The 56,324-nt window shown below is 35.9% G+C and overlaps 1 protein-coding gene across 1 annotated transcript; it reads left to right on the top strand.

Moving 5' to 3' along the window:
• Window positions 1-18,373: 18,373 nt before the first annotated feature.
• On the top strand, window positions 18,374-51,166 carry LOC104079938 (protein diaphanous homolog 2-like; the record flags this gene model as incomplete). Its single annotated transcript, XM_009582142.1, is given in 17 exon segments — window positions 18,374-18,499; window positions 18,936-18,968; window positions 21,423-21,599; window positions 23,168-23,272; window positions 33,651-33,790; window positions 34,164-34,238; window positions 34,323-34,392; window positions 36,235-36,371; window positions 37,571-37,679; window positions 41,104-41,214; window positions 43,387-43,505; window positions 44,459-44,575; window positions 45,704-45,822; window positions 45,948-46,012; window positions 47,858-47,992; window positions 50,458-50,640; window positions 50,642-51,166. Coding segments are annotated over 17 exon segments (2,346 nt in total), but the record flags the coding sequence as incomplete, so codon positions are not given.
• Window positions 51,167-56,324: the final 5,158 nt, after the last annotated feature.

Genomic DNA, 56,324 nt, shown 5'->3' with positions numbered 1-56,324 from the left:
TGCCGTCTTACTGCCTCCCAAGTAGAGAATCTGGGGCGGAGGGGCGTGCGGCCGGGCCTGGGGAGTGCCGGGCTTTCAGGAATTAAAGGATCTTTTCTCAAAATGCTGTGAGCTTTCGCGAGGGTTTTTGGGTGCTCTTTGGGAGAGGGAGGTGACAGCTGGAGGGGGGCGTGCGGCGCGCGGAGGGCCTCGCTGTGGTAACGCGCCGGGGGTGGTCGCTGACAGGAGCCGGGAATTCCCATATTCTCCGTGAGGGCGTGATACGGGGCGGCTGCTCGGCGGGGTGTTGCTTGGGCCGTCCCTTGGGGGAGAGGTGCGGGAACAATACTGTTCTGTCAGCAGGACCTGTTGGTGTAACCTCTATTCTGCTCACCTTTTGAGTGAAAGATCACGTTTGGGGTTTTTTTCCTGTGTTGAAGCATCCAGAATATTGGTTATGATGCAAACTGCTTCCCAAGTGAACTTATTAATTAATGTGAAAATAATTTAAAAATTTGGAAATTGTCCAGTCTTGTTGGAAAGATCTGACAAGCTTCTGAGCACACAAACCGTCTTCAGGGCTATAGAGTTTGTTCATTATGCCTATGCTTTTTGATTTAAAAGAAGGTATTTGTACTTACAAACCTGATAACTTGAAACAAAGCTAACAACATTGGATTGTATCTCACTTTATAAATGCAGTAGCAGCAAAACTAGGCAATATGATAATGTTTACTTTCAATTGTTTACTTCTGTTACACTTACTTGTTTTAACTTTGAATCAACTCATTTTAGCTCAGTTCTGTGATGGATTTTCAAGAGCAGCAGCGTAGCGGACACTAAAAACTTACCTGACTTTTCTTATTGAATAGAATACTAGTTGCAAACTTCATTTAATCTGTGCAAGGCTTTTCACAGATAGGGGTAGAACTAAGACAATATATAAGTGCTCCCACCTTGTGTTCCTTTCGTCAAGTATAGTGCAGCAGAGCCTCAGGCTGATCAGCCTGAGAACTGTGGGGTTTTTTTGTCACTGAAAACTAAGTTAGCATGCATGTGGGGAAGATGTTAAATTTGTAACATATGAGGCATTAAAAACTTACTGAAAGTGGCCAAGATTTAAAAGGATGACAGAATGCCAGAATACTGAATAACTTGAAGTATACTTGTATTAAAAGTGACCATGTATATCTTAGTAAAAGGTAACCAAATATGATGTTTTATTTTGGTTTATGGTGTTATTGGAAACAAACTCATGCTTCCTTGCACAGGATAAATGTAAACAAACTTCTTCATATAAACAAGATGTTTGTTTATGTTTATACTACCTTTACTATTTCCTAGCTAAAGTAGCTAGGAAGGCTGCTTGAAGATGTCTGCAGGGAAGAGATTTAAAAATCACACAGGAAAGTGCTTCTACTGGAAGCTGTGGACACAAATTTGAATTTTGCTCTAGCAGAGGAGAATACTTTGTTTTGAAAGAAATGCATAATTTAAAAAATAAAAGTGAAATGAGCTCAAAATTGGATTGAACAGGACAGCTATTTCCGTTGCATGTCCTTTTCAGTTATTCTAGAATCACTAGAGTAGGCTTTTATTGTTGCGTTTAGTGGAAAAAGTACATTATGTTAATATTTGACTTCGTATGCAGTCATATGCTTTTATTTCTTGAGGAGATGATTACAGTCCAGCAGCAACATGGATCAGAGTAGTGGTATGTTGCTTGAACCAGGTACCTTCTGAAAGGTAGTTTTTCCCTGAGATAAAGTGACTAGCCTCTGATGGTATAATTTGAGTGAATGGGATGAATGGGAAAGTAGGTTTTTTCATTCTGGACATGATGTACACAAACTGTGTATAAAACTGACATGAAGAGGGATTTACCTCTGAGGAAGAAAAGGGATGGGATTCAGGTGTGTTTTAAGTTGAGGCAGTGTGAGCAGACAGCCAGATTTATCAATTACTGCCATGGATTTGCGAGGGAAGAACAAAACTGTAATCAGGGAAAGGCTTCATCCATTATATAGGAGAATAATCTTACTAAATTTTGCTGGCTTTAATTTTGAATGAGGAATTGGTTTTGCTGAGGCTAGCAATATCTTTAGGTACTCAGAGAGCAACCTTGCTTGTATCTATCCCTGCTCTTTTCACTGTGCAAATAAGTTGAAGGTATATTTGGGACTTCTGTAAAAGAAGCCACACTATTTGTGCAAGTGTTCGGTTATCACTGAGCTTGTATACAAAGCTTCTCAGAGTTGGAGATTTTCTTGGTTCAGCTTCATAACTTATAATTAATCAAGTTTCAGTAGAGTTGCAGAGATGAATCAACCTGCACTCTGTCAGTCTGTTGCGTATAATTCAAGGAACTCTACAGTGTGCTGAGAGGAGCGTGTCTCTCTTCTAGAACTTATTTCATACATCAAGTGGAATGCTGAGCAAGGGCTTGGTGGGAGAGGGTGTGCAACTACATGTAACAGAAGATTTATTTTTAGTTCCTGGCATAGCAGCTGAAATTAGGCAAGTCATTTGGAAGAAGTCTAGGGGAATGATTTTTATATGATAGACTAAAAATGGCTCTAGATGACAGGGAGCTGGGAAAACTTAAGTCATTATTTTAGGGGAAGGGAGACTCTAGAAGAAGAAGGTGGAAGTTTTTTGTTTCCCCATCCCCTCCATCTGAAAGTAAAAGCTGGGCAATGGTGCTTGGCCTGCAGAAACATAGTGGTTTGGTGGTTTTTTGCCTGATCAATGGCATTTATTCCTGATTGACAGGAAGTAAGACTAGGCTATCAAGAGAGAATCTGTGCTAGAAAAGAAAATGGTGGTTTAAAATATTTTTCTGTAAGGCAAATGATGTGTACGTATGCACACAAATAATTAAAGATGGGCTATATTAGAACTACTAATTCAATTTTTTTTCTGCTTTAGGTCATTTTGAGAGTCATTCACATGTTGTTGAACATGACAGAACTGCACAATGAGAATTTAGTTCCAGTTTTTATACTAGTAGTGTGTAAACTGGAGTATTTTTCTAAAATTTAATGTCTGTCTTATGAGCATCTTGACACATAACAGTTGCTGAAAGAGCTCTGATTTAATCTTTGTTTTTTCTCATTTTTTGCTGGCACAAGGACTGGAGGTGGGAATGAGTGCCTGGTGTTTTTGTCATTATTTTTGTTTACAATGAAATGGGCAGAAAAAAATTAAAATGTTTTGGCAAACAATCATCTGATCTCATGCCAGTCCTGAGAATAGGCTGGCATGAGATGGCAGTGAGCAGTTACATTCTTAACTCGGTTTGGCAATGTGCTTGTTTTGCTTGTTTAAAAGTATGCTTGTTATACCAGGGGAAACAGACTAAATTAAGGTTGTCAGGGAGATTGCCGGAATTCCTATGTTTGTTAATCCTTAACTTAGATGTTGTTTGCTCTCCTTAATGCTTCAGTATCACATGGGAAATACATAATTGTTGGGTACCTAGGAAATCAGTAAGTGCTTGAAAGTGTCGGGTCTGATTTGACATATCTATTTTAGCTTAGCTGAACCCAAAGTCTTATCAAGTCGTTCATCTTTTTAGCTGAGAAGTTGAAGTCAGGCTTTTTACAGAAGTTCATGGCAGGAGAATGGGAGACAGAAGTCATAAAAAGAAGCAGGAGAGGTCGCTGGAGAGGAGACTGAGTATAAGGGGAAAAAAATCATTTGAAGGATGATTAAGTGTTGGTTGACCAGAGACACAGGAATCTCTGTTCTTGGAGGTTTTCAAGACCTTGAAACCTGGACAAAGCCTTTAGCAGCCTGGTTTGAATTTGGTGTTGACCCTGCTTTTTGAGCAGGAGTTTGGACTAAACTGAGAAATGTATGAGATCCTTTCAAACGTCTGTGGTTCTATGAATCAGTACTTGAAAAGAGGTGTTATAACAGGATTTGTGGTGCTTCCTGACTATTGGAACACTGGCTAACTAGAAGTTAATATGGCCAATGGTTTTTTAGTTGAAGTTAGTAATATATCAAGTCGGTTTAGTATTAGCATAAGTAGAAATATTTCTGTGTATGTAGTGGCTAGTGCCACGCTAAAAGCATGCTCCATTACCCCCAAGTTCACTTCAGGTTTGTTGTTCAGTGATAGATATTCCACTTAGCTACAAACTAAATTTCTGAAAGGGGCTGTCTTCTGAGTGTGATGCTGTCTTTAAAAGTAGATTAGGAGAAAGATCTTGTATAACATGAAAAACAAATTGTTGGGGGTAAGAGAGGGCTTATTTAATTGGAAAGCAAGTGGATTTGGTGATTCATCCAAAAAGGAACAACTCATACTTTGTTTTAAAAGCAGAAATTGTTTATGCTTAATACTGAAGTCTTTTAAACCCTGTGAGCCTTGAGATGAATCAAAAGCTATGAACTCAACATTCTGACTAATGTGCCATAAACTAGTGTCAAACAGTGGAATAAAAGCTTTTTATCAATTAGCTTAAAACAGAAGTAAACTGAGCGTGCTTGGGAGGATAGGTTTCCCAGCTACATTGCTCCACCCATATCAGTACAGGAGTTAATGAGTGCTTTAAATTATGTGTCAGTAGTATCAGTCACTGTCAGACAGGTTAAGTGCTACAGGACCTACATCGCACCATCACCTTTGACTCCTAAGGTTGTTTGATGTCATTCTTCTGTGGAGACATAATGTGCTCATTACACTTGTTTAGATGTTTATATACTGCATACATGAACTATGAGTCAGATTAAGCAGAGATTTCTGGCACATGAATAAAATGTATTACATTTGAGATCATAGTGTCTCTGAGTAAAATCAGTGCATACCTGCAGAGGATTCTTACTTCAAGTGGATGGTTGAGGAAGAAGTGAATTGAAATGCTTGTGTTTTGGAAGACTCTTGGCCTTATTAGATCAAAATCAAGATATTCGAGCGAGTGAAGTTAGTTATGGTGCCACCATTACTGAAGAGTAAAATTAATGTCTTGGGAAAATTTGGTTCTGTTGCTGAAAAGTGTGCTGATTAGGCACTACTAATATGGCAGAGTAGGGCATACTTGGTGCTGATGTTTAGGTAAATGCTTTTAATGTGAATTGATATTGACACTGTTTAAATGAGGTGATAGATACAGTGATAAGCCGATCTGCTTGTGGTAATTAAGCTTCCTGAACTACTACTTTTAAGACAAAACTGTAGACCTATTCTGTACAGTACAGGAAGCTTTGCAAACAAAGCGGATTCCACCTAGGCAATGTGGAAGACATTTATAGGGAGAACTGACAGTGTGCTTATCAAATAGAAGTGATGCTTTCTGAGATTTTAAGCATTGTGGTGCTAAATATCCAAGTTATTGAGGATGAACTTTTGTTTTTATATTGCAAATAGCCTGTAAAGCATGCTAATGATACTGTGATTGCTGATGAAGGAAAAGATAGGCTTAAAAACGTTGCGTGGGTTATAAGATGACTTAATCTTTTCTATATTAATTGCAATTCTTTAGAGGTAAGCAATAATGGCTAATAACTTTCCTCTAATTCTTTTCATCCCTGTCCAAATTTAGAGGTAAAGTAGAAGAAGAGATGGCAGTTGCTGCTGAAGCAACTGACAGTTTCAGTTGGTTATTCGTCAGTTTACTTGTTCAACCTTAAAACCACAAGAAGTTAGGAAATTACTAAAATGAATGTTTTTACACAGTTCCTTACAACTTGTGTATCATGGCCGTTCTTTAAATTCAGTATTGTTTTTTTAATCATTCAGTAACTTTATTTTGGAGGAAATAAGTTTTTTGTTATAAAGGGCTATGGTTGTAGAGCAGATACTTTTGAGAGAAGATTAACAGTTGGAAGACTTTCTCTAGTATTTTTGTAGCAATTTATAAAGTTGCAGGTAGACTAACTTGTCTTCAACTTGCATGTTATTTTTGTATGAAACTGATCTTTTACTTAAGGTCTTGTGAATCAAGTAGCTTTTTCCTACAGTATTGGTAGAGTGAGCACCTCTCTAGGTTTCCCACTTTCAAACTTCCGAACAGGTAGATAAGCGGAATCTTGCTTGACAAAAGTAGTACTATCACAGTCTGCAAAGCCAATATATTCTACTTGTTAACTATTAATTAATTGTGTGGGAGAAAGGGGTGACAATTAAAGAATCGGTTGTGTTGAGGCAGCAGTGTAGGCTTAAGCAGTCTGCATACTGGTGGCTTGGTGCTCTACTGACTTAAGTTTTTGTGTGGCAGTGGGACAAACAAGATCATGAAACTGAACCAGTCAAACCCCCTCCTTTATTATTTATTCCTCTTTGATTATTTGCTAGAACTAATGAGACTGGTGTTATGGCACACTAGAATTCCTCCTTTTCTATTGGTTTGTCTGAAGTTCATCCATACTATTAAATTATGATTGTGTCTGCTTTTCAGCCATCTTCTCATGATAGCTGTTTACTCGGACATGGTGCGAAAGCAGAACATTGTATGCACATGAGCAGATCTGAAAAGGATCTGCTGTGGCAATTAAATTATATTGTAACCTAGATCATGATATAAACCATAAACTCATCTGATTTCTAGAAATTGAGAAATACTTTGGAAGTTCAGTTCCGGAACAAGCCCACACATGGGAAATGTATGGTTTGATACAGCTACTGAAGGTATTTGGTCCATCTGGGTGTGGTAATATTTGGTCTTAAGGTGTAGTGCATACTGTAATATCGCCACACCTTCTCTGTTATATAAAGCAAAAACATTCTTAAAAGTCTCTAGTGGGTATGGGCTCTTCATGTGTAAATAGGAAATTGTAGTTTTGTATTACTTCCAGGCTGCTTTGGGGGAGAGTGGGAGAAGAGGAAGTTCAAGGTGATGCATGTGACAGGTGGCTTTCTTTTAAGGTTCCCTTCTTGGTCCTTTTAGTGATCCTCAGAGTAAATCGTTGGCGACAAGATGATATTGGAGAAAGTATTAGGTATGCTGAATGTGTGATGCATGTTTGCTGCTTGTAAGTGTTCTTTGCATAGTGTTATCAGATATGGAGGACATCAAAGATGGAAAAATGTTTGTATTACTAAAAAATATTTTCAATTTATACTTCATAACAGTTAACTGTGTTTAAACTTGTTTTGAAAGTGTAGAATGTAAGTGTAAAAAGTCACCAGCTGATTAAAAAAATATAATTGGAAAGAATCCTGCCTTCTATTCCTCGATGATTTGTGTATGTGTATATATATATGTTGGGTTTTTTTTTTTAAACAGACTCTTACTGCTCTCCTAATTGTAGTGGAAATATGAAGTTATGTCTTTATAACAAAACCAAATTAACATTTTTAGTTTACCTTTTTGTGTGAGAATAAATACAGGAGAACTTGCTTGAGGATTGTGAAACCTTCAGAGCAGTGCTACCTAGCAGTTCAGAACAAATTTGTAAATAAAAAAAGTTAAGTTTGAGACAGCTGGGGAATAGTACTGCAGAATACCAACACTGGGAGCTACAGGACTGTAGCTGTACTGCCAGTAAAGTAGCAACTGTAATTTTAGGTTATGTAGGCCAAGGGAATTGCAGTACAGGTACTGGTGGGTACAGGTTGGCTTGAAGGTACCCAGGCCCATTCTCTCTTGTTTCTTTGTTCAGGGAGTAGCTAGTCAAACATTATAACTTTGTCGTGTATGGGATCAAATTAACAAAAATGCATCATAATGCATATTTAGGCATGAAGATGAGAGGAAATAACCACAGACCTTAAATGTTCTTGACGATACCTTTTTGTCACAACTAGTTAGATATGTGTTTACAAGTGGCTTTGTATAAATTCATGTTGGTCTCTTGGGGATGGTTGAGCAAGACAAAATAAGTACTTTGGTCAGGAAAAATGTTAGTTCTGCAGTCTATTATTCTTTCTTACTATGGTAAGAGCTAATGGTTGTTAGAATATGACCTTTAAAGATGCCTGTTGTTTTCTTTTTTCTAATGAGTGTAGCTTTGTGAGGAACAAATACTAAGCCAACATGAGATTCATTAGATTCTAGACTCCTCACAACAGATACAAATAGTTAGTTCTTGTTAGAAAAGAGTTTCCTGCTTTTCTGTTACATTTTGGTTCTTCATATTTTCCTGCTGTGAGTTATTTTTATACCCATAAAATTGAAGTAACTTCTAAAATGCTGTGGCTTTGTAATGGAACTGTGCTGGATGTTTGCACTTGTAATTGTGTGAGTGCATGAGTAGCTGAGAACTTGACAGTTATTAATAGTTGAGATGCTTACATGCAGTGTTCCAGTTGCATTAGAACAGGTAAGAAGAAAAAAGACGACAGCATATCAGGCTAAGCATATACACTGATGCCATATACATCTTAATTTTTGTGCCAGCCACATTTAGAGGGCACATTAAAAACAAAAGGTTTAAATACAAAATCTGAAACTCAAAAGGATGAACCCATGTCAGCTGGCCAAGTTCAAAAGTTAGCACACAAACTCAAATTAACTGAGATACTTCAGTCTGAGCCTGTCCTTCTTTGTAAGCCATACAGTAGCATTTCTATCTAATTTTGTATACACTGAAGTAAAATTTACATACAATAAGAACTGTTTTCATAATCATTCCAAGTCTTTGCTTATGAAAGTCGTAGCCACTTGTGTATTCAGAGTGAACTGATGAACATGACAGGTTAGTAGAAGGTAGTTTATAACCAGACTTGAGACAGAAGTTGCAACTAAAGCTTCAACACTGAAACACCTAGTAACTGATTTTATCCAGGCTTTGGTGTCAATACAGTGCTTTATTTCTGGTACTGCTGCCAGTCTTAATTTCCATAAAACCAAATTCTTCTTTCTCTGTTGTTTTTTAGGCTTATTATATAATGGGGCAGCAAGAGCTGTTGCTCCCAGGCAATCCACTTTACTAGAACTGCTTCAGTTCCTCCTTTCCACTCCTCTATGGCAAGTGGATCTCCCACTGCTTTATTCTCATCAACAGAAAAAAGTGAGGTGAGGAAACTCCTTTTGATTCAGCACACAGTTTCTTGGCTGAGCTAGAAATACACCAGGCAATGTCTGCTGCAGTCTCTCTAACCTTTACAATCCTTCATTCTCTACTATTCTACTGTCTTCCAGCAGTACGGTTTCATTTTCGTTCTCCAGTTTATTTACAGCTTGGTGGAGGCATTCACAAACTAGAAAGGTAAAGGGTACAGTAGTAGGCTTTCGTAAAATTTCCATCTGTAAACCAGATATACGATTTTCATTTTCATGTTTTACAAATATGCATTCACATTTGAACTTCAGACAAAGCTTGGGTGGATATGACAAGCTTCCTAAATCCGTTAAGGTTAGTTTACAGTATTCTGTGATTCAGACTAATTCCTAAATGACTTATAAGATAAGCAGTAATCCCATCAGTTAACATTTTATATTTAAAAACAATTGTTTCATGAATTTATGGGAAAACCTTTATAAAATTCATGTGGGTGTTCATAAACACATACCACACTTCAGTATTATGATAAACCATCTTTTTTTGCTTACTTTCTCCTTTAACAGAAGGTAACATTCTCCATAACCCGTTACAAGCATCTGTAGTCCTCCTGAATTCCTGTTACTTCTTAACAGGGAATCTCACCTGTACTGAAGTCAAATGATACTATTAGCTTCCTCATTATTATGTACAGTATCATTCCTCTCTATTCATATGCTGCTTCATTTCCTACTTCCCTGAAGGACAAATAATCTTCTCAGCAAGCTGTTATAAACAGGAAAGAATAGGAAAAGGAACAGAAAGCCCTTGTGTGTAACACAGCAGCTATAAATTCAGTTTAACCCGCTATGCTTTGACTATTCAGTTACATTATGGTCCATGCACACTTAACTTAGAATGATCTAGAACTTCTGGAAAAGCCAATTTCTGGAAATTCCTTGGAAAAGCCAAAGTTCCTTGCTATAGCAGCAGCATTGCTCATTTTTCCAAGTTTTAGTATCATATCGTTTATTATTAGGAGAGTGTCCTGGTTTCGGGTAGGATAGAGTTAATTTTCTTCCTAGTAGCTGGTATAGTGCTGTGTTTGGGATTTAGTATGAGAATAATGTTGATCACACACTGATGTTTTAGTTGTTGCTAAGTAGTGCTTACACTCGTCAAGGACTTTTCAGCTCCTCATGCTCTACCGACTGAGAAGGCTGGAGGTGCACAAGAAGCTGGGAGGGGGCACAGCCAGGACAGCTGACCCAAACTGGCCAAAGGGATATTCCACACCATATGAAATCATTCTCAGTATATAAACTAGAGGAAAGCTGGCTCGGGGGCTGCTGCTTGGGAACTGGCTGGGTATCGCTCAGCAGGTGGTGAACAGTTGCATTGTGCATCACTTATTTTGTATATTCTTTTATCATCATTATTATTATTATAATTTTCCCTTCCTTTTCTGTTCTATTAAATTGTCTTTATTTCAGCTCACAAATCTTACTTTTTTTCCCCCCCGATTCTCTCCCCCATCCCACTGTGGGGGGGAGTGAGCGAATGGCTGTGTGATGTTTGGCTGCTTGCCAGATTAAACCACAACAGGGAGAAAAAAGTAACTTTACCATCAACTGTTTTTATGAAGGGATCAAATCCTGCTCTGATCAAATGCTTGCTCTTTGTTAGGAAGTCAGTGTCTTGGAAGACAGACAACATTATTCTAAGAAGTTGTTGACATGATCCCTGTGACCATATGTTCCAAGACTGCTGGGTACAGACAGAATGAATAATGTTCACCTGCTGCTTTGGCTCACTGCATCCCTTCTACTACCAGTTCCTTTGTGGGCTGTGTTTTGGTTGGTTGGATTTTTTGGGGGTTTTCTTACTATTTAAAAAACAACCCAAACAAAGCAAATACATGTGTCCTCCCTTCCTCAAAGTCTATCAAAAGTCAAATACTCCATTTTCAAGGAGCTGCCCAATATCCAGTCAAGCTCTTCTGTTAACTTTTGCAACTTGCTATGGGTCTTCTGCTTTATTTTTAAGTGTATCAATTCTCTCCCAATAGATACATTCTACTAATTTTATCCTCTCCTCAAATGGTAGCAGAGGAAAATTCAAATGGACTGTGACAATTAATTCAGTGTTTACTGTACCCACAAGAGCAAGAGGTGTTCCGCGAAACCAACAGCATGCTCAGTTAAGATCTTCCCAAAACTATCTCTGCATGTAACGGGAAGAAAAGTATATAGAAATTGAGCCTGTCGCTTGTACAGAGGTATAAGGCTATACTTGCATGCACTGTGAAATAGGAAGTAAAAAAAAAAAAAAAGTGCAAAAGTACTGAAGAATTTTCTCAAATCAGTTTCTCAAAGCAGCTTCGTTTTTCGGAATGATTTCAAAAGAACTCTCTCGCTGTCAAGTTAACTGGTCGTTGCTCAACTTGAAAGAAAAACCTAGATTTCAACAAAAGATTAATCCCAGGTTCAAAGCATATAATTGTAGTTTAAAGGGCTGCATGTCTATGAAAGGGTCAAAACAAACTAAGACCGCACTTCAGCAAGAGTGAGGATGAACCTTGTCACAATAAAAAAGGTGTCTCTCTTTAGGAAGTGAGGTATAAAAGGAGGAGGCCTATTCTCACTACTCTTGATTGACCAAACTCAGTAGCTTTATAATCGCTTTCATTCAGTTCCACAATGTGTCTGAATGAAAAGATCAGCTGCTTGCATTCAGGAGAGCCCGGAACAAGGAAAGAAGATGAACAGCAATTTGATGCACATCAAATATTGCTATCTAGCAAAACTGACTTTATTCTGCTGCTACATTGAAAGCAAAGAGCTCAAATCCACAGCTTGTAACTCAGCGTAGAATTGAGATAAAGTCTGCACTTGCTATGTCAAGAATTGTTTTGACATAGTCTTTCCAGTTTAACTGTTCCAGAATGTTTCAAAAGCACTTCACAGTAATATTATACCAAAAAACAAAAAGCCGAGTTCCCTAAAAACTCAGAAGTCAAACAATTGCATTTTTGAAAAACAAGCAGCAGAGCTAAAGGGCTGAGTACACTGACAGGCACAGTTGGCGGAAAAGCAACAGGCATGCAACCAGTACAGTAAGCATCTAAACAATCCATTTACTGCGTTAGGAGCTATATTGTGTTTGTTTGTAATTAAGTCCTGGAAGTTGATCCAATGACTATTCAAGTGACTAGTTTAGCAAGTGATCTCAGTCTATCTTCTTAGGAAAAAAACACTTCCTAATTTTCTTCTAAACCAATTGATTTGCTTGCTTTAGGTGCGGTAATCACAGTGTGCTGATACTGACAAGCAATCTTGCTCGATACCAGTACGATAGCGACCACTGGGACAGATAGCTTCTTGTCTAATAAAGTATATCTAGCACTTTTTAGAGGCACTAAATATATGTGCAGAAAGCTACATGGGTGTATCAAAGGATTTTTGAAATTATTCCAACGCACTTCTCATCTACTGGCATTTTACTAAAGGAAGCTTAGGAGGTACAGCTTTTGAAATAAGCTTTCTTACGAAGCAAAGCATGAAACGTAATTGGCGCTCAACTATCTGAATCTTATTTTTTTAAAATACAGTGTTCTTCCAGAAAGACCATTAAAGTATCCATTACCAAGATTGTTAGATTTGAAAGTGAAATTATTTAAGCCCAAAATAAATGCAATGCTATTCAGCGGATGACCCAAAAAATAAAATGTATACGGCAACAGTGTATATGCTTAGCCTGATGGTTTCAGTACATGAAGAAGTAGAATTCCCATGCTTATTTTCCCTATTTACGCTGTTGACAATTGGTGCAGTCCCATACGCTCTCTTGATATTGTCAAATATGACTTCCTTCTTTTCTTTATGCAAATACTTACCTGCTCTAGTGAAACTGAGACACTGCATGTAACGTGTGAGGTCTTCCTGGAGGTACTTGTAGTTCCTATGCAGAAACTTTCTATCAATTTCTGTTGCCACCCTTATTTTATAGAGATTTGCTAGACTGCCCGGAATCCTTGAAGTGGAAGATTCTTAACTATACCTTTTTGGGCCTTAAGGACATGTAGCCATGGAGTTTTGTACCTGCTTACTTGTGTGGGTCATGGTTGGTGGCTTTTTGGGTTTCTTTTTAAGTTTGTTGTTTTTTTGTTTGTTTTTTTTTTTAAAGGTGTGTCCTATAAAACCTTGTGTTGGTTAATGATTATATAATGCCACACGCGTTTCTAAATTAAGTGTTAAAACCAGTGGTTAGAATTTCTGAATAAAAAAGGAAGCTTCAAACTAAAATAAAACGTTTTAAATCTTTGTTATAAGGGCAGGGTTTGCCATGTCTCTTAAGCTAAATATCTCCTAGAACATTAAACCTGCATATTGAGGCTAGTAAGCTCATATGGACTTCATAAAAGAATTGCAATTCTTGTTTGTTGTGAAATTTATTAATGGAATTATGACTTGGCTCTTTCAAAGGTCTCATTTGTAAAAGTTTTAACTAGCAAACTGTTGCTTGATAGTTTTAAGGGAGGAATTTAAAAGCTGTAAAGCATCCTGAAGAGAGACGGTGTTCGTCTATACTGAAAAGCATGCTATACAGTTACAAGATGTTTTTCCAGGATGCTCAAAGGAAAACTTGTCTTGCATGATCACTAGATATCAAAATAAGAAACAGATCCTGGCTGTACGAAGTGCTGTGTAAAGAACTTGCCAGTCATGTAGCATAACTGCTATAAACTCCACTGATCCTGTGCTGCTTTAGTGGTGATAACTTATCTGATACGGTTGGTGCAGAGATTTGATGGAAAATGTTTGGAGTCTAGCAGTAGCTCTGGAAAATGCCCAAACTTACTTTATTTGCCTCTGCACTGGCTAACATGAAAACTGTCTCTTCTAGTATGCTTTCTGAAAGTGTTTCTAGGGTAGTCTAAGCTGATCTAACTGCCGACTGTCCTGGTGCCACCCTTGCCCTTTTGTCTCACAACCAGCAATTTTGTTGGCTTAGACTGCTGTGGAACTGCAGGTTTTGGAAGCAGCTTTTAATTTTGCTCTGATTTTTAAAGCTTACTTATCACCAATAAATTATTGTCTGAAACAAACTTTTCAAAACGGTGATGGCAGTTTGAGCTACAAATAAAAAAAACAATGTTAGTTGAATTGTCTTTTTCGACTCCTTTGTATCTTCAGTTACAAAACTGTTGAAATTAAGGCTATCTAAGTTTGTTTACAGTTATTTTTTTCAACTTCTGAATCAATTTGCTTTTTGGTAAAGGCTTCTTTGAAGTGATCTGGAAAAATGCAGGTTTTTGAACAGTCCATTCGCTTTTAGAGTGTGATAGTGTTCTGCCAAATCAGACAAAAATGAGGAAGCGGTCTCAGTTTCTCTCAACCTCCGTTTTCAGTCAGCCCAGACTGCTACTTAGGATCTCTCTATTCCCCTTGCACAGAGACACGGCATGGAGGTGCCCCTTTCCTTCAGCCCTTGAGGATCAGACAATGGCATTTGAGAGGGAGAGCGTCCAATATGTTTAACGTGCCTCTGGCCTGTTTTCCCCTCCCTCCTACTCAGATCAAGCTGAGGCACTTGATCTTCCAGCACTGTGATTAAAGAATCGGTGCCCTCTGCTGTAATAATTACCAACTTGGGTGACCCTCTGGCTTTATTTAGCATGAGGAGTTGTCTAACTTCTTTTCGTAGTATTGCTCATTTCCGGATGGTCAGTCTCCTGGGGGAAAAAATAGAGTAATCGGGGAAAACCAGGCAGCTTCCTGGTTGGGAAGGTGGCTGCCATCTTCCAGTCTAACAGCGCTGACTCGGTGTGCTACTTTTGTGCTGTCAACATGAATAACTTTCCAGCTTCATTTTAGCAGCCTGGTGTAAGGTGTTCACAAACTCCTTGGTCTCCCTTTGTAGTGCCCCAGGGGAATGTTTACCTTCATGTTCAGGTTATTGATTAAGCCTTAGTTTAATAATTTAAAAAATACATATTTAAGGAATTTGTGAAGTGAACAGCTGCAAGGCAAACAAGAATTTTCCATGTGGTGTCATATAGACCAAATGCAAATATGCAATAATAGTAACAAAACTATTAGATTTGCTAATTTCAACTATCTTTGATATATCGGGTAGATGGCAACAATCATTTCAAGTTCTTTTTGAAAGCATGGTAAATGCTCCTTGAAATACCAAAAAAATTACTATAAAGCAAACGTTTTGTGAATTATATTTTTACTAATTTTATTAGTAATGCCAGGTATACTTTGTCATGGATAAAGATCTTGAAAGTCCTAAATGAGCGTGTAGTTCTAGTTTCTGCACATCAGCTAATGTGACTCAGGTATCTTTTCACAATTTCCTTTTTACATTTAATTACAAAACTGAATATGTTAACAGATGGTTAAATTTGTCTAATGGGAACATTACTCATTCTCTGTACTGAAGAACAGAGCTTGTAAGAGTGAATTCTATTTTGTGGCTGTAAGACCTTTTTGTACTTCAGATATTAACCAGTTTTGGTTTTTGTCCCTTTAAACTCCCTTGCTTCAGGTACTCATATGGGAAGTTATTCCCTTGCTGGTTGTCTCCATATTTATTTGCAGCCAGTTAAAAAAACACTTATCCTTGAGCCAAGTTTTACAAAGTCTTTTGCAGGTGTTGTAGTCCAGGTAAATTTTAGAAAACAGTCATATCATCTTAGTTTAAAAACAAGAAAGTTAAGAGAGGGTCAAGTTCCTGTTCGTTACTGTTAGAAAATTAGGATTGCTAGTAGCAGTTGGAGCTATTAACTGAAGTTATATCCTGTGTGCAGAAGTGGGTATTGCAGCACACCACGATTTGTCTGAGCAGTATGCTGTGCAGTGAAAATTGCTAAGTTTAGAAGTTGCCCAGCTGTTCATTGTTTCATTATACATGTGGTAAACTGTGGGTTGCTTTTGGTTTTATTTTTGTGGTGGAAGTGAGTCCTGAGTGTAACAATTAAGAACATGGCAAAGTAATACTTAAATATAAAGGAAAGATCAGTCAACCCATGTAAACGCCCCTTAATTTACAACTCATGGCCAGCTCAAGTGATCTGGAAGGTTTTATTAATACATAAGTTAGAAAAAGATTTCAAAAAAAGTAGACTTGTTGTGAGTTTTGCATTGAAAGTTTTTTAATTCTTTGAATGTTGACATTGTTACTGTGGTAGCCTGAGCTTGGATGAGGAAATGGTGATTTGCATACTGATAAATGTAGTGAACTATGGTGAAAGTCTGTCTACTGTTTTTATGTGCAAGATTTCAATTTCTCTGAATACTAGCATGGTTGAGACTGACCTTTTAAGATAAAAGAATAATGTGATGCAGTTGCATTAGTATATGCTATGATTTTTGTGCCTTATTGTCATGATCTGTCAGTACTTATGCAAGTAGTGGGGTACTTACAGTAAACTAAAATTGGGAGGAGTAAATAGAAAGTGATACTTTTAACTGTTGATGGACTGGAAAGACTACATTCGAAAGGGAGAAGCTCTGTTGCTTAAGTCTTCTGGGTGAAGAACTAAGTAAATCAGTAGGAAATAGTTCTTTGATATAGGAGTTGATGAAGTTCCATGGTTTGTGTTGATATTAAAAACTAGGAGAGATGATATGCTTAAATTGTATGTGTGTTTATATATGTAAATATTAATTTGATATCCCTTATCTGCAAATGTTTTATCTTAGAGATTTTTACAAAACCTTTGCCTTTGGGCTGCTCCTATAATCAGGGAGTGTCTTTAACAAGGTAGGAAAGGGTTGATTTCTTTTCATCTTGTGATGCTCTGGCTGTCTTATAGATGGCTGAAAGAATAATGGTAGATATCTGACTACAAAACCAGCAGTATCTTAAACTTCCTCCTGGGGAGGCAAACTACTTGTGGTTTATGTTCTTAAATCAGACTGGAAGCGTGATTTCTTTGTTAGTATAAGAGACTGTCAAAATTGTGTGTCAACGAGAATCTGCAGGTACATAACTACCTTGCCTCTGCCTCCAGCTACTTGCAGTTTCTCTTCTACCTATTAAATGTGTTGCTTATCTTGAGTAGCTACTGGCAGCAGTGTAGCTTATGCGCCGTAAGGAAATCTGGGAAGTGAGCTTGAGATGTCTGAAAAAATGTGGTGTGGTATCTTGCTTTAGTATTCTGTATTTTGCCCAGAGGAGTTTGAGTGACAAATGCAATATAAATGTAGAGATGGAGTAGATTATCCTGTTCCAGGTTCTGGGAGAGATTGGCAATACTTAAAATGAGAAGGGGAAAAAAGGTGTTTCTAGTACAAGTGACTGCTAAAACGGATACAGAGTTTTAGAACTTCTTGCTTACATAGCTGTCTCTGGGTTGAAGTCATAGTTAGGCTTTACTTCATTTGGACTTCTTGTTCAATAACCTCCATTAAAAAGAAAAAGTCTATTTACCAGAGTAGCCAGGATAGCTGATCCAAACTGACCAAAGAGATATTCCATACCATATAATGTCACGCTCAGCAATAAAACCAGGGGCGGCGGGGTGGGGAGGAAGAGTTTTTTCCAAAGTAGCAGTTGCTCAGAGGCTGGGTAGATATTGGTCTGCTGGTGGTTACTCATGGCTTTTGCATCATTTGTTTCTTTATCTTTTTTTTTTTTTTTTTTTTTTACTTTACTTATTAAACTTCACTTGTTTAAACTTTCTCCTTCTCTTTTCTTTATCTCAACCCGTGAGTTTTTCTTGCTTTCGCACTTTTGATTCTCTCCCTAATCCCGCTGCGAGGGAGTGAGCAAGTGGCTGCGTGGGGACTGACTTGCCAGCCAGGGTCAATCCACCACACTGTCCTGGATACCGCTGAATGCTTATCTTCATTATAGTTCTAAAGTATCAACACATTGCCCCTCCTTCCCACCTTGATGTCTCCTCCACTATTTGTATAGTCTTGCAAATTTCTTTGTTTCAGAAATGCAATATTGACAACTGTAGCCAAGAGACAGAAAGTAGAATTAGAAGGAGCATATCTTCCACCAAGGGGAAGTAAAATGTTGCGTGGTGTATGTTGAACAGTTATAGGTTCATTTCCAGTAACATTGAACTCATCCACTGTGTTAACAATACACAGTGGCATGAGATATTGACTAGAAGCACCTTGATCATTTCGGCTGGTGGGAGCAAAACCAAGGAATCTGAAACCTTGCTGTCCAAGAAAATGGGGTCACTGTTCCCTAACCAGTGACTTGCAGGCTGTGTCATTGTGGATCAACTACCACACTTTTTCACACACAGCAGTTCTTTCTGTCTTGGATTCCACCCCACCTCCCCTCCCCTGCCTAAAGTTCTAGACCTTAATTACCTATTCATGACTACTTGGTGTAAATTGAGCAATGTTTATTAACTGAATGCTTCCTTGATATGATTATTGATATTGGTATGCAACATAGATTGCTTTTTTTGGCCGTGAATAAAAATGTAACGATGGTGATCTTTGTCAGCAGGATTTTACTGCCGAGAGATAGTAGTGGCTGGTTTGTGCATCATCAGTACACTGGTTTTAACCAGTTCATCTATCGATTTACGTTACGCAGTGTTAAGGAGAAATTGGCCGAAGGCTCAAGAAGCTAGGACATAGGAAATTCTCCTCAACTCTGAGTCTCAAAAACTTGGCCAAAACTGAGAATGTCATATAGCTATCTGCTGACTCAGTTTCAAGTCCACTAGTCCATGTTTGTTTTGGAAAGCTTTCTAAGAGATCTTACTGCATTTTTGTGAAATAGCAGGGGTGCTAGAGCCATACAGGTTTCAGGTTCATGAGTTAAATAGTCAAAAGACAAGGTGAAATGGGATGCAAGCCTACTTTTTCACACAGAATGCAGTATATTCCATTTTCATTTAGCTGCAATTTTGTTAGAACACTTACTGAAATTTCAAGTGCTTTTTAATGTTAGAATACATGAAATATAGACTACTTTATTCTGAAACAGTAGGTAACGCTGTCTTTTTTTCTTTGATTTGTGTGTGTGTTTTTTTTTTTTAATAGAATATTCAAATAAAAACTTTGGCAGATGATGTGGTAAGGTCTTTGTAACATCTTAATTTGCAATGGTAACTCCACGCTGCATGCTATTTTACTTCAAATGTTGTGGACAATATAACATTTTCTTATAAGGATATTAAACATTAGATTTCAGAAAATTGAGTTACTGTTCCTAAATATCTTCATTTGTAACTTCAGTTGAAGAAGAGTAATTAATGGTATCTATTTGGAGAAGCTTCTTTAACCACATTCTAAATACTTTAGTAGTACTGTGTTTATGTTGAAACTGTTATTCAACAGTTCATGTGTTATTTCTCTTGACCTTCTTTTTAACAGTAAAGGATCTGCAGTGGTTCTTCAAAGTTAGTTGCCACATGATTCAAGTGGAACCATTTTGGGTAATAAATGTGTACTGTATGTCAGACAACGAGTTTGTATTCAGTAGCACTAACTTTATAATTCTGAATACTTTGAAACCTGTTGTAAACTATTTTGACAGCAACTTATATCAAAATTGATTTCAGTAAAATTATAAACTTTTATTTTCTGTACATAATAGCTAAGCCACACTGGCCACTTAGTTAATCATCACTTACATGTCTGATATGAAGAAATTGTACATAGTTATCATGTAGAAGATTTATGGCTTTAAAGCAATCTCACCATTGCAATCTGATTAAACGAATTTGTTGTTAATAATGTATACTTGAAACAGATCACAGTATGGTGAAATTGATCTTAAATGGCACTTTTTTTTGTGACTGCTAAATGGGCATTTTAATAGTAAGTGAACAGTAAAACTGCATTTGATGTATATTGGCTAATTTTGAATACTGCCTTTCAGGCATTATGTCATCTTTGGCCTTTTCAATAGGCTACGCCCTAATTTTAGTTTCAAAAAAAGTAATGTAAACTATTCTAATATGGAAAAAATGGGATTAAAGTAAAATTCTTGCCTTGTTAAAGATGTTGACAGTATCCTTGTAGGTAATGTGTTTCTGTCCACAAATGTAAGACTTCTAAGGAAGAAGAAAACCCAACCCCAACCCCCCTCTCCTCAAAAACACAAACAAACCAAAAAATCCTCCAAAGAAATTCAAAGGGCATGCAGCTTATCTAGGGATACTTTCCCTTCAAAAATTTAAGGTAGTCTTGTAGGATCTCAAAAAATAACAACAAAACAAACCCAACAGCAAAACAAACCAAGAAAAAGAAACAAAACAATAAAAAAAAGAAACAACCTTTCTTCCCCATATTCCACAGCACTTGGTCAAATTTTTCTACTCCTGACTGGACTAATCCAAAATGAATCCAAATTTGCTAGAAATTAAATACTCCATTAAACTTTTCACACCTCACAGAGGTTGTTTAATTATAGAAAATATGAATTTTGGTTTACATGTCTTTGTAGAGATGCAATAACTTTTATGAATGATACTGGTAACCCTACATAAGCTGCTGTTAGATGAAAGCACATCTTCATAAGGCTGTTCAATGCCTGAAACAAATACACTAGTATTTGTTGATGCAAACAGTTAATTTAGAAAAATCGCTATAGACATAAAGTTCTCAAAATGAACATACATATATATATAGTTAAAGACAGTATTATTAAATAAAAAAAATCCTGACTCTATTCAGTATAGTTATATATTAATAATACGGTAATAAATGGCCTTATAAGGAAGGTGCTCTTGTTGGTTGTTTCCAATATTAACAAATTAACTGAGTAAGCATGCTTTTTTTTTTTTTAAAAAAAAAAAAAAAAAAAAAAAAAGGTGGGGGGTTTGGTATAAGGCATAAAACAAGTCAGCCTTAACCAGTGAAACGTCATTGCAGACCGTATGATACGCTTTAACTAATGTCTGTTATGTGTATTTAACTATGGGTGGCTGCTTCTATGTGAGTAATCCATTACCTGGCTTTTTAAAATTATGCACTAATTTCAGGAGTCCGTACTCAAAAACACTTCAAGGAATTGTGAACTATACTTGGAGCATTAATTCCTCTACAAACTTTATTTTACTTTAGCAGGATTTTTTTATAAGCCTGATGAACTTGTGAGTACCTCCTTCCCAACGCTGGCTTTTTCAGTTGTCCTCCAAAGACTTATAGCTCTTCAGGTGAAGGAACGCTTGGACATTACCTTTGTGGTACCATATTTATTCACTATCAGGATAATTAGGGAGTAATGTGAGAAGATGAACTCAAGATTTTGAAATGCTAAGAGTTTAACATAGATGGTATACTTTTGAAACTGTGAGAAATAGTTATATCCCTTTTGCATGTGACCTGTCATGAATTTACCTTAAATGTTGTTGTCTTTCTATGAAAAGTAATCTCTGAATGTTAGGGTATTTTTACTTACAATTCAGTTTGAGTTTTAACTCTGCTGCTTGGATTAACTAAAAATGTGTGTATTACTGCCATGTAATTGGCTGCTTTCCTATATTTCTATTTCTGCTTATTTTTAAATGGATGTCTTTGCAGCGTGACAGAATAACAAGCTTCAGAAAATCAGCAGTGAAAAAAGAGAAACCTCTCATTCAGCATCCTATTGACTCTCAACCTTCTATAAGTGAAATCCCACTTGCCCAGGCACTTGTTGACGAGCGTTGCATGAACTTATCAGAAAAAGAAGTTATGGATCTCTTTGAAAAAATGATGGTAAGATGACATGCTACATAGTTTTATAAGGTTTTAATTTGTTTTCATGTTGGCATTTATTATACAGGAGTGATTTTCAAATGTTGTCATTTTGGAAGTATTAGCTACTTGGGAGGGCATAGCATAGCGTAGGCCTGATAGACCTGTCTAAATTAGCACATAAACAGTTGAGTAACTCATAGAATGCTAGTATTATGTGTGTTTAAATTACTTGCTCTACTTCTACAGAGAAAACAAAGGCAAAAAGCCAAAAATGAAAATCTTAAGTTGTTGATTACGTCATTAAGATAACCTCTGTAGACCTCTGTAGTTGCTGTAGTTAGATACTGCTGTTGAAGGATATTTTTTAATAAACCTAAGTAAATACCTTTGGAAAATAGTAATTTCCATTAATAAAATCTTAACGTATAGAAAGTGAATTTTTACATGGTCTTGAGTATTTTCTGTCTTAGGATCACTTGTCAAGGTTTGTGAATCTACTCACAAGCAAGCTTTTCTACTAGTAATATAGAAGCAAACTTTTGAAGTGGGTGTGTATTAATTCTGCCATGCACATTGCATTTCCTGATACTTCATGTATCAACACCAATCTTTTGAGTATTGTTAGAAATACTGCTTTCTGTATGATTCTTTAAAATTGTTGTGAACTCCCATACAGTCAGTATGGCATAAGAACTGTCCTGTTCCTTTGTGTAGCTCTATTCTGTTCAAGGAAGTTGTGAATCTCTTTTGAAAGATTGGATAAGTGTTAATTAATACTTGCTTGATTTGCTTGTTAGATTAAGGGATTAATTTTTAACTTTTCCAAGTAACGTTAATTGAAGCAGACAATAGGTCTGTCTTCCAGAGACCAATAATTCTTTGAAAAAGCTGTTAGCTATTAAGTTATTATAGTAACATTTACTGGTCTGAGTTGCTAATCTGAAGTTACTTTGACTTTTAACGGCAAGACTAGTCATGACTAGTAATGACTACATGTTGTATTTAATCAGTTATTAAATTGGCATCTTTAGATTTAATCTAGCAGAATATTTGGATTTTTAGGTTTGTTTTAAATACATCAGTTGGAACACATTCACATCTACCCTTGCCACAAGCTAATAATCTATGTAGTAACAGCCTTCTGATTAGATAGTGCAGGAATGATATCCGTTGTGATAAGATTTTATAAAAAACACAGGAACTTCACAAGACTTAACGCTTACGTGATCAACTTGAGGTGCAGAATTTTTTGTTTTGTCCTCTAGTTCTATTTCTTGAGCCAGATTTCACTGATGGTAACTACCATTGATGCAATTATAATTTTGGGTAAGTCTTGAAAACAGCAAACACTTGAAGTGACAGAATTAAATGAGAAAATCGGGTAGCTCAGAAGTAAACAAACTGAAACGCAGATAAACAAATGGCTCGTTTTTAAACAAACAGTTTAAAAGTTTTTGTTATTTTTCAGTAACTGGAAAAAAGTTATTGAAAACTTTTCTAGTTTAAGAAAAGGAGTATAAAAATAACAAAGAGTAATAAAAAGCATGAAATAGAATCTTGATGTTATGTGGTCTCTTTCTTTACAGGAAGACATGAATCTAAATGAAGAACGTAAAGCTCCTTTAAGAGATAAAGACTTGACCACAAAACGTGAGATGGTTGTCCAATACATTTCTGCAACTGCCAAATCTGTAAGTAATCACCTCTCCAAAACAGATGAAAGTAAGGAGCTTAGCTTTATAAGTTACGCTTTTCAAGCTTGAAACCTTCAATTTTTTTGTCTGGGTTTATCTTCTAAGAGTGGCAGGGGAAAAAAAAAAAAAAATCTGTACTTTATTATTAAGCACTTCTCAGTGCTTGCAGCTGTGTCTGAAGGGTTAGTTTGTATTTCAGTTGTTGGGCAATGTAAAAACTTGACGCTTTGTTGTAAACTATAAGAAATTGCAAATCCAGTGATGTAGAGTAATGGATGGAACCTGAGCATATTTCTGTGGAATTCATCTTACGAATTTTTGGTACCAGAAGTTCTTGGAAGGGATAGCATGACTTTATGGTTTCAGTAATGGCATGCACACTGGATGTACGATTTGCAGTGTTAGAAACAGGGAATCAAAATATTGAAGGTATGTAAAATTGAAGTAAAGTCAGTATTTTGGCTTAATTTGAATATGTTGAGTACTGTAGCTGGCTTCAAGACTGCGTTAAGTATTCTGCTAAGGAATGTTCTGAAGGTAAATAAAATGGTTCCTTCAGTGAAAAGATGGTCTTAAAACGAGTTTCAAATTATATTTTGAGTAGAAAAAAATCTATTCAGACCTTTCATTCGTGTTGGTCATTCTCTGTCCTTAAGTTGATTGATTAACCCTTAGTTGATGGATGCAGAATTTTTGAAGTCTGTGTGTTTTGGGGTGCCGGAAATGTGAGAGAACCACTGGATGCCCCAACATGTGTGGGGTGGAGAAATACAAATTCAAATAGTGAAGAGCTGCAATTTATTTTCTGCAGTGGGACTAATAGTAGTGGGACTATAAATACGAATTAGTTATAAAATACAACAGCAACGCTTCTTGTGTGTTTAAAAATTGACCTTGGCAAATATAGTTCTTATCATGTAAAAGGACAATATGCCACAAAAATTCATGAATGTTGGATGAAACGGAGATATATAGAGATAGATAGATATGTTGTGATTTCCCTAGAAATAGGTTTTGTCCTGATTTGTGCCACTGTTTGTTGTATAAAGAATTTTAATGAAGCTAGTGGAGAATTCTGAGAAACAGAATATATTGCAGTACTGGGGAGAAGTGTGGGGGGGTAGCTTTGTGTATCCAATGGACAGTAGTATGCTTCAAGTGATAAAATTTGCTATCAGCATAGTACTTCAATACAATTAGGTAATGCATATGATTTTATTTGGAAATAAGGATGAATCTCGTCTTTTTTTTTTACACTTAAGTTATTGTACGCAATAAAAGGTTACTGGAAATGAAGACTGTGCAATAATTGTTCAAATACATAATGGCAGCACTGCTAACAGTTCTACAGAGCTGAGTCTGAGTGCTAAATACAGATAACATTGAATAATAATCTGTTTCTTAATGAAATAAACTGACAATTAAGACTATGTTGGTGTCTGCCTAATGGATCTATAAGCATGGACTGCTAGCAGTACAGTTGACTTGTTTTTCTTTTAACCTTTAAAATCAGCTCTACAGAGTTAAATTTCAAAAAAAATAAAACCACAGTGGCACGCAATTATTAAATGCAAATGCTTTGCATTGAACATTATAAACTTAAGTGAGGAAAAACTTGCATTATAATGTGAAAATGGTGATTAACGTTTCTGAGAGGAGTGATATTCGTGCATGAGTTCATCTTAAACAAAATTCACAGTCCTTTAATCTGTCCTAGAAGGAATCCAGTGCTTAAAGCATGGTCTAGCTAAACATACAAGTTACTGGAAATTATTCGAGCTTAGGCAGTGAATATTATGAAATTTCCTGTTAATATACTCTGCCTAGACCATTTTCGGGAACTATTGATCATGTGTTTTAAGGTTTTTGTCTTCACTTGATGATCAATGTTAAATCTTAAATTTTTCTTAGTAAGCAGAAATATTTTATTGAAGCAGTAGAAACTTTCACAATGGAAGTACTTGCAATTCTTTCCCAAAATGTAGTTGGACAATGGTGATCTCACACATATATGAATATCGAAATGTAGCTGCCTCAAGTACGATAATTTTGTAGCTGAGTAAGAAAAGCATGGCTACCATTGCATGTCTAACTGCTGGAAATTTTAGCAGATTGCATTACTGCCACCATATGCACTGCAGCATGGGAAACTTAACAGAACTAGAGAGATGTTTGCCAAAATGTACTAACAATTTAAAAAAAAAAAAAAAAAAAAAATCCCAAAATGTCCTCTTACATGAATGTGCGCTTTAACCTTAAGTCAGCGCCAGTATGGATGTTTTATACATATGCAAAATGTTTTTCCTAAGGGAAAAAGGACTTGTATTGAAGTTTGTGTGCTTCAGTAGGTCCTTCTTGCAATTGAATCGCGGCATTTGAATGGAATAATTTAAGGTTGTTCAGAAATATGAATGACCTTTCTGTAGTGTGTTACCCTAATTTAGCTTTTAAATAGCTACTATCTTAACTGATTTAAAAAAATATAAAAAGTAGAGCTCAGTTGTAAAATGTTGATTGGGATCTTACAATAAAGCAAAACCTCATTTTTGCTGTTAATTTCATCTTCTGTTTAGTTAAGCTACTATTCTACTTAGTAGAATTCAAGCCCTAACCAATTTTTACTGCCTCATTAATTGTCAAACTTTCTTTTCTTCAGGCCATCTTCAGGCTTGTCTTCCATGAAAATGCTGATCGCATTCAAAATGATCTTTCTTAAAATTTTCTACCGTTCTCTTTGGTCACAGATAATTTTTCATCTGTCTTCCTTTTTTTTATACTGAAAATACTTGGACCTATTCTTCTGCTTGGAGCTTACAAAGCACGCTTAACAGTTGATGTGACTTTTCTTCCGGTTCATTTCATGTTTGTTTTAGTTAGGCTTTTGAGCTCTCTCCACTCATTTGAAAATATCACTTTCACTTGCTGATGTTGTCTTAACCAAATTATTTTTAAATCTGGTGCTTCATTTTCTCTGCCTTGTGTGCCATCTGCAGCATGTTGACCATGCTTTTCTGAAACACTGTACTGTCTTCAGAGTTCTGAGTGAGAAAGAAACCTTGGTTTTCAATAGTTGGAAAAAAGCTTTCTTTTTCCTTGAGGGACAGAGCTAATAAGATAGAAGTTAATAAGCTGGATGCTTTAATGTGAAGTGATTATCGGTGCTTCTGATTCCTTCTCTCACTTGAAGAGTAAGATTGTTTACCATGGAAATTATACTTGGGAAATGGTGAAGGCTCAGAATTCTGTTTCAGAACTGAACTTGGTGACCTGTCATACTGAATTAGTTGAACATTGGTGGGAGAAGAAGGTGATAAATTAGGAAAAGAGATAGTCTGGTGATGACAGTCCATCTTGTGCTTCTAGAGGAAGCCTCATCAGGAAGATGAGAGAAGAGGTGATTGTGAAAGACTTGCAGGGACTTCTGTCTTCTGAAAGACTTCCTAAAAGAATAATGGAAGAGATAAGAGTAGAAAATGAAGCAGGTAGAGCCTGAACAGATACAATCAAATTCAGATCTCAGAATAAAATCATACTGTCTGAGGCTCTTAATCAGATAAAAGTGGTTATTCAATAAACTGACTGCTATCAGATTGCAGCAAGTAGCTGACAGTAAAAGGCTTATAATATTTAGGCAGAAGTCCATAGTCCTGGTGTTCACAGGAACGTGGTCATTTGTGTAAAGTGATAGAACAGGGCAGAGATCTGCTGCCTTTCTGCAGTTTCTTCTGTGTAAAGTCAACTTCTTGTTCATAAATATGCAGAGATGCTGTTCCATGGTAAAAAAGAGAAGATGTCATTCTGTAAATCACTGTTTAATTATCCATGTAATTAAAAGCATCCATACTGAGCAGTTGAAGAAAAATGCCACATGAGATTTTCTGAAATGCAAGTCAGATTTATAACTGTAGGCTATGTTTTTGGTTATGAAAACTTAATTAAATTCAGTGATGACATCATCTAAATGGATCAAAAGCTCCATAATAAATGAAGTTGTTACACGTACAAGGAAGTCAGTATGCCATTAGTTTTTTCTATAGTTTTCTCAGTGTCATACATGAAATATCTGACCTGATAATTTTAACAAGATGGCATATCTCTTAATCTTTCAAGAGGTAGATGTCAAGCTAGGTATTTAGTTATATATTGGTAAATGTGTAAAATACTGCTGATTCAGCAGCAGAACATAAGAATTTCAAATTAGTTCTCCTACAGTAGAACTATTGTTTTCCTGTTGAGAAGCAATAAAAGAATGTAACTGCTACTAATGATTAAACACTGAAAAATTTGTGTGATGCTACATCCTACTAAGTACTTTGCTGTGTTTATTTATGTATTATTATTATCTTTTTTACACAATAACCTCTCTTGGCTGACAACTGCATGCAGATAGTCGGAAGTAAAGTTCCGGTGAGTACGAACATGATAGTTTTGTTTTTTCTTATGAATACACTTTCATTTTTAGAGATTAGGCTGGAATATTTTGGACTTTTATCTTCGATTTAAAAGTTCAGTGGTCATAACGGAATCCTTGTTTTATCGAAATAATTATCAACTGTCTCAATCATATTTGTCTTACCAGTATGAGATCATTGATTGCACTTTTGAGGGATCTGTGTTTAAGTTTTCAGGAGTCTATTTCCAAATACTCCAGACTCACCGAGAACTCATCTGTTCATCGTGAGCAACAAATATAATTTAGACTTGTCTTGTTTTTTATTGAAGGCAATTACTCGAAACTTTAAATTTACAGTATTTGGCTTACTTATTCTGTTTAGATGTGGATTTTTTTAATGTCCTAATTGTTAGCATTCATAGTTTATCGTGGAAGTGTCAGCTGCTGGATATCAGTGTGAGAATAAGATTAACATAGAGGATTCATAAGGTCAGTTAATAAGCAAAAGATGAGATCACTCACAGCATAACTTTTCTCTTATTAAGTGCGCACCTACATTTTCTGTTAAGTCATGGTTGACTTTAGTGATTTTTTCTTTTTTTTTTTTAAAAAAAACAAGTATTTGGGACTTAATTTGTTGGACTGAATTCAGCAAATTTTTGTTTCCTAGAAAAAAGGATTTTTTGGGGAATAAGTACCTACACATTTTAAATGATGGCTGAAATAAAAAATGTACTTTTTAATTATGGATGGACTTTATTTTTGATTGCAGCCAAAACAGGCTTTTCAGGTTCTGCAAGGCTTTCTACTTAGGTCATATTCAGTACTTTATTGTGTGGTAAAAAGAATAAAGAACAATCTCTGACTTAAAACTGTCTAATCATTACTTCAGATGTACTTAAATATATAAGGATGTAGCACATAGGGATAAAAAATTGCTGTTGGCTTTGCTTTATTTGGAGTAGTCTTTAAACAGACTTTTCTGTCTGTATTCACCAGTACTTTTTAGTTTTGTACACAGTACTGGTTCGTATGCTGATTAAGAAAATATGTAAGCACAATGAAGGTATTTAAAAGTGTTTGATTTTTGTGGGAAGAAATCATTAACTCTCCAGTTCAGTGCGTTAAAAGCCGTTTGCCATGTAATTTCCTTATGATATGAATTAGCCTGAAGAGCTGCTTTGTGAAGAGATGATTTTATAAAGGAAACTGGTGTATGCAGAATGGGTAGTGGAGAAACGCTAATATCTGTTTTCTTCCCCATGCCTTTTAATTTGGAGTTTGATGGAGAGCAAGAATAGTTATGCATTAAAAGCATGTTTTTGCACAGATAGCTTGCAAAATAGTAAAATAAGAAATGTCCCTCTTAGAGTATGGCTTCTGCATATTATTGCTTAAAGAATGCATGCATCTTGGTGTGCTGCTTCTCAGTATATGTTTTTATAGGATTCATCCCTTGGGAGTAGATTGCATCTGCTGGCATATGTAGTTATTTTCCTGAAGATTTACAGATTTACTGTTGTAGGGAGGAGAAGAATTTCAGACTGTTGATGCTAGTACTGTTGGATTGTAGTGACAATTGGAGAGAAGAGGTTTGCCTCTTAATGGGGAGTTTAGAGCTTTAACTTATTTGAGTTTTACTTGGGATCTCAAGCACTGGTACCCACTTGTCATTTTAGCTGCCTGCAAAGTAACCTTTCCTTGCTTTTATAGACAATGATAATTGCATTGAAATGGCAGCTGTGCATTTGTTTATCTGTACGGCATTAATGTAGATGTCTAAAGTAGGATTAGCTTGTTAGTTCTGTTTTTAATGGGTTAATTAATGTGTTTGGCTCATATCTACAGGGTGAAGTGTATATGAACTGTGTAAACATCCAGTTTCTAGTTCAGGAGCTGGTAGAGTATTTCTTCATAGCTTGAACAAGGATACTGCTTTTCCAGGTCAAATGTGCAACAACTAGAGTATATGTGGTTTAAAAAAAAAAATCATTGAAAACACTTTTATTGCTTTCCTAAAAGCAAACAAAAACCTCCCCCAAATAACTTGTCTTATCTTTGTTGTTATACTCCAATTTAAATATAGTGGTTTCTTTGCTTGAGATAGAAACAGAATTGTATTAATAGAGAATATGCAAAAACTCTTCAGTTAGTCGTTTGTGGTGGGGGAGGGAGTATAAGTTATTACTTCCACTTCTTTAATAATTATGCTGGTACCAGTTATTTCTTGTTTCTGTCTAAAGAGTGATTTTTTTTTTTTTTTTTTTTTTTTCTTCTTTCCTCTAAATTATGGAACAGGTATAGTGAATTGGATAGAAGCGACCACCTGTGATATTGTGAGATTTCTATTCTATGTACTGGCTGCCAGCATTCTCACTGAAGTAAACACTGTCTCATGGAAACGATATACTTATAACTTCTTCAGCTGAACTTGGCTTTAGCTTAAGACCTAATGAGGTCTGAATTGTCTGGTGCCTCAAAGAGGAGTAGTTTGTGCAGGTTTTTCTGATCTTGTATTTTAACTGTTACAGCCCATCCATTTGGTTCAGGTGTGCTTCACAGTTCTTTACCAGCAAGTAGGCAGAATATCTGCTTATTCCCCATAGAGGGCAAAATGCTTTTGCTTTCCCATTTTGTTAGATATTGGTTCTCAAGCTTGTTTACAGGCTTTTGTTGGCACATCTGAGTAGTGTATAAAGCTGGACATTTGCTAAGTCCTTTCGAATATTTACGAAGGTCCTGGATGAAGAATTTCTTTGTCTAGCTAACAACTTTGAAATCACTTGGAGTCAAAGTAGAGTAAGATAAACTGAAATAAAAATATCTAAAATATTTAATTGTTGCCTGGTTTTCTAAATATTAAAAAAAAAAAGTTTGTGTAGAGAGAAAACTGTGCTTAAGTTCATTTTTCACTACATCCTGCACTGTAAGGTGTCTGTCCTGTCTCTCTGTCACTGTTGTCCCTTAAACCCTGAAATGTGTCCTACACACAGATTTGAATTGATTAAATTTACCTCCTTAATGGGAAAGCAAACTAGGTTTTCTTTTATATACTTGTGGTTTTGTGAGACTTCCAGGAGTTCCCTTAAGCTTGGTTTTTCACTAAAATTTCGTTGCTTCTAACTTTCTCAGAGAAGGATTTTAAATGTGTGGTCTGGGCTTTCATTTGAGTTGTCATGAATGAATAATTCTATGCCTTAATTGTAACACTGTGAAGGTAACTGGTCATAAAGTAATTTCTAACACACTGGTGTGGGACCTAACCCTCTGAGTTTCTTTGTACTTAGCTTTTGCCTTCATCTTTATTAGATGCTCTCATATAAAGCATAACTTTCACTGAGACTTTGTACCTCAAAGTAAATGAGAAGTGTATATATTAGAAGCTGATCCACGGAAAGGCATAGCATTACTTAAAAATAGTATTCGAATCAAACTCTCTTTGAATAGGGAAATAAAAGAAATAGCACCTGGTTGTAGCACTCCAGTTAGCATGGCTAGAGGCTAGAGCATGGCAGTGGATTGAGATGAGAAATTGATTGCAGAAAATAACAGAAAGTAATCCTGTTAGGCTGAGAATTCTCTAGCATGAATTGGAGTATTTGGGTGAAAGGTTTTGAGAATGCGTTTTTATGAGCCACCTTTAGTGATCATCTGTTTTGAAGAAGAGGGGAAGAATGGTCCCCTATTGCTATGCAGTTAAAGGTGCTTAGTCATACAATGGAGAAGTATGCCTGTCTGGCATGGTAAGGAGGCTTAGGAGATCACGCTGCCAATTCCTCTAACTTTTAACTTATTTTAACTGTTTTTGAGGGAGTCATAGGTCCTCTGAAAACAAGGCGCTAGACAGAGTAGAGGAGCTTCATTAATGTCATCGACGCATAGAAAGAGGAGGCAGCAAGAGCACACCTTGGTTTAAATATGAAAGAAAACGTAGCAGAGACCTTACATGCCTCATCTGAATAGGTACCTCCTTTGGAGCTTGCAGCAGACTACAGTGGAAGGGCTAACCACAGGAAATAATCTTTTTTGGAAAAACAAATACATCTTGCATTCTAGAGTGCTTTTCAAGGGTCTAGCTTAACATGTAATGGCATTTGATTGAAGTTTCCATGATCTTATCTCTTTATAGATTTTGTGGCTGACAGCAGTGTTTCTGTTTTCTTCTTTTACTCTTAGGGGTTTGGGAACGATTGTTGTTGGAAATGACAAAAACTGTATCCAGTATTGTGTACATAGTGTACATTAGTTACACATGTAATCTTTTTCCGTTTCCATCCAATGCAATGAACAGCATAAAGCTGTTCCTGTTTTCTAGTTCTTTACCTTATGGTCTTTCAGAGTGGTGATTTTTCTGTACTGTTATGATTTTTAATATGTAGTGATAATATACTTCTCTGATTTAAAGTCGGTTCAACTCTTATAAAGATAACCTCCACCCATTTATTTCCTTTTCCTTTGGTGGAAGAGCATCTGTTTGTTAAGGAGGTTGATAGTGACAGATTATAGTTCCTTTATATCCTATTTACTCATCTTTATGTCTGTCTTGGTCCTTCGATTTATAACTGGCATGTATTGTCCAGCTAAAGGTGCTATGCATGTCAGCAAGAAACATCTCCAAAGTTGACACAGTCCAGAGGACACTGTTGTCTTGATGCATTCACAATCTGTGTCAGATTTTTGTTTTGTTGAGGTGAGGACAAACAATCTGAAAGTACATTGTGAACATTTACGTAGTTCTGTTATATGAATTAATACTGGAATGTATGTAGGTCAAAATCATTAACTTAAATGTAGACAAGTCATTTTGTTATCAGCCATGCTTAGTGCCATTTTTTGAAAACGTATGGTAAGAATTTGAATAGAGCAAACCAGAAACTACTTTAAAGTGTAACTTTTTGAAAGAGAGACAATTACAAGATTACAGTAGTCAGAGAAGTTCCTGATACAATTAAAACCAAATACATAAAAATCCTATTCTAGGTCAGGCACTTTTCATATTGCCTTTACACCCATGACACGTCTTTATCAGGTTCTCTTCAATACACCATTTAGAGCTAAGGAGCTTTAGGAACTGCATACTAATCATAACCACTCTTCTGAGATAAGCCTACTTTTCTGCAACTTGTCAGAGCTGTACAAAAGATTAGTTGCACCCTTTGGTAAAATGTTTTGTATATTGTTCATGGTTTTGAATACTACCGCTCTAAAAACTGGTTATCAGGCATTTTAATACTGAAATACCTTGTAGGTAGTTATTCTTCTGTAATGACGCTTTAGGAGGGAGATGAGCTCTTTGTCAAATCTTCCATGTGATTCTTTTGTAGCAAACACGATCCTCTAGAGATCTCGATTAGTGGCCTAACATGCAATTATGGTACAGCAAGAAATGATGGAGTCATGTAGCTGCATGATTTTAAAAACACTGATTTAACAGTTGGTGGATACCAGCTCCTTTTCGAAGTAATTTTCAGTGGCTTATCTTCTCCCTTTCTTTTGTAGAAGAGAGAATTAATTTGAGAGTCAGGATATGTCCATAGTGATAATGCATAGCTTTTTTAAAACAAAGACGGGTACAGTGGGAATGATCAGACAAGCTTAATAACAAGTGTGGGGGGTTTTATGTCTCTCTGTTTATGTTTGTTTTTACTACAGTGTTGTGAAGTAGATGTTAAATGAGAGTGTGTAGCAGTTAAACATGTTAATAGAACAGAATGATGGAATTAAATTTTTGTATCCAAGATGTAGTACATGCACTTTACTCAAAGAAGTGAAGAAGATTCCAGAAAAATACTTACCCTTATGATGGAAAACCTAGACTACTAAACACTTATGACAAATCAAAGTCCAGTCATGGGTCTTTAATAGTTGTACAGGGAAAATGGTGATTTTAAAATTTACACAGAAATACTGGCCTTACATGTTATCACCTAAATGCTACTATGATCAATATAACATTAAGCAGCATTCTGTCTTCTGTGATAGGGCGGACTGAAAAACAGCAAGCATGAATGCACACTGTCCTCGCAAGAATATATTCATGAATTGAGATCTGGAATTTCAGAGGAAAAGCTTCTTAATTGTCTAGAGTCTTTGAGAGTGTCTCTAACTAGCAATCCAGTCAGGTAAGTAATAATTTCTGCTGTAGTTTTCATCATGCTGTTTTTGCTTAGCAATAAAGAATTGTGGAGTTTTTTTGAAACCAGAGTAATTATGTTAATACTTCTTGGCATGAGAAAGTAGTTCTCAGCGTACTGGAAAAGCAAAAGTGAAATGTTTGCAACTGTCTGCAATATCTTCTCACCTTTCACAGTGGTTCTCAACAACTTCGCGTTGTTGGAACTAAGCATTTGTCTTAATGGTTGATCAGGTCTTCCTGGGAAGTGAGACTTAAAGCAGCGTCTATGAAGAGATGTGCAAGCAGTGTTGGAGACATAACTTTCCAAGTTTTACATTTGATTAAGAAATAATTAAAAGCATTTTTCTTCCTTTTTCCAGCTGGGTTAACAATTTTGGACATGAAGGTCTTGGACTTCTGTTGGATGTATTGGAAAAGCTTCTGGACAAGAAACAGTAAGGACTTGGATCTTTTGAAGTGGAGGGGTGGGGGAGCTTGTGAAGATTGTTTGTACTTATGTTATTTTCCTTCCTTTCAAGGCAAGAAAGTATTGATAAGAAGAATCAACATAAACTTATCCAGTGCCTCAAAGCATTTATGAACAATAAAGTAAGAAATATTTTAAATTCAGATACTTCTAGCATGATTGGGTTTTGTTGACTTCAAGATCTATGTAGCATGTTGAATCTCAGAAAAGGAAGGAAAGCTTGTGTATCTGGTATCAGCTGACTCTTTGGAAATGTACATTGTAAACTTAGTGTAACTTTTTGTTGAGAGTCTTGTTCATAAATCTTCTGAATATGCATTTTGTCTTAGTTTTGTTAAATACTATTAATTTTTGGAAGTAAAATATTTCACAAACAGGATGATAGTATGGATTTAAGGTAAGTGAATTTGCTTGTGAAATTGAAAGGAAAATATTTCTATCTAAATTCTGATTTCAATACATGATTGTTTTTGTTAATATAATGTACTTTTCACCTGGTTTGAAATTGAGTATGATTTTAATGTATTTTTAGCTACAGTTTTTAAGTTGGTAGGTAGTGGGTAAAGGATAAAACAACTTAAACTAAACCAAAGTATCTAACTTGTTTCTAACATGGGTTACTCATGTTCACAAAGTGTGAGTACTGCTTTGTCGTGGTTTAACCGGGCAGCCAGCCAAATCCCACGCAGCCACTCACTCACTCCCCCCACCGGTGGGGCGGGGAGAGAATCGGAAGGGTGAGAGTGAGAAAAACTCGTGGGTTGAGATAAAGACAGTTTAATAGAACAGAAAAGGGAAAATAATAATAATAATGATAGAATATACAAAATGAGTGATGCACAATGCAGTTGCTCACCACCCGCGCTGACCGATAACCAAGTAGCGATCGGTACTTCCTGGATCACGCCTACCATTCATATACTGAGCATGACGTCACATGGTATGGAATACCCCATTGGCCAGCTGGGCCAGCTGGCCTAGCTATGCTCCCTCCCAGCCTCTTTCAGAGGATGGAAGCTGAGTGTCCTTGACTAACAGGGTACTTAGCAACAACTAATAACATCAGTGTGTTATCAACATTCTCCTCATACTAAATACAAAAAACAGCACTAGGAAGAAATTTAATCCTATCCCAGCTGAAACCAGGACATGCTTCTAGAATTTGATATGTTAAACCTGTAATTTTGCTTTATTCATAGCAAAATATAAAGTGTTGTTGTAATGATTTATTCCCCCCCTCACCCGTAACAAATATAACTGTGCATTAAAGTTACTTTTAACTGCTGTTACTCAGTTTAGTAAAATCTCACTTACAGAATAGCCTGTTTGATGAAGTAGGAAAAGTAAACTTAAATCGTCACGTGCTTCCCCCCCCGCTATTCCTACACTTAAAGTGTGACTTCAAACAATTAGATATCAGATTTACCAAATATCCTGTAGTTAGTGAAAATGAAAAAGAAAAATAATGCTACTTTTAAATAAATGCCAGTGTGTAAGTGTTTTTTGATTTAGCTGTACTGAAAGTGATATAGAATATACAATAAATAAAAGAAGATAGTTGTTTCAAAAAAGAATTTAAACCTCTGTTGGTCATTGTGTAGAAGATACTATTTCAATTTGCCAGGAGGAAAAAAAATGAAGGAATTTTTCATGCTGTTGAGGTGTTTCAGATACAGATAGAAAATAAAAACTGGTTTGTCTTTTGGTGGATACCTGATTTTACAAGATACGGTATCTTCCTTAGGAGCTGACTCTCTTACTTAGGAGAAAGTCTCAAATGTAAGATCAGGAAGACTGACTTGTGTCCCCAAGCAGTAATAGCCAGAAGGTTTCGGTAGAGTGTTGCCAAACTTCATGTGGGGGGGAGGGGATGTGAGGATTCCTAAGGATCTGAAGCCCAAAGATGATGATGAGTATTCTAGGCAATTACAGTCTTTTCACTGTAAGCTTTTTGTTTCTTTCAGTATGGATTGCAAAGGATTCTAGGAGATGAAAGAAGTCTCTTGCTGTTATCAAGAGCAATTGATCCAAAGCAACCACACATGATGACCGAAACAGTGAAAATACTTTCTGCTATCTGCATTGTTGGAGAGGAAAATATGTAAGAAAGATATTGAAACAAATTTTGTTTTTTTTTTTTTGAATGCTCATGAGTTGTCAGTTTGGACACATGTGAGAAAATTTGTCAGTAAAACAAATGTAACCTGTTAAGTCTTTACTTTCTAAATGTGGTTTAAATGAAAAAACACTTTCACCTGTTCTGATGCATTAATCCAATATTAAATCAGACAAAAGCAAATGAGCTTTTGATCTACAAACTGTGGCTTAAGCGGAGATCTGAAAGGACTTTGCTTACTGTAGAGAAGAGGAGACTTAATGAGCCGTAACTGTTCATAAATGGCTGCTGAAAAAAAGAATATATAAATTATTTCATATATCCCAGATGAGTGTGATTAGGAATTGTGAACTTTTAATTGCCATAAGGAAAGCTGTCAGATTTAAATACAATTTAGAACAATGTGTGTTAGCATGGGGCACTACTGAGCCTATTGTGGGGAGGATTGAGATTGGGACATCTTCCCTGAGGAGGGGAGATGAACTTACTGTATTTAAAAATTACTGATCTGATACCACAAGTTAAGATTTTTCATTAGTTTAGAAGATAATATTAATAATATAGAAATAAATATAGTTATGGATTTTATTAAAATATCACCTCTACCTAAACATAACAAATTTGACAGGGGCAAAAAGTTTACATTTATAGCTGAAGTTCTGAGTAGTTCAAGTTATGAAGTTATGTAGCATATGTCCATGAGCTTTTTAAAACAAAGATAATCAGTTGGCATATGTTTGCTTTAAATTATCGAGTGTCTTAGTTTACTGAAGGTTAAAAATGGCAAACTCCATGTTTTGTATGCAATAAATAGATAAAAACATTTTGATTTCTGAAAAGACGATTTATTAGAATTCCCAGATGTCAAACACGTCAGCTAGTACCTAGTGCAGTCTTGCAAAGGTAGTGATTTTTCTTTTTTTTTCTTATTGGTTGTTTCTTAGCTGGATGTCACAATAATTTAGAGGTTTAGTAATCTTTTTTTAATTCGACATTAATCTTGTAGATATTTTAACTCTTGGTTCTTGGTTTGTTTTCAACTTTATGTAGATAAGTGTTGCTAAATGCATTCAGATTCTCTGTCAGTGCACTAAAGTCTTGAGTTGTGTAAATAGTGGGCTAAGTATCTTTAAAATGAGAAAGTTGCCTGTGGTACGCTTTTTGACAGTTTATCTTTCTCTTAGTCTGGACAAGCTTTTAGGTGCTATAACAACTGCTGCTGAAAGGCACAATAGGGAACGTTTTTCTCAGATTGTTGAAGGACTGGAAAACCATGAATTCTTACAACTGCAGGTGGGTTTACTTTTTTATATGCTTACTAATACTGCAGAAATAACCTAAAATACTAGAAGACTCTGTATTATTTTATGATCTTTAAATTATTTAACAGCAAAATCTTTCAGTGCTATTACTCTAGTGTTCAGTAAAAGAAGAAAAATAAATAGAAATGGCCTACTGATACTAGATTTTCTAATTGTTAGTGGTGTGAAACCATGAAACTCACTTCCTTGTCCAAAAATAGGATTAAAAAGTCTCGACCTTAATAAAAAGAGAGTAATTCGTGATATTCCTTTTCTTGGATGCCAGAGGTAGTGCTCAGGTAATAAGTCTGTGAAAGCATTTTATTATTGTTGTCACTGCTTAATCTTCTTGACTGGGAATTTTGTGTGGTTTAGTGGACCAATACAAATCCATTTCTCAGTCTGTCCTCTGAAATGTTTTCGTTATTGTTACTGGAGCCCTGAGGAAGTTGCAGTTTAAGGAGTTGGAGGCAGTGCTCCCTGTACATGTTGTGGGTTTAGGGAAGAAGCATGAAAAAGTACTCCTAAGTAGCATTGCTTGTTTAAACACCCCCTTCTCCCTCGAATCTTGCCCCACTCAAAGTAAACAAAAACTCCTGTACTTACGGCTTTGAAATGGTTCCATTGAAGTAATAGATTTGTAAAGAGACAGAACAAATTTGTGTTGTGCTCTCGAAGTGAGTATTTGAGTTTAATCTAGAACCACAACTGAAATGCCTTAACTGAGCACACACTTCAAGTATCTTACTGTTTGAAGTAGCTGTGGCAGGAACATACTTTCAGTATTGTTCACCTTTTTGTAATATTACTGCATGAAGAAATAAATAAGCATAGATCTTCTTAAAATACTTAAGTATTTCAAAGGGTTTTTTGTATTGAAATTTTCTAGGAACTGCAGTCAAAAGTTTTATTTGGCTATGAAGGATTTTGGTAACTTGGTATCATTCTCCCTCGTAATGACAACTTAGGTGAAATCCTAGCCTATCTCTGATAAATTGAATGGTTGACCTTTTTTTGAAAAATTAATGGCACAAGGACAGTGATAATTCATTAATCATTTAGTAATATGAGAAGTAAATTCAGTGGGAGTAAAACTGCTAGTTTTAGATATTTAAAGCTCGATGTCATCCAACATAGCCATCCTCTTAAAACAGCCATCCTCCTACGTTAAACAGAAATAAGCCACAGTCAAAACTGATCAGTGTCAAGTATATGTTTTTATAGCTTTCACCTTCGGTATACTGGCTTTATAGTCAGCTGAAGACAGATGCATAGCTTAATGTAACTCTCTTTGCAGGGAGTGCTTAATTTTCATACAAAGTCCTGTATTGAAAAGAATTACTTCAGGAACTACAGTGCGATTGCCCTGTGGGCAGAGTGTAGTAATTTACTTTTTATGCTAACCTGTCCTTTTGAGTCCTTGTGTTATAAAATGTAACACTGTTTCCTTAGGTAGGCATGCACATTTCTTCCATTTCTAAGAAATCTCTAAGATATACACGCAGCTGTGCTACTACTGCTGGGACTTTAGGCAGCAGTATATGCAGCCTCTTAAATATTCAGATATATAATAACTATGACAGATGTGGATGGGGTGTGTCCATTTTTGGCATGGTACCTTTTGAGATTGGTAGTGTGCAGCAGGATATCGCTGCTACTTCTGTCAACAAGAACTGTGCATTCCTTAGTGTGTGTTTTGACAGCTGCTCTTCATCAGCCACTGGTGGATCTCTAGGGATTATCTAGTGAGTTTTTAACATTATTTTTTATAAAATAATAAAATAAAGAGTCTTTTGCACCAGTGATCTTTACTGAGTCATGTCCTAGGTCACATGCTCATTGCTGCTTATGTGTCAGTGGATAGAGTTTTTTATTCTCTGTGTACACCTGAATAGCCCAAGAGTTTTGGTTGCATTAGAACATTAAAAAAGCTTTTTTAATTGCTTTTTTTTGGTAACTGCAAGTGTTTGCGTAGAGACCAAGTGGCTGAATATCCTGCTAAAGGATGACTTTGACTTATTTCCTTCTCATAATACAGTATTTGTAAATTTGTATTTCAGCTACCGTGGCTGAAAGATACGGAAAAGTAGAATTCAAGCAGGGCAGAAGGGATACCTTTTTCCATTATTAGATCATATGTATGTCAGCTATGGTTGTCTTAACGCTATGTTTACCATCAGTAGTTCTTGTTTCAGAGCTGATGAGTTAATGCTGTTCAATAAGTTTCTGTAAGTGACATTCTCATCGTAATAATGCTATCGCAAAAGAATTCATTTTGAAGTTGTCTGCTACTTTATGACCTTGTTGATTTAAAACAAAAACAACCACACAACATTCCTGCCTGTCCCTTTCCCCCCGCTCCTCCCGAAACCTCACTTACATGTCAGTCAAGGTACAGTTGCAAGACTCATTAACTTGTTTATGACAAAATCGTTCTTTACTTGTAATGTATTAGCACAAGCCATTAAGCCAGAGTCTCTTCTGGCAAAAGCAATCATAGCAGATGGCACCTCTTCTCTCTATTAATTTCAGATTGGACATGTACTTTGGCTTGTTAAGGCATGTCATAGTAGTAAAATAACAGGAATCATTCAAGCGAGCATGATGATACTACATTATCTGATGATGCAGCTATATAAAGGGAGTGCCTTTAAAAGAGTGTTTTAATAGAAATTTAAGACTCCATAAGGTGTTCCATTAAAACTAAATAGAGAATGTAATTAAAACAGGAAGGGTGCTTTTATCTGACTTTTTTCTCTGCAGCTATTGGTTTTTATTTATTTTTTTTTTCTACTCTAATGCTACTTCTATTTGCAGTTAACATCTTTTACCAAACTTGGTATTTCCCTGGAGTCCTATTTTAGTCTCTTAACGTGGATCAGCACTTTTGGCATTATGCTATTGTCTACCTGTTTTAAAGTAAATCAATTAAAAGTGCACAGCTGTTCAATTAAAGCATTAGCCAGTATCCTGAGACTTCAGGTATTTTGCAAAAGTGCTGTGCAGGAGTAGAAAAGACACCTGGTGATGTGAATTATTTTGTGTATGGGTGGTTTTGTTGGGTTTTTTTTTTTTTAATTTTCTATTACTGTAAAAACAGGTTGTTTTCAAATTGGCAAATACTGAGGAGAAAGAGAAGGAGTTGCAATGTGGAACTGTAGTGTGGGAATAACTTTCTGAAATAAAGTATGATCCTTTATGTGATACAATTTAGACGTAGTAGAAGCACTCACAATATGAAAACAGAGCAGTATTTAAGGTCGCTTAAATTAATCAAAGTCAAGTGTTGCATGTGTGCCGCATAATAAATCATATCCATCTCTTGACATTTGGTCAATTAAACTGAAGTAGTCAAGGACAGTGTTTATTTTCATTCTATACATACTAAAAGTTTTTGCCTATATTTCTGATAACAGGTAGCATGTATGCAGCTCATCAACGCCCTTGTTACATCTCCAGAAGATCTTGATTTCAGGATACACTTGAGAAATGAGTTTTTACGTTGTGGCCTGAAGAAAATATTGCCTGTAAGTCATTTGTATATAGGAATTCATCACAGTCAACTGTTTGTGAACATTGAAGATAACCAAATTGTTTTAGCAGGAGTAGAAGATGTGAAAGAATGAGGGTGGGGAGGTCAGACCTGGAGTGGACTATGAATCCAAATCTGCTTTCATTCTGCATAGTTGCAAATTTAGGCACTCATGAGCTGTGTAAACCAGAATGGTAGTTGAAACAGGTGAATATATTAGAAATTAAATTAGGGTAGTCAAATTTAGCATAATGAGCTCAAAGCACATGCAGCAAATCTGAGTCTGGCTGTGGAACCAATCTTGGATTAACTTTCTTTGTATATGTGGTTCCTGTTGTTTGCTGTGAAATCTGTTTTTCTCTAATCTGTCTTCTGAAAATGCATTTGGAGTTTTTAAGGAAAAATCAAATCAACTCCTTCATTCTTTTTGAGACTGCATGTCTTCATGCAGCTGCACAGAAGTATGCCTTTATGGGTAGTTGTGTATGAATGTTTGTGACTTACAGGTAGATTTATAGCTCTTAACCAAGAAACCATTCTGATGCTTACATCAAGGAGATGTATAATTAAGCTACTCAGCAGTTTCTCACAAAAGATGAGAGAAATGAGAGTACTCACTTATATTTGTCTGAAAGAGAATTTATACTGCTGTAACTTTTAAGATACGAAGTTTTGAATCATCAGCACTTGTCAGGAATAAAAACCTTCAGTTTTTAGCACATTCAGCTTTGAAACTGTTATTGATGTGTGTATGTTAATTTTTCTTAGGGTATGTGTTTAGGCTTTATATCATGTAGATACATTAATGTGATCTGCTGTCTTTATTTGCTGTAGAACATCTGAAAGCGTGAAGAACTTCTGGGTTTTTTTAATCCACTGAAAGTTAGTTTACACAATGAATAAATGCTTAAAAACTTTAAGAATTGGGGTTGGGTTAGATGGCAAATAAACTGAGTTGTAATAAATCATGACAGAAAACTTTGTAGAGTGTACTGACATACAGATACATGAGTTTAAAAGCAATTAATATTTAGTGATAACAATCTTTTCTAAAAATGTTGAACAGCTATTGTGTTGAAATTCTGTCTCTAGTAAGGTTAATATTTCATGTAAGCTGTAATATCAACTAAAACAGTCAATACCATCTTGCTGTTTGTTTATCTGTAAGGTATTGCAACATACACATTGAACTTGAATCATTAATTTTGCGGGGAATGAATGTTGAAGGTAGAGAAGGTTTTTTTGCATTAGAAAGCAACTTTCTTAATGGTAAAGCATCTTAAGAAGACTTCATGCTCGTATCTGTACTTAGGGGTAAATTTTCAAGAAATTTATAAATGAGTCTCTTGAACAAAAAACAATCAGGAGGAGGATCCATACTTCTCTCTCTTCATCTGTCCAGATTCACAGTAGCCTTCTCTGGTTTTCAAACGCTAGAATTGGTATGAGTTTCTACTTTTTTTGGGGAACATATACGGTTGCCATTCAGTTTGTGCACATCCAGTTACGACAATTCCAGGCCAATTTTCATTTAAAGCATGGATACGTTCACACTAACGGCTTTTGAACTAGTTCCCTTTTTTGTGATTTGTCTAGTAGGAAGCTAAAGTTGGTTCTTAAGTGTATGAGGGAAATTGCTTGTATTTCTTTCAAGAAAAACAAATTTTTCCCTGCTCCAAGTACTAATTTTTGTTTTGGTTTTTTACTTCTTTACTTCTTTTGTAAGTATTTCTAAATGTACTATGGATGTTTTTATGCTATGATCTAGGTTAACTTAATAACAGAAGTTGTAAGCATATCTTCTTTACACTTCTTTAGGCTTCTTAAGTTCACTTTCATTAATGTTTTGAAATATCCTTATGCGATTTTTTTAAAGAAGCTCTGACATTAACAAGCATAAACTGCTGACTATGTCTCATTAAGAGAACTCAACTCAATTAGAAGGCTTCATGTTTGCTCTGCAGCCCATACCTGCTATATTTGCTGATATTTTGCCTTAAATTTTCTCATCTGTGCGATTATGATAGAAAACCCCAGGCACTGAGTTACAGCTTACTCCTGTTCCAAAGGTTAATGTCTTGTATTTTGTCATGATATAATTTTTGAAGGGGGGGAATTATTGCTTTAAAAAAGGGAAAATTAACATATACTATGCCTTGAAAAATAGGGCTTGAAAGATAAGGATAATGAAGAGCTTGATATTCAGCTGAAAGTGTTTGATGAGAACAAAGAAGAAGACTTAATTGAACTGTCACATCGTCTCAATGATATCAGAGCTGAAATGGAATATCCTTTATAGAAATGGTGTTATAACTTGTTGCATCGTTTAATAACTTTATTAAATGCAAGTTAAAATGCTGTACATGCAGTTTATTTGTCACAGTTGTGTATCTTACCAGGGACTTTCTCAAGCAGGTTTCTTTCACTTGTTTTTTGTTAAAGACTTATTTAGAAAATTAGTACTTAAATTTGCATGTCAAATTAAGTCATTGGGAACTGAATTAATTTTTCATAAATAGCATTTACTAAGCTAAACTCTGGCTTGTAATATATGAAGATATAAAATTACACCCATGGAAGATTACAAGTTTGAATAAAAATGAGTTTTGGTAACTAAGTTGGAACAAAATTTCTAGTAGGTTCTGAAGCACTTAAGATGCATGCCTTCTCTAGTTGTGAAGAAGCAGTAAATTTAAAGTTACCTAAGTTCAGAATGGTTGCTTGCAGTTTTTAAAAGAGTAGTAGCTGTACTTAAGAAGCAGAGGAAGGTAGATACAATCAATGAGAGGAATATAGTATCATTAACAAGTTACGTTGTTGCATTACAGAACAGGTAATTACAGGTAACTCCTCTTTAAGAAATTAAAACGATGGACTAGTGTGTGTTTACCAATAGCCTGGCTCACTTCAGAATGAAAATGAAAGCTTTGTGTGAAATATGTTTACAGGATTCTGTGATAATAAGTATGTAGTATGATTTTTCTGAGTACTAATGAAACATGTCTTAATTGTTGAACAGGGGACAGAGTTTCCATGGATAATCTTAATGGAAAAAGGATATTTGCTAGTAAGGATAGTAGTTCAGAGTGTTGAAAAGTTTTACTTGAACAATATGAACAACATCTAGGAAACTGGGTTTGGGGTGGGGTGGGTGTTTTGTTGTGTAGTGGGGTTTTTTTGTTGTTGTTTTTTGTTTGTTTGTTTTTTAAGTCCTTGTATTTCCTTAACAATGTTTGCACTGATGTGAATGAAGTATTTCATCTGCTGTATAATATGTTGAAAGATACGTCTTCTGAAAATTACTTCTTGTCAATTCTCCAACATTTTCTTCTCATTCGAAGTGATTACTACGTCCGGTAAGTGTCAGCTCTCAGGTTTGATTTTTGGAGGGGGTAGGGGGAAGAACAGAAGTCAAGACCCTGGTAAGAATGGAATGAAGACCTCAGAAACTGAGTAGCTCATAATCATGCATGAATAGTTGCTCTGTAACTGATGTGTTATTTGTCTTTCTGCTCAATGTTAATATTGAAAAGATCTTGTTAAATAGAACAATACTTATTTCAAAGACTTGAACCTTATTCTAACACCCTCATCCCAAAATCTTTTAACTTGTTGAGCACTTTTTCCTTTATACAAGTTTGATAGCTTCATGACTTCAAAGAACTTGAAAGTTAGTTGTATAACTAATAATTGAAAATACTTCCACAGTGCCTTATATCTTGTCTTTTCAATGTAAGCTTCTCTTATGTGCGCCTCATAATGTCTTAGCAGTGTCAAAGTACCACATACAAAATCTTGTTTTAAGAAGTTTTTTTTTTAATTATAAAGAGATGATAAAAACAATTGATATGCAAGATTATAAAATCAAGAAGTAAATATAACCTGAGAAATCTTCAATTTTTATAACTTTTTTTTTTAATTTGAAAGTTTGGAGTATCATCAGTTTAGGTTTGAGGGTTTCCTACTTTGAGAGCTCAACAGTATGTGAAATTGAGATGTAATACCTTGCACTGATAATAACTAATAATTTTGAGCACAGAATCCCCTCATCTTAGAGGTACCTGATGTTGTTGTGTAGAGATGTATATCAAGCAATTAAGTTATAATTAACTCATTTTCTAAGTAATTGAATACTGGTATTGTTGCCAGTGATGGAATTCACTGTGTTGAGAATGTGCTAAATAATTCTTGCAGCATATATTGAAAATACTAAAGACGTTGTTTGTTTTATTGATTGTTGTCTGGCAAAGGATAAATGAAAAGTGCATAATATTTTGTGGAGTCCTGAGTTTCAGATATCCTTCTGGGAAACTGACAACAGTGCTTCATTAGCCAGAGTACAAATAAGACACTTAAGTTGATCCTTTTACTGGAAATTGTATAATTCCTATATTAGGAGTTAAAGTTGCCCCTTTTTTCCCCTTCCATGTTGCATAAATGATTGTTCATGTTCTTATTATCTTGTAAAATGTTTTCTTTGTTAGACCTCAGTATTACAAGATAATAGAAGAATGCGTATCACAGATAGTATTGCACTGCAGCGGCATGGACCCGGATTTTAAATGTAGAGGAAGAATGGACGTGGATTTTACTCATCTTATTGGTTTGTATACTATACTTTTTGTATACTATAAGCAATTTTACCTTGCTTTACTGAAGTGCACGTTTTTCTTTGTATGCTTCTGTCTAAACCTGAATTGACTGTGTGATATTTTATTTAAATTCTAGATGCATGTGTGGACAAAGCTAAAGTAGAAGAGAGTGAAAAGAAAGCAGCAGAATTTTCCAGAAAGGTAAGTCCTAATCATCACTCTTTTAAAGGTATGGAACAGAAGCCTGACAGGAGCACAGTAGGCTTGTTTCTCAGTAGAAACTTAGTGGAAACAGGGAAATAGTGTATCTCAGGCAGGATGTTCTTTCACATTTAATAGCTTCGTGGGTTTTGGGTTTGTGTGTATGCGTATATGCGTGGCTCAGATTCAGCTTACTCAGAATTCAAAAGCAGATGAATAGTACTAGCTGTATGTATCGTCGGTTGTATTCCTCTGCTGTAGATAACTGATGGGAAAAATTCCGCTTGTTGCTATTTTGTCCTGAAATATTTAGTCAAAGTTAAATACATAAAGTGCAGGTATATGCTTAAAAAAAAAAAGCGGGGGGGAAATGTTCATAACTCTTCATCTAGCTTTGTTTAAGAACCTGAAGGAACTTATTGAAAAGCAGTTTGAAAAAGCATCGGCTCTTTAGGCACAGAGATGCTAACATTAAAATACTGCTTTATTTCCTTATAATGCCCAGGATAAGTTATTACATTATGAGCGAGAGTAATTTATTTCCTTATTATTCACATTTAGGAATCTTGCAGTGTATTTTGGAACCTGTTTTGGTAACAGTTTTATTCTTCTGTTCCAGTTCTCTTTTATTGGGAACTTGATAACTAAGTCCTATTTCGGTCATAGGCAGTTTTCGTTTATTACTAGATACAGGAGAGGTTAGACATTTAAAATGTTTTCTGTAGGAATAATTGCAGCTCAGTATATTTCTTGTAATAAAACTTTTGGGGGGTATTTCTAAAGAAATTGACGCTTATCCTTCTGCTTTGTCGCTATTGGTGTTTGTGCTGAAAATATCTTGATACAACATGTTTTCTCAAGTGACTTAAATCCCTGTTTACTAGATTATGTTAATGGATAATTTGTTAATCTTGGCTCATCGCATCCTATCTATGGATATGAAATGCTGAATGTACTATATTAGCTGCAGTAGTACTAAAGTTCATATACCATATTGTTGTTTATTGAAAGCATTCAAAGTTTTGATTTTTGCTGGCCTGGTCTAAGAAGCCTTTGGCAAGCCAAAAGGCAATACATGCTATTGAACATGATGATTACAAATTTCAAATGAAGGTTTGAGTGAAGTCATTAGCTTTTCTCTCTTCAATGTTAAATGTGGATGCATTTTTAATAGGAGTTGTGGTGTCTGGAGCTTTATAGAAAGCAGATTGTTGTGATGCTTCCCTAGCAGAGTTATTTATCATAATGTACTTTGTTAGTGGCAGTCAACACATGTTCTTCCTAGTGATAAGTTGTTTTGTCCTGTGGAAGAATGAATAATAGAAGCTTTAAAAGATGCTAATAATCTCTTAAGCCTACCAAACAGTATCAGGATGAAAATACACAGTAAATTTCTCACAATCGTGTTGTAAATTGGACTTCCATTTTATATGGGAACATCAAGACCAAAGGGATCACTAACTTATTTGGATACCTCCTTTCTTACATTACTTTATGGATGATACTGCTGAAGCTGCATACATATCTCTTCAGATTTAAGCTCGCTACATGAGGTGTATACTTGAGTTTTGAAAAGTCTGCAATGTTCTGTTGGGCGGGGGAAAAAACCTGTTGAACTTACAGCTGTACTAAGTAGCTGGATCTGCGTGGTTCTGTGTCATGACTTATTAATGGAAGAAACTATGTGGTACTAGAAGAACACATACTGGAAAAATACATGGTTTTTTTGAAGTTAAAGGTGCATCTATTGCACTAGTTGTGATATTGTTCAAAGAATTTCTGAAAGTATAATAACTAGTGTGGACATAAATGGACAAACATTTCTGTGTTGGTTAATCATTACAGTTTGATGAAGAGTTCACAGCTCGACAAGAGGCACAATCGGAGCTTCAGAAACGAGAAGAGAAAATCAAAGAACTTGAAACGGAAATCAAACATCTACGAACCCAGGTAATAAAACTAAATCACAGTAAGTTACAAGTTGAATTTTATTTTATTCTATTTTTATTTTAAGAATTGAAAAGAAATTGCCTAGGAGTGTATTGTCTCTATGGAGTTTGAAATGTATGTTATAGTTGTATAGATTTGTTTTTAAGCCAGTATAAACTACTAAGGATAGTTAATGGAGGTATCATTTTTTTCAAATAGTAGTATATTCAACATCTGTCACAGATATTTGCTTTATTGAGGAAAAAAATTCCTTAGGCTATGAAAAGTTTGAATCCAGCCTGAGTTTTTTTTCTCCAAGTACTTGTTTATACTTTAACATTACTACTTCTGTATGTTTTGCAGAAAGTGTTTCTTTCAGAAGGGCTTTATACTTGAATTGCAAAGGTGGAAATCGTGATAGCTGTGTGTGCACAATATACATACCTTTCAGCATGTGCATGCACGCACAATATACATACCTTTCAGCATGTGCATGCAACTGATAACAATTTTTTTTTGAACTCTGGATATCAGACTGTAGCCATTTCTAAAATGAATATTACACTAGCTTTTTACAGTCTTGTAGGTAAATAGAACAAAAAATGCAAGACCTGATGGAAGTGGAAGATGATACTTAATTTCAGCAAAGCTGATTTTACTTGCATTCATTACGTCATGAATTCTGCTCACAAGCACCAAAACTCTATCTCCAAGTGATCTGTCCCAGATCACTGGTGAAGCAGAGAGGACAAGAAATGCTGCCTGTTGAGCGCTCACAATATCTCTTGGGTTGCTTTTGTTTAATGACAATAAATTGGGTTTTAGACAGGTCTTTTATACCCTTTAGGAACCAACTGATACTGTGGTTTGATCTTTTTGCCTCAGCCTGGCTTACTTCCTAGTCCTTCAATGCTAGGCAAGGTCTGCCTGTTGCCTCTTTTCCTCATTGTGGATATCTTAATGCCTATGGTCTCACTTCCTATTTGGATAATAAGAGGAACAATAGCATGTGATGTGCTATAACCTGGTGCCTTCATCCTGCTTTCAGGATGCTGGTCTTCTGCTAGCAAGTTGTCTGTGCTATAGCCTTATCAGAGCACTGGCTTTCCAATCTTAATGTAAGCACGTTACATTGCATTTAACAGTTGGATTGCTGTTCATTTTATCCTTTGCTATCAATACAAGTCATTCTCGTAACCTGTGGTGTCTTATGGTTTGTTATTCTGTTTTCATATGCAGACACTTCTGTTCATTCTTAGCAATTTTAACGTTTGTTTCAAATATCTACAAGACAATGTTACACTGAAATTTGACAGTCTGTTTTAATGAGTTCTCCACCAATTGTTGCATTACAACTTGAGCAGTAGTTTGTGGGCCAAAGAAACACATGCCTTGTGCAAAGGCAAAACTTTATTTCTAGTCTATTTAATTATTAATCCTGTTATGTTGATACTAACACAAATCAGATTATCCAGACGTTACAGCTCATTCACAATAATGGTACAATTAAAAGTGATACACATCAACTTTCTAGTATCTATGCCTTTTTTTCTCTAGTGTTATGCTCCCCATACGATATATTGTGGCATTTATTTTTAGATGCACTCAGATTTTGCTCAGCTTTTTTTTTTTAACAAACTCTTGCTTCCTTTAAACTGGAAACCGTAAATAATTGCGTAGGGAAATAGTATGCAAATCAGATTAAATGAACAGCCTATATTACATAATAATTTTGTAATAAAACATTAGTTAGTAGAGGAAATGGAATATGAGCTCGTATGGAGGCTTTTGCATAGCTCCTGATGCTGCTTTTTAACAGATAGTTTTAAAGGACAGGTATCTCTGAGGAATTTGTACTAGGCTAGGATCCTGTTATCTCTACAGAAACCTCTCTGATGGTTTGACATGCTGCTGTTTCTCTTCATTGTTCCTTTTAAAACTTACTGGAATGGATATTGCAATTGCTCTTTCTTCCTATCACCAGAGAAACAACTGCAGACAGATTTAAAAGAAAGCATGAGTTTTTTTTTCTTCTTTTTTTAATCCCCCTTCTCCCCCCGCAAGATGTCAGGATAGTTATGAACAACTGTGGGCCCATAACCTCTTGCACTGCACTAGCTGCTTCAGTGATTTCTATGAAAAATTTTCCACCAGCAGATTAGTGTTGTTAAAATTCAGCATGGTTATTACAATCTCTGATGCCCCAGCTTGCCAGGATATCCTAAGTGGGATAAATGTTTTGAGCATTGGTAAGAAATAAAATGCTGTTCTGTTCACTTAAATGTTACTGCTACTATTAAATTTTCTTTAAAATGGAAACAATTTGTTTTTATAAAAATGCTAGGTTATTCAGTTTACTTGGCAGTTTTATGGTACATGGTATAATCTATTGTTATTGCTTCTCATTTAAATAGGAGAATGGTTGCATTTCTCACTTTATTGAGGTACAGTTGACTACAAGACATGCTAATTGATTCAACTTTATATTAAACCTCCTTCCCACCCCTGATGAAAAGAATTCCTCTTTAATATTTCAGGGACCAGGCCTGACAGGTCAACTGACAGAAGTAGCACCGTTACCTCCAGCCCTATCAAGTGAGAATGTGCCACCATCTCCAGCGCCCCCGCTACCTGGTGGAGCAATACCTCCTCCGCCGCCACCGCCTCCGCTACCTGGTGGAGCAATACCTACTCCACCGCCCGCTACCTGGTGGAGCAATACCTCCTCCACCGCCTCCGCTACCTGGTGGAGCAGCACCTCCTCCACCACCTCCACTGCCTGGTGGAGCAATACCTCCTCCTCCTCCGCCACCACCTCCGCTACCTGGTGGAGCAATACCTCCGCCGCCGCCACCGCTGCCTGGTGGAGCAGTACCTCCTCCTCCTCCTCCACCGCCTCCGCTGCCTGGTGGAGCAGAACCACCTCCACCGCCTCCGCTGCCTGGTGCAGCAGCACCACCTCCACCGCCTCCGCTGCCTGGTGGAGCAGCACCACCTCCACCGCCTCCGCTGCCTGGTGGAGCAGCACCACCTCCACCGCCTCCGCTGCCTGGTGGAGCAGCACCACCTCCTCCACCACTGCCTTTTGGTGGGCCTCCAATGCCACCAGCTCTTGGAGGTGTTCCTTTTGCTCCCTTTCCGGTGATACCAGCGTTACCACATGGAATGAAGGAGAAGAAGAAGTATAAGCTGGAAGTCACAATGAAGAGAATCAACTGGTCAAAGGTATTACATTGTTTTTATTCCCATTGATAAAAAGTAGCTTTTGAGGAAGAAGGAGATAATGTGCTAGGGTTTACATTAGATTGTTAATAGTACTCATGAAGTTTGGGGAATTCATTCCATTCTTTATCCGAAGCATTTTTGATGCAGTGTTTGTGATTGAATTGGTATTGGTTTTCAAAGACACCTTATGCTATGGGCTAAGCTCCAAGTGTTTAATTTTGCCAGGAGCCCATAACACCCTTTATTCTGGGGATATCTGTAGCTAACAGCTCTCAAAATTTTGGCTGATTTTGTATAGAGTTAAGTTCTACATGTTTTCAGCTGTAATTGATATTTGACTTGCCAAGTGAGCATTTCAAAGGTAAAATGTCTTGTTTAAAGCAGGTTTAAGTTATCAAGCAGTTAAAATGTTTACTTTATAAATCATGTTACTACTTTTTTCAGCAAAAAGTTGACTTAGTTAAAGGATTGCTGGGTTTCAGGACAGGGGAAATGAATCTTGAAGTAGATAATTGGGTGGAAAACTGTTGGGAAGACTGCCATTTAGGAACTTTGACAATCTGGCAGTTGACAGAAAGAAGGATCTGGAATCAAGGGATAACTACAGCTGTTTGCTTAATTGAAGTAGCTGTGGCTGAATAACGAGAAAGGAGATGTATTAAGAGGTTTTACTTGAGTCTCTAGGTGTGAAATGTAGTAAAACGACGTGGTGTGAATGGGTACATGGAATTTCGAAAGAGTGCAAAGCAGAACTCTGATTTTAGTTTTGTCTTCTCTGGGTTAAGCAAGCTGTTTGAGCCATAAATTATGTGGTTTATGATTTTTTTTTTTTTTTGCTTGCTTGCTTTTTTGATGACAGGTTAAAAGTGGATCAGGCTTTCAGAAACTGTAATTTTAGCTTTGATATCTTCTCGACAGAACAGTACATGATTGCTTTGGTTATGCCTTCTATGAATTTCTTTTAAAAATGAAGTATGAGTGAAACCACTATGGTGGCAATTTATTGGGTTATCTAGTTTCATTTTAAAAGCCTTGCATGAAACTTAAAAACTTGACTAGCTTAAAAAGAGAAGGGTGGGAAGGCATTGGCAAAAGAATTTTTCCTAATTAAAAGAAATAACTCTATATTTACCGTGATAGTAAGTATACAGACTTAAACTACTAAAATTTTCTGTTTAAAGGCAGGTGTCCTGTCATGAGGTTAAGAATTATTTTAAGATTAATACTCTGAATAAATACAGTAATTTACTATAAATTAAAGCATCTAATTAAGAAATGAAACCAATTATTTTGTGTTCACATTTCTTGTGATATGTTCTGGAAGTTTGAAAGGAAATTTGACTTTCATTGCCCTACCTGCCTGTCAATGATAGTTGTACTACAAAACACACTTCGACAGCGTTGTTTTTTTTTTTCTCTGAGAAAGGTGGGTGTTTACCCTGTTAAGACAGTTGCAAAACTTATCACAAGGTTCTAAAGGCAATGGTGTTATTAAATGTCAGGGTTTTTTGTAAGCATTGAAGAAATTTTTAGTAGAGTGAAATTTTTAGCTATCTAGTTTTGTGTAAAATTATTACTGCATTTGTTTTAGCAGTATGTGGTTTAAACCACCACATACTGGTGGTTTAGTATTAAACTTGAGTTAAAGTCATGGCTATATCAGAGTTGTGAAGCTGATGTTCCTCCCCTCTCCTTTACTTTACAAATATAGTTGATAATGTATACTATAATGAATTTTTAAATGAGATTTCTTGTTGACAGAACTTTGTGTTTGATGTTGGCAGACTGGGAAGCTAACTTAGTTCCAATACAAAATTCTTTTTTAAAAGTCTGTGGGTTGCACATTGCTAAGTGAGAGATTTCTTTCCATGAGAGCTTTCAGAGAATGTGTGCTAAGCTCAGTGGGTTTATGTAAGGACAGCAGGAGATGGCAGTAGGTAACTGCTGTGTTTTCTTTCTCTTTTCGCCCTGTCATGAGGGCGAGTCTGAGAGGACATCTGTAACTCCTCTGAGGTATGTGGAGTATGATCAGTGGGTTAATGCTCACTGAATTTCATAGTTCTGCAGAGAGTTGCTTGTATTGTTGGTCTATCAATGCAGAGTGAAAAACTGTGATGACCCAAATGGAAAGACGGGGCACCATTCTTTTAGGTGCAGTGAACATGAATTGTGGCTTTGCATTAAGTTGTGTGCATATATCCAAACCATTAGGAATAGTTTAAAAGCAGTTTTCAAACATAGATAATAGCATGCTATTTCATGTAGAAACCTTCTAAGTTTGTAATGTCTAATGTAGTTGTAGGTTCAGAGAATGCTGGTATCTCTGCTATAATGGTACTTGTAGGTTATTAATCTGAGATGTTTATTGGTTGTTTCAAATTCGTAATGTGCTAGGGCAGGCTTATGGCCACTGGGAGGAGCTATGGGACTGCTCAAGTGAAATGTTTGGGCACCATTAACTTCCAATGAATGTGAGCTTGTGCACAGTCTTAACATGGTTATATTTAATCAAATTTCATTTTTTAAAACATCTTAAAATATAAACATTTACTTGAGCAGTAAACTGCAAGCACAATCTCTGATTTGCAAACTGACCTGTAAAAGCAGTTACTAGTAATTACTTGCCTCTCAATATAATTGGTCACTTTGTGACAAGAGAAGTTATGCAAGTGTCCAGGTGTGTGTTTGCGTACATGTTGCTTTAAAATCCTCTTCTGGTCAGTATAGCCACTGTTCCTTCCATATAAAGGAAATAAATTTGGGGGACTAGATATTTGCATCTATCATCAAGACCAAACCATCACCTCTTAATGGCAGTTTGTCGTTGGCAGTTTTTTAGTGGTATAAAACGTGATAGGTGTATTGAGGTTTGCTGTAGGAAAAAATACATAGATTACCAAATCATCAAGGCAAATTGAAGGAGGGCCTTTATATATTGCATGCTATCTGGTTTGAGCTCTAGATTAGACTTCAGTGTAGTTTGACTGGATATCTGCTACTTATTTGTCAAGGTACTAAATCTTTGTACTACCAGCTAGTGTCTGACACTTCCTTGAAAACCATATTCCATCTCAATAGTGTGTTGGTACCAAGAACTTAGTAAAATCAAATTGTTGATGAAAGTAAGCTGTTAAGTGGCTACAGATGGTCATTGCTGACCGTAAATTGCAATTTAACATTGAACAACTATTGAACATATAATTTAAATCGCACTCTGAAATAGCGCAGGTTTTTTTCAGGATATTTCACAGCTGGTAAAACTGTTGGGAAATTCATATGGATGTAGATATCTTTCTATAAAGTTGGGTGTTATCATGTTGTCCTGGATGACATGGGATGCCAGATGTTGCTCCTGGCTGAAGATGCTATATCTTTTCAATATGAAGCCTCTGAAATTAATCACATCATTGCATAACAATAACAGTCCTTTGTAGACTGTTTTCACAATATGGCTAGGGCACAGGATCCTATGTCCATCCAGTTCTTACGTAGCTGATCTTCCCTGTCAGACACAGTGGAATTTTAATTTTAAGAGTGTATGTAAAGATGGATGGTCTTAGGGCAACAGCACTGGACTGTGTTTGGAAATCATTCTAGTTTTTCCCACGGGGTTTTTCAGGTGATTCAAGGTAAGTTGCTTTGTATCATTTCTAAATATATACTATCACCACTTCAAGCAAAACCTTTCAAGAACTACTAATGATAGAAGTTTACTGTTGGAAGAGGAGCTAGACTGTGCTCTGATATTTTTGAATAAGTGATCTTAATTGTTTTTCTAAATAAAAAGTAAGCTTAGGTTTTGTGTTGCTCTGAATTCTGCAGTGTTGAATAGTGAAATGTCTCTTTCTTTGGAGTAACAAATAAGAGCAGTGTCATGAATGATTAATCCCACTAACTTTAGAAGGAGGAATCTAGAAGGTTGAGATAAAACCTGTGTGGAAATGCATGCATGTCAACTTATAGTTTCTTTTACCAGCAAAATTAATGTTTATAACTTAATCGTTAGTATTTTGCCACTGGATTTCAAAATATTTGGAGATGTGCCAAAATAATCTGAAAGTGTATCTAGCAGTAGTAGTTTAAAAATAGGCTTTCAAAATTTTTAAGTAGAAGGATTTTCAAAATAGTCAACCATGGTTTTAATATATTAATTTCAATAAATGTTAAAATAAATTTGAAACTCTCTTTACTTTCTCTATCTGTGATTCTTAAAAAATAATCTGCATATAAGGAAAAATGATAACTTTCCTTCTTTATTGTGGGAGGAGGAATTAGAAGTATCTAGGGGAAAGAAGACCTTAAATCTTTGATTTTTGGTTAACACGCATCAGTGTGCATTCTTAGTGCTACAGTACGGTATGATGGTGCTGGAAATTTCAGGCCCGATAGAGGGTGATGTTACGGGTAAATGTAGAGTGTGCAGCAAAATGAAATTGGTGAGGGGTTTTCTTTGTTTATTTACATATAATTCTCAGTGCATTTCCGGAAAACTGAACAGTGTTTTGAGAATAAATACTAACTTTAATGCTTCTGAATTTAAAAGGAATCATATAGTCCTGCTGTTTTCTTAAAACATCTGTACAAAATATCTTTAGACTCCTGACAGCCACACCAATATATTACTTTTTTTTTAGAAGAAAAAATGGACTGTTTTAAGCAGCCTATTTGTATTATTAAAAAGAAACAACAATGTAGGAGTTGCCATACTGGAAAAGATGCTCATGTGTTACTTTGAGGAATATGGCATTACCGGGTGTTGGAATCCAGAGATTTGGGGTTGTTTTTTTTTCTTTGAAATTCGTCTAGCCATATAAAAGTCCTTTTAGTTCATGTACTCTTATGAATCATTTGAATGGTACAATTTTATAACCTTTAAAACCCTTAAATAAAAAAAAAGTCACTTCCCCCCCTATGAAATCTTTATTATCTGTTGAAGATATTTTACCTTGTCATCTTTCTGTTTAGAAGATTACTCTCTTCAAAGCTTCTATCATACTACTTCTGGATTTTTTAAAAACTATTTCTCCTCCTTTTGAAATGGAGCTCTAGTGTTTTAGAAATGTATTTCCACATATTTATTCTCCAGCTATTATTTCAGTTAGCTTCTCTTACGATCTTTGACTTCCAGATTTTTATATTAGAATCATAGAATCATAGA

Source organism: Fulmarus glacialis, unplaced genomic scaffold, assembly GCF_000690835.1.
Source record: "Fulmarus glacialis isolate BGI_N327 unplaced genomic scaffold, ASM69083v1 scaffold34497, whole genome shotgun sequence".
Classification (NCBI taxonomy): domain Eukaryota; kingdom Metazoa; phylum Chordata; class Aves; order Procellariiformes; family Procellariidae; genus Fulmarus; species Fulmarus glacialis.
This window is presented reverse-complemented; position numbering and strand designations above follow the sequence as displayed.